Below are 64,310 nucleotides of genomic sequence, written 5' to 3'. Positions count from 1 at the left end.
CTTTTGGACTTCATATGTTATCTTTTTGTTTTACAAAAAGTACAGTTCACATTCACAAATGAAGAGGTTGAGGGTAGCACAATGGTCACTTAAAATGGTTCCCCACTGAGCTTCAAACTTCCTCCTTGCTACAGAAAAAAAATTACCTCCCAGCCCTTCTGATTCTCCCATAACGAACCTTATAGTCTAAAGCTAGAAAGAAACAACAGCAGTGACTATTTTTACAACACAGCAACTTCAAAAAGGGAAACCTACAGTCGGGCTGAAGGGACAAAGTCAACTTTCAAGTCTAAGAGCTTCCCAGATACTCCAATCCACTCCCATGTAATAACAAATGTAGTGGGACTCATAAACCCCCTTGGAGGACTCCATCTTTAAAAAAATCACTCTGGACAACTTGTCCACTTTCACTACACATGATAATTGAACCTGAGTTGATGTGCAGCAGTTGGGTGGCACGGTTGGGATGACAAAAATAAATCAGAGATTCATTCTTTGACATTCATCTAAGAGAAAAAGGCTTAATGACAAGTATAAGGATGAACATTCAACACATATTCTGATGCCCTGATGTCGTAACATCTTCACAGTTCAACACATTCGCTCTCTATGTCGGATGAAGTCCGGTTGGTTGAAACCGCCCCGTTGAACTGGAATGAATGCTTAGGTGGCTACAGGACAGTTTCAACTTAACAAAGTAAAATAATAATAACAATAATAGTAAGAATAAGAATAAGAAGAAAAACACATTCATTAAAATAAATAGTGAACAAGTTTTTTTTTTTTTAAAACTTGGTAACTGTCTCATAGCTTATTTGATGGAAGAACAGATGCAGCTCAACAACTACAACAGCAAATAATAATGACATGCATTACAAAACACAACTTTTCTTAAATGAAATGTTTCTTGCATGGAATGTACAGGAGGAAAAATGCACCATTTGAACTTCAGGCAGATGTAAATGGCTGCTGCTTGGAGGAATGTAGATAATTGTCAACTGCAAAAAATTCCTAGCTAAGATGACGATAGCCCATGCAACACAATGGCACATATCATGTGATGCAAAGCAAAAGTTTGACATTTCGGGAAGCAAAAGGGAGTTAGATGAGAGGATTTATGCCACTCTGTCTGTACGCTAACTATGAAGCTATGCTAGTGAGCTCTTGAAGCTTTTTTACCTCTGGTCTTGATGCTAAGCTAAGCTAACAACTAGCTGTAGCTTCATATTTGCTGTACAGATATAAGAGTGGTATCAATCTTCTCGTGACTCTCAGCCTGAACACTAGTTAGTGTGTGTCCCAAAATGTCAGACAGTTCCTCTAACAATGGCTTCCTCATCATGGCACAGCACAATTTCCAAATGAACCTCTTTGGGTTCCGTCAATCGTCTGTGTGCCGTTTTATGAAATAAGTAGATGCATTCTCGCTTTACAGTCAATCCTAAAGTAATCCAGTGCTACTCCAAACGCTACATATCCACTAGTGATGAAAAAACTCCTAATCTATCAGTCATTATTTGTCAGTCAAGGACGTAACTGCTAAAACATGCAGTTTGTTTTAATCTTATGCTGTCAACTGTTTTTTCTTCTCAGCTCAGAATCAAACTTTTAGAAAAATGATTGAAGGATTTCTATTGATCGTCTGAAGTTTCTCCTTCCCTCAGACTACTTATCTCCTGCTTATTAACCCAATGTGACGGGCTGAGGAGGGCAGCCTGTGTGAATGCCGAATAATAAATTTAGGGAAGGCGTGTAAAAATTCACAAGCACATCAGCCTGTGACGCCATTTTCAAACAAACTGGACTCTTCATTGTCGCTTTTCTTTCCGAAAAAGTGCAAAAAAAACAACACATGGTCTGATTTTGTGTCAGGCCATTAGCATTTCAATCCCTTCCTTCCCGGTGACTCGTACTCTTAGCTCTCATGCTAAATGTCTGGGATGCTAATAATGCTAAGGGAAAAACAACCCTATAAGTATATGCGTGGTTGGTCTCTGCACATTTACAAACAAATAACATCGTCACTAACTCTTTGATACATTACGGGAATACAAATTCAGTCCATATAAAAACAAACAGTAGTGTAAACCATTGCACCGTCGCTCATATTCCCAGGCCTACAATATGTCACTGCATGCACTGACACAGTAAATCACTACATCCAAACATTGTTGATCCCGAACCCGTCCCCCTGAGGACAAACGTGGTTCTGTCGCAAGCATCTAAAGCTCGTGAAACATGCAAAACATGTTAAAACAAAAGAAAGCTTTCCGTTTTTTTTCTCTGTGAAACTCTTGTTCACCACAACTTTGATTGTATTTCATGATTGTTTTAAAATTACAATTCTGAACTTTATTTCATCCTCCCTGCTGCAGGGAATATTTGCCCCTTCATTGTGTCATACGTCACGGCTCCTCGGTTAATGACGTGGGTCAGCCTAAAGTGCGAGTACACTGATGTACAAGTCATTTAATCTGATGTTTAGTCTTCTCGTGCTATTTTTTTAGCTTTTTTTTTTTTTTTTTATGAGGCATTTATCTAGGCGAGAATATAATTTATTTAATGATATACTATATCTTATAATATAATAAACAAAATCTCCACAAATTCCAAGTTTCCCAGCTTTTAACTGTGTAAAATATTTCCTTAAACGAACTGGTTGACATGATGGGGAACAAGCGTATGCACTTAACGCTGCACATACATGAGACTGGTGTTCATTTTCTTAGAAAAAAAGCAAATAAGCGTATTTTTTCTAAATGTCGAAACATCCAGCCAAGTTTAAACACCATAACCACGACGGCTAATCACCCTCTAACTGTAACTAAACACAAACAGGTTGATTTTTTGGGGAAATATTGAAATTTTAACACTATATACCAGATTAAATGACTTGTAGCAGTGTTTTTTTTTTTCAAAGCAGATGTTAAAAGACTGAGACATTTATGTCCCCACTGTTGACCCATACAGGCTCACCAGTTCTGACTCCACAGTGAGAAACTGATTCCTGATCTGCCTTGCTACTGTGAAGATTAACTTCAGCGCTCCCCGTGTCTTTTCTACTGCATCCACATTAGTCAGTTTCAGAAACATAAAAACAGACTGTCATCCGCCCAACCCACAAGAGGGACAAAAATGTCACAAACGATTTCAGGCTTTCAGGGTTCATACCAGCCAAAATCTCATCGCTGCAATCAGTGTGTAATCTGAAAAGCATTCTGGAGGCAGTTTGTCAGCAAGTGAATCCTTCAAAGCCACACTGTGGCAAAACAGAAAACGCAGCTGACCTGTCAGCTCGGTCCATGCTCACGAGACGAAGGAGGTATCATTATCATTATTTTTTTTACAAACAAGTTGCCTGTACAGTACAGGAGAGGAGGGGAGGACTAGAAGAAGAGGAGCCAAGTATCGTACAGCACTGGAAGAGAGGTAAGAAGGACAGAAAGAGAGAACTCTTTTCTTGACATTGGAAGAGCATTCGCCCATTTCAGCTTTGACAGAGAGATATGAAACACCAACAAATCTAAATATCCAAATATTAGTGTGTCCTTGGTCTAAAGAAGAAAAGAAAATGTGCAAATGGCACTGAGGAAAATTAACGGGGATTCTCAGTCCAGCACTAGCAAGTTCTGTTGGGGTTTTTTTTTTTTTTTTTGCGCCCTTCAGGTCCGTGAAGTGTGGCGCCTCCGCCGAGCTCTTCAGGGCTGACGGTTGCCGTACATCAGCGGTATGATGAAGACTGAGATGTCGTCTCCGGAGCCCAGACGCTCGTTGGTGATCCTCCATCCTCGGTCCCTCAGCACGCCGCGCGCTCGCATCACCAGGTCTTGTGCTGCCATTGTATACCTGGACGACAGGAAACAATAATAAAACCAATAATTGATATATCATTTGATTGTTATGCTCTGTGAGACATGAGGCCACTACTATTTTTTGGGGGGTGAATTCAATATTTTGTTATAATACTGTCCCTCTGTAATATTTGGCCATTTACCATCCTTAGACTTTACAAGATGAAAAGATTCTGTCCCTCCTCTGCACTAGTGAGACAAAAATTCTATTCACAGATTTCTCTTTATATCAAAAAGCGTGAAAATTATTAGAGGAACTGGTACATGGCCAAGGGTGTAATTTATCATTGAAAGGGAAACAATGCCTGTTAAATAAAATATGCAACGCCGTGGCACAAGTTACAGCAGAACAGTTTAACATTCAGTACTAACAATGGATTAAAAAAAACTTGACATTTGCTTGAAAACCGGCAGCAGCATTCAGGAGAGCAGAATTAAAGCAACAGATCTGTAATTAAAGAGAGAGAAAAGAACGAAAGAAGCCAAAGAAATAAAGAGGGAAAGAACAGCAGACCTGTGCAGGTCATCGGGGTCACAGTTGGCGAGGAATGTGGTGACGGCTTCGGCTACTTCCTGGTTGGAGAGGACGTCCCAGAGGCCGTCGGTTCCCATAACCAGAACATCATCAGCCCCGTGCTCGTACTGTGTCAGGTTATACACCTTAACCTGCACGCCACAACACAAAACATGAAGGGTGTCATTAAAAACGTGGACTTCTTGATGCTTCAAACTTCAAAAAACTGAAGTTGCTTTTAGTGTTTTACATCCTCCCCTTTATCTTTAATTACTGAAAAATAGGAGTCCACAGCCAGGCTACCAGCTCTGTGAGGCTGATCAGCACTAAATGTCACAAAAATCTAAATTCACTCAACCAAACATTTTTTGTTTTGGGTTTTTCACATGTCATGCTACATGTCTAGGCCATGGAAAATCTATTTTTTTAGTCATGGAAAGCCATGGAAAAGTCAGGGAATTTCACATTTGACTTAGAGTGGGAAGCCTGCTGCTGTTTATCTGAAGTGTTGGACTGACTGACTGACTGACTGACTGACTGACTGACTGACTGACTGACTGACTGACTGACTGACTGACTGACTGACTGACTGACTGACTGACTGACTGACTGACTGAAAATACTGATACGCATGAAAAATGTACAGAAAGAGCACAGCAGCATAAAATGACACTATTATTTGGATCATATTACTCGTGCTTGGGTCTCATTCAGATTCTGTTAAAAAAAAGTCACACAATTATTTATCTCTATGTTTTCCATATAATTAGCATGTTTCTACTTGTGTGTAAAAGCAAACAGATTATAATTAAAATAGAAGCCAATTAACGCCAAGAAGTTGGTTAGTAGCTGTCAGCTCAGAAAAAAAAAATTATATTCATTAAGTTACAGTTATAATAAAGTAGAATATTTCTTTAGGTGACTGGCAAGATTAAGTTCCACTTGGCTAAAGTTGCTTGAGTTTCCTATTGACGTCTACTGACCTGGCCCTCACACAGCGCAGTGCATGACATTTTCACAACATAATGAAGTCAATGAAGTTTTCATTCAGTGAGAGAATCTCATGAAACCACCTGAAAGACTTTGGTGAGAGGTGAGAGTGGTGTTTGTGAGAGAACGAAAGAGGCGCAGACAGAGAGCCAGAGTGCTGAGACGAGTTAAGTCTTCCATGTGAACCTGGTGTGAACTTGGTTGTTAATGAATTAAAGATCAAGCAGAGAGCTGTGGGAGGAAAAATGCAAAACTCTATAAGACAAACTAGATCAGAAGATGAAAGCGCTTTGAAACCAGTGCCAGACAGTCAGACAGGTGAGCTCAAGTTTTCCTGCAGCAGAGCAGCAGCAAAACGCTCCCTCCAGTGACTGTAGTGCAGATACGACAGCGAAGGGAAAGTCATGTGACGGATTTCTCCTGTCATGCGGGACATCATTCATGAGGCAAAACAAGGTAAGAAATGTGGCTGGCAAGAAGAACTGGAACGAATGGAGGAAAGAAGAGAAGAAAAATCTGCAGCATCTGATTAGGATCATTAAGGAGCCGGTTTGTTGAGATTTTAACTGCACCAGCTACAGGAAACTGTCGACCCCAGTCTGAAGGTTAATGGGTTTAAGGAGATAGATGCTGACATGTAAAGCCACAATTCCACATGATTGGAAGGCCTTGCATGACTAAATGAAACACAGACCAGCCGCAGACGTAAGCTGATATCCACTGTACTTCTTGCAGTACTGGTGTGAGGACCAGAGAAAGGACGCTTGTATTTCCTTCCTCATAAAACATCTGCAAAGTCTAAAGTCTTTTTGATCATTTTGAAACCTGCGTCATTTACATCTTACGTCTTCTTCGCTGCCTTTGTTGTCTACAGATCATTGGAAACCATCGGGAGGACTTTTTCACAATGCAATTTCATTTCAGTTGGACTTATTTAAATCATCAGTGACCAACTGTGTGTCAGCAGCCTACTGGCACTCTTACCTCAGGACAGCAGGAAAGGAACGGTTTGATGTAGATGTTGGAGTCATGAACTTTGAGGTCATGGTCACCGAGCCCACGGGTCACACCGATGGTGGCCAACACCCGCGCCTGTAAAACAAAGACTGCTTACACATTGTTTTTTGTCTGGTGTTAGTGTGTTTGTCTGTGTTAGTTAGCTGTGAATGAACACATGGTCGTAAACATGGTCCCATACTGACTGACAGTACCCACGATGGCAGTGTTTCCTCCCAGTCATAATTTACGCTCGCAGCTGCAATATCGATTTGCATTTTTTGGGAAAAAGTATTTGATGGAGCATTAAACCAACAAATACGGCACAAATCATGCGACACTGCTCAGAGGTGTGTAAAGCTCTGTAAACACACTAAATCTCAACAATGCTGTTCTTTTTATTCCTTAAATCAATTCCAATTCAAACTCCTGCCCAGGACCCTTCTGCTCTCTTATCTCTGTGTGAAAACTCTTCGTGTTTTTCTGTTCTTCAACTTCTTTTCATCAGACAACAGCGGTGCTGTGCTGTCATCAGATGCTGCTCTCCTCTCTGATGGAGACTCTCTCTCTCTTCATGTCTCTCTTTTTGCATCAAACCGAATTGATAGAAAATATGAAACAAAGACGACACCGGTGAGAATTTGAAGCGTTTTGCGCAATTCATTTGGCGGAGAGTTTTCAGTTTCGGTCTCTTCTTCTCATCTCTCCCCTGACGTCCCAGTGGGGATTAACTTCACTTCTCACAGAGACGAACGTCGTCTCCCGAGTGGTGTGTGTCTGTCTGAATGTCCGTGTGTGTTAGATGTAGCTACTGGAGTGAAACAGATGGACCGTCTGCTCTCTCTTCCAACAAGGGGGTGTACATCCACACACACACACACGCACAGTGTGTTACTCGCACATCAGAGAATGTTCGCCCACTCTCTGGGTGGCTGGCAGGCATGTAGTGTGTGTGTGTGTGTGTGTGTGTGTGTGTGTCAGATTGACAATGTTAGAGCGAGCGATTTTCTCTGCAGTTCTGAAATCCAGAGTAGACGTGCAGGCGGCTCGGAGTCGACACACTTACCTTTTTCCCTTCCCCGTATATGAGGGGAAACTTGAGATCTTCATCCTCAACGGTCTTGTATGCCCTGTGTTTGAGGAAAGAAAAGCAGAGAAAGACAGTGAATGAATCTTTTCTGTCTAGCTGACACACACACACACACACACACACACACACACACACACACACACACACACATTAAGCGAGTAAGGAGAGTAATTCCAAATGCTTTCCCTGTGCCACGCTGGCCTTGGGAGCCATTTTGTCTTCAGATGCTCAGTCAGGTGCTTTACTACCCATCCAGATGTAACATAAAGAGCAGCTTCCACCACTAGTCCTTGAGCAAAGCACTAACTAATGTGGGACTGATGGTTTGTAGCCAACACAAGTCAAATAAAATTAAAAATATGTTAGATGGACCATTTGTCTAATTCACCAGGCCAACTAATGGAAGGGAAGCTCAATTCCAAACCTATTTATTAACCTCCTTCACTAATGCGAATAAAAATAGTCTAATCATTTAAATGATGCATGTTAATACTCATCAAAGCTGCACTAGTCAATGTGTTTACATAAGTAATAGGTCAAATTCCTGTGTGATATGAAAGGAGGTGGTTATGGCTGCTCTAAGACTTCCTTGTGCTGTCTTAGGTTTAGGTGCGCTTCAACAATTTGATGGAGCATTCCTGAAAGTGGGGGATATGCTGGAGACACGTTTTTAAGATATCCTGAAATAAACTTCCATTTATGCAACGTGATAGAATCTCTTTGTTAGACCCTCCCTGTCTGGCAAACGGCCACATCTCACATCTCTTTCAAGCATCATAACCTCAAGTTGTAATGAAGGTTTTCTGTGAAATCTGTGAAAAGCTCGAGCTGAGAAAACCATTAGGGTTACTTCTTTCAGACTTTGCATTTAAAATAAACATTATAAAACAGGGTTGTACTTTAAGAGGACATCGATCTTAAGTAAACATGGTGGAATCTCCCGTGTTATAGGCCTAAGATTGTTCTTTTAAGGTCTAGTGTTACGTTTTCATTTGTTTTTCCTTTCGCTGATCCCTTTTTAATAAACATATAAGTGGACAACAAAGCCACTGCCATCCAAGTCTTGATTCAGTGTCTCATTGCAAAAGGTCTCTCCAGAGTGCAATAACAAGCGACTTTTGCTACTGAAAAATTTAGTAGAGAATGCGAGCAAGCAAACAACACAAAACTGAGTTCAGAAGTGCACAAATGGAAGCAGAAGATTTGAAAACACACTTGGAAATGGAGCTTTGATGTCAGACTGAAAGACTCCATCACTGATGTACTTAAACTAGCTAGATTAGACTTGGCGTCACCAGTCAGAGGAGAATACCGACTTCAAACGGCTTCATATTTGACCAGGGTTTGCCCCGTCTGTCAGTACGTCTCCCTCTACCCATGCTCTCAAAACCGAGACGTGCACTTTTCCCGACCCAAACACAACTCTCTTTTTCTGTCTGGCTTTTTTTCCCCCCTTGTGTCTTTTTGCTGGAGATGTAGAAATACAGCTTTTCCCTCCATCACTCATCCTATCATTCCCGCTCGTCAAACGTAACACCTCTGAAAGTGATAGAGACAACAGTGAGTCACACACTTCCTACGGTTTTTTCTGGGGTGTCAAGGTCTGTCAAATGAGAATGCTTATTTTCAGTCTAACTTTGGCATCATTTGTTTTAAATGTGTGTGAACATTCACCGTTTCTGGCTCCGAAAATGTGAGATTTTGCTGTTTTGCAATTAAATATCTCTGGATTTTGGACTGTTGGTTGGCTATTAGAGGACATCACCTTGGGCTGTGAAATATTTTGATGAGCAGCTTGGCCCTCGAGGAGCTCCATATGAATACTGCCTTGCTCAGGGGCACGTCAGAATTGGCTGCTTGAGGTAAACAAACCACAGCCACCAAAAGCTCGGTCATTATTCACCTACTGGCTTTCCAACATCCTTCAAAATTATTCTCCAGCTGCCTTTGTTTGTGACCCGGCCTAATCCTCAAACACTGAAATCTGGCACTGAATGTCCGTGTAGTTCACGTAATCCATGATCACAGAATTTCTAACTCAAATCAAAATTTTGAGAGTTTTAGACTCAAATTTGGAAAATATTCATTTTGCATTTGAGAACTTAAGGCTCTGTGGAAAAATATGTTTAAAGCTGGTGTAACTAACATTTCTATGTTAGCAATGTATCAAATGACTGTGCAGAAAGTAAATGGAGTTGGTAGTAGTGACCAACACACACACAGAATCATCAGCTCATTGTTTTGCACCAAATAACAGACAGACAAAGTTAGCGGCTAGCTGGCTAATGCAGAGTAGCTTTCAGCAGGAAGTCTGTGATAAATCCACTGCTTCTGCAAGTAAATTTGCCATGTTTTCTACCTTTAAAGGTAATAATGCAACAGTGCTGTGCTTCACTGCACAGTGGCCAAACACACACAAACAGTTCATGTAGCTTTAAATGTATTTAGGTGAGGCGTCAAAAAAATATATCATCAGTAGTAAAACATGACTATTGTGTCTGTGCCAGTGTTGAACATTTTCAAACAATGACCAGTCTTTAAAAGATGTGGACAAATTATTTCAAAAAAGACATTAGTACATGTTGAAACAAATTAGAATTTCTTAAAAGGGTAAAACTTCAAAAACAATTTCCTTGCTAGGATGTGAAGAAAAACAAAACAGTAGTTCATGCAGTGGCACATCCTGGCAGGCACATCTCTGCTCTTGAGGGGCGGTGTTGTGGTGAAATATACATCACACAGCGCACACACACACACACACACACACACACAGTACTGCCTCTGTGTCAGTGAGAGAGAGCGAGTGTGTCAGTAAAAGCACATCTCATTACTGCCTTCCACTGCAGCCACTGTCAAACAGCATGGTGCCTTATAACACCGCACATACAGGACCATCTCGGCTGTATCATTATATCACATCGGCTCAGGCTGCTCCCTCATTAGCTCTCTGCTGCTCTCTTCAGCTCTCACTGTACAGAAGAGTGTAAGCAGCAGAAGAGGAGGGAAAGAGAACGAGAGAAGAAGCCGAGATTCAGACTAATGAAATTAGAGTAGAGTTTCATTTTAAGGTGGATGCAGCTGGAGAGGACTGGAGTTTGCAATCCCAGAACATTAGCAGATTTCATTTCACATCCTAATTTAACAGGTGTGATTCACAGGCGGGGCACTCACAACATTTTGAGGATGCAGCTGTCGTTGTCTGCTCTGCGAAAATAGTATGTAAAAAGAGGAAATGCAAAGGTGGGAAGACTTACCATCCATTCATGGTGAAATCTCTGTAGAGCATCCTCTTGCCCACCTCCTTCCTCTGAACTCTCCGGGGAAATTCCAGGTGCGTGAACTCATTTCCTAACAGGTGAGGCTGCATAAAACCCTGGAGGACAGACAACGACGGCCCTCGAGTCAGTCAAGCAGCTAAACGTGTGGCAGATTTGCAGATCGAATGAACGTCTCAACACTCTGTATGAGCATCACTCACGGTGGAATTTTGAATGAATTCAATGATTTCAATGAATTCACACATTGCTTGTGCGCTCGCTGAAGTGATTGACAAGTGCAGGAGAGTTGTGAAAGCATTGATTAATGACTTGAGTGTAAAGGCAACAAGAAGAGCCTGTTCCTTTCTTTGTTCTACATTACATTCACTCTCTTTATATGTGATACCGAACATAGATATATGTGCAGAAAGAAAGAATTTCTCCATTGCTTCAGACTAAGAGACATTTTTTTCCTGATGGATTAGACACATTTATTCATGAAATCAAGAGGAAACACAGAAGTGCAGAGATATGTCACTGCTTTCTGCCACTGACTATAAAAAGGTCAATCACAGCCAGCTGCTCTCAGCTGACAAGCTGAGTGTCCTCATATTGGTGGATTTTCTTTCCCTGTTGCGCAGCTCTATAGGAAATTGATGGATTTCGAACGTCTTGCTGATTGTGTTGCTTGTTGTGTGAACACACACACAGAAAACTGTGACCAACAATAAGTGCCATTTGTCTGGTCAACTAAATAAACTGAGTTCAGGAACCAGAGATGTCTGGATGCTTACTGTGTGCACAGATCGTACAGTTTCAGGTCGGCTAGGATGGCTTTCGTGTGACGAACATTATCACATATATATCTCAAAATTCAGATTACACTTTGGACTAGTAGGTAAGTAAAAGAGTCAAATATATTTGTTCAGCACTTTTCACAGAGAAAGGACCACAAAGTGCTTTTTAAGGGCAATTATACCACATACAGAAAGAAATCATAAATACAACACAAAAACAAATACACAAATAAATAAATAAATGCTGACCTGGTACACAAGGATTAATCAAATATCTTTTCTAACTCTCAGCTGCTTTTTAAGAGAATTATGAATTAAAATCCACAGAATTAATAAGTAGACGGTAAGGGGGCGGGAAGAGCATTTCATAGTTTATGCGACAGCCTCAATAGCTCAATTGCCACGGACCGAAAGGTGGGTGCGTGGGACAGAGGGCACATTTTGCGTGCTTGACCTAAGAGAACGAGCTGGCGAGAAAGGGTGAAGTAGTTCAGCCGTATGGAGGCGCCTGGCCGTGCAATGCCCTGTGAGTAAGAGTGGGAAAATTGAACCTGGCTCCTGTACGCCACAGGAAGCTGGTGAAGGGATCTAAGTGTCGGGGTAATGTCAGACTGTTTATGTAACCTAGAAAATAGTCTTGCTGCAGCATTCTGGATTACCTGTAGACGATCAAGAGCACGAAGTGGGGAGAAAAGTGCATTAGAGTAGTCAGTGCGGGATGAGATTAAGGCATGTATAAGCATCTCAGATCTCAGTTAACTAATATTTCTCCAGTGGAAAAAGCCAGATCTGGTTAGCTGCTTAACATGGGTGTCGAACGACAAGGTTTCATCAAATATTACCCCTAAATTATGCAGATTGGAGTGAGCAGCTGAGGAAAGGGACTCAGAACTTTGCATTCTGATCATGGGAACAACCTTTTGGGGAGCAACAACCAGAATTGCTGTCTTGCCAGTGTTGAGCTGTAAAGAATCCAGCCACTATTTGGACATTTTAAGAGCATAAATAACTTAAAAGCCTCACTAGGCTTGAATAGGGATGGGAATCAATAAGGTTTTATTGATGATCGATTCCCCTCCCTATTCATTACCAGTTTCTGTGTGGAAAAAAACAGCAGGCCTACACAGGTTGTCAGCATGACATTAGTACATGTTGAAATAAATTAGAATTTCTTAAAAGGGTATAACTTTAAAAACAAATATAAAACGGACTGAAAAAAAATTGAAAAATAGGCATGTAGGCCTAGAAGCATTTGAATAAATTACATTACATTATAATAATCATTTTCAAAAGGGAATAAGCTTGAAAACTGGAAGATAAAATCTTTGCCCCTTTCAGTTGACATTCTGGTTGAACTGCTGGTGAACACAACGTTTTGTTCTTCAACTACAAAACATTAATTCTATGTGAAATGGGCCTTGGACTACATGTCCATGTCTAAAAATCATGAAGGCCACGCTTTGGACCGTTTTTTCATCCTTTTCACATGACATGCTTTCTTTTTATACGTTTTCAGCAGCGTAGATGAATGAGTTTGACGTCATTACTTCACAATAAGTAACTGTCACACAAAAAAAGGCAAGTCACGGTAAAATTAATCGATGAACTCGGAGGCATTCTGATGGACAATTTGGAACCAGCTCTCATTTCTAGTCCTTCGGTTTGAATAGAAAGCGGAGCTGGATATCACCTGCATACAAATGACAAGCTCAACTAAATCTGTTTATGATCTGTCCCAAGGGCAACAAATATAGAGAGAATAAAAGCGACCCCAGGACAGAGCCCTGTGGTACCAATGACTAGACATGGTGCAGCACTATCCTTTCAAGAGAGGACACTCTACTATTTAAAAATGAATGGTGCAGAGTTTTCTTACCAGGAACTGTAGTCGCTGTCGTTCTGACTCAGGTGTGAACTCCGTTGACATAGGAATTATCTCATTGTTTCTAATAATAATACCCCTGCAGACACACAAACATTTGAAAAAGTAATGTACATGCAAGCTTAAATTCAAAACGAACAAGCAGCTCTGTGAGTTAAAGCCCCAACTGTCTCTGCCTGAGCATCTTCATGTTGTCACAGTGTCTCAGGGGATGTGACAAGGAGAGAATCCATGCAAGAGATTTATTCTATTTTAATTGTATCGCTTTACAGACCCTTTCATTTAGGACAGAAGGAGAAGCAATAAGCATACACACCTGCTGTCACCTGCATTCGCAACGTATAGTTTCCCTAGTAGGTAGACCACTGTGAGGGCTGTACATCCTCCTGAGACATTACAGACTTGCTTCTCCTTCTCAATCTGGGCATCCTGGGAAAGGCAGAGACAGTTTTGTCAATCTTTAATGAAACACCACTTAAGAAGACAACAGCAAAAAAGCTTTAAAAACCTCCCACATCCACCCACGGGTGACAGTAAAAATTAAGAAATGTCAGTAAAGTCAAAATCCACATTGCAAGCAGCCCACACATGCAGAAGTCTGGGCCTTCTTTTATTCAACAACATTCACTAACATGACTATACAGCCATAAGGGAGCGATAGAGAAAAACAATCAGATGCAGAAAGTGAGCAACACTAGAGGCAACGCTGAGAAAATCTGATCAACTTTTCAGAAAGACAGACAATGTGTGGGCATCGTTGCAGACTATTGATCGGTTTAACCTGAACCTCTTGTTGACCGTGTGTCAATAAACAAGAACTTGTCCAGCATGAATAATGTACTTGGTGATATGTGAGATGGTTTGTATCTTCACTTAGCATGTCACGGTTCAAGAAGCTTTATATTGACTGCATGCACACACTCAGAGTGCAGTTGCTTTTCTCACTTTCATGAAGTTTAATTGTGTATTTGTTACTTGAATTCTTTGTTTTACGCTTTTCCTGTATTACACCGTCGACAGCACGGATATAATCACATGAATGTTTCTGCATTCCAGTCTGGTTGCAGAAACCCTGCAGACACAACTCTCTGATGAGCAGTTGCGTTCCTGCCGGTGGACGTCGATGTACAGAGGCCACAGCTGTAACTGATGCAATGTTATGACCTACAAAGAATGTCAAATCAAGTGTAAGAGTACATCTTTTGCCTATAGGGGAAGGGAGGCGGGGGGTTGATCTGAGAGGAGCTTTCATTGTGATCTTTGTAATCTGGGAACCACAGGGTCCAGCTTGAACAGTGTAGGCTGTTTTCCATTGCCATCTAGTGGTAATATGGTGTAGGCTTTGTTTTCTAAAGACACCTCTGCTCAAAGCAATTTAAAGGAAACATATTTAGTCAGATGCTTTGATGCTTTGAGTAACAGAAATCCACAGTCTACTTCCTGTGTGTACGGTTGATTGGCATTTAGCCTGGAACCATAATTTACATAAGCTAACACTTAAATAAAGGAACTCAGCAATTTATAACAGCCTTTGTTTATCTATCTATACATATTTGCATGGGGTGGCTTTTAACCAAATGCTTTAAAAGTAATGCACACTACGGAGAGATATTTCTGTAGGGCTGCAGAGGTCTGAATGTCAGGAAGCTGCACCGAAGAGTCCAAGGTGAAACATTTAAACGTCTTGTTTTATCTCCTCAACAGTCTGAAACTTTGAGGTCAGACAGCTGATCCCTGCAAGATAATCAAAACTTTTCTGGAACCTCACAGTAAATTTTGCTATACAAGAGTCTCGGCCAAAATCCTAAGGTGTTAAGTAATGATGCATGACAGAGTGGAAGCTTTCAGGACAGATCAGGGCGACCAGGCTGAAATGTATCATGACCTTGCACCTGTCTCTCACCATCTCTTTGAAGGCGTTCTCTATGGCTCCTATCACCAGGCTTTCATGCTGGATCTTCTTCTCAGTAAAGAAGCGTGGCGGAGGCGGGGTGCTGCACGGGGAACCTGGAGCACCTGCTGCCCCGCGAAGCGAAGCTGCCCGGGTCAGGGCTCGGTGAGGACCTGGGTTGTTTCCCTGGAGGTAGGGGTTGTTGTTGTCAGGCTCCTCGCCCATCACAGTCGGGGGCAGGGAGGCTAGGTTGCGTAGGATCTCGATGACGGCCTGGAGCTGGCAGGCGATGTGGTGCTGCAGAAGGCGGGAGGCGACGACTGCTGCACCTGAACCAGCGTGGCCATCGAACAAGGCCCAGTAGTGGAACACCAGTCCTTCACAATCCTGCAGATACATGAGCATCACTTATCAGTATCCAGGTCACAGTTTTCATAGAGAGGATCTATAAGCAGATCAGCATTCAGAAACATTGTTTGTTATAAAGCCAAATTCATCAGCACTTTACATTCAGGCTTTTTTATAGCATTTAACTCCAGACTCCCTTTTACATACAAACACACACACAAAAATAACATTTTGTGGCATCATAAAGCACACAACAAACGAACATCTGTCTAAACTCAAACCACACCCAGATGAAACAACAACAAGTCTGTTGCTCTAATGACCATCTCGTTCCTTATGACTCACAACTTGGTGAAGCCCATTGTCCATGTTTTTACAATGGGCAGGCGCCATTATATCAAATGTCAAGATAGTGAAAAATCTGCCTGGAAGTCTTTAGCAGTAATGTGCTGTATTCCAATGAAAGCAGGGCGTCGTCGGAAAATACAGTTGAGTCGAAGGTCACTCCCTTGGACAAACAAGTGAGTAAAAATCAAGCAGTATCAGAAATTATATGAATCAATAGCCCCAAAAAAAGATCCTAGTCACGAATATACGAATCTCCAAAATACTGAAAATAATCGAAATAATCAAACAAAGGTACTCAAAAGATATCCTCCAGCTTAGCGCACCATACCGCCGAAAATAATTTGATGTTTTGAAAGAAAAAAAGCATAAAGCTATATGACTAATGCTGCTTGTTGAACTTCTTATGTGTGCGTCATCTCTGGGAGAAGAGACTCTGGAGAAAACATCATGACTCATCCTGTCCAATAGTGTGTGGGAGCTGCAGAGGTCAAACCTCCTTGTTTCTTAATTTCTCTCTGTGAGCAGGAACAGCACAAGGCTGCACCTCACACCTTCGCTGTGTCTGTGCCATCACGCACTCTGCTCGGTATGACCCCGACCCCCAGTACACATTCCTTGTGAATAAAGTTTATTTTCATTCTTTTTGTTTATGGATTCGTTAGTTGTGCCAGGACTTAAATTAAATAAATTCACAATTACATGTAGAAATGTAAGTGTCTACAAGCTTTCCCATGCAGCGCAGACGGGGAAACCCTGGAAACAAATTACTTTGGAGAGAAACTTTTAGGATTTTAGGATGAATCTCTGAGAGAAACGTTCTCACAGACTTTATAACTGAAAGCCTGTTTGTGTCTCTACATGAGAAAAACACTGCAGCAATAACACAAGGGTTTGCTGCTTGCTTTGAATTATCCTAAGAGTTTTGGACTGTTGGTTTATTGACAAATTGATAAGCAATCAAAATAAATGAAAGTGATTCATTGAGAAAATAACCTTAAGATTATTCAATGATTAAAATAAGGCAGTGTTTAATGTACACAGCCTTATTTATGAAAATCCCATATCTAAACCATTCAGCCACCACACTCACATCCACCATAGAAATGGATCATTCTTTATACTTGTGATTGGACCCAGTGAGAATAGCAGCTGTCTGTATATTTGCACCCTGTTGCTAATAAACACCCTGTTCAAAATTAATTGTTACTTGCAGCCTTGGACACATAATTCTCCATAATTTTTGTTTTGAAAATGAGATTCACTCTACAAGCCAAAACTAAACACGCCACTCTAGAGTGCACATAAACAGCTCTACGTACACAGAGCTTAATGTGGACGTGCTCTCCAGCTGTTCATAGCTGCTACAATAGTTCGGTCACTGCTCCCTGTGTATGCATGTGAGCAAAACTGTATGCACACTGTGTACCCGTCGTACTTACACCGACACCCTCTATGGAGTGTGCATTCGTGTATGTGTGCTTTCTTACCTCTCCCAGCTTGCTGTGGTCCATACGGAGCCCCAGGCCCTCTCCGTTGGGCAGGGAGTTGCGTCTCTTGGCGGTGGGGGTCTTGCTGGGCGTAGAGGGAGGGCAGTAGCTCATTGGCCTCCTCCTCGCTACTACCACCTCGCAGCAAGCCTGGTCCTCATTCAGTGCACTCTTGCCAGCATTAATTACCCTGAGACGGGAGCAGGATGCACGCAGGTTAATTCACGTTTTAGGCTTTGATTGTTGGCTCGTCTACAGCCATTCAGAATTCCTATCATATAAACATCACATTTCTTGGGGGGGTAAAAATTTTGCCACAAGCAACAGATGCACCACTTGCTGTGATTTCACAGTCAGACAGCTGTGGCCTGGAACAAGAGGTTGAATGAAAGCCGACATCAGATGCTTTTTGCCGGATGAAACAGCACTGTCGTCTTTCGTGGTCATTACGGCTCACTGCATGGTGACAACAATTAGTCACAACCACAGCCTGAGGTTTCTATCTGCACACCCGGCAAAGCGGTGGGCTTTGTGCGCTTCATGATCCCGATGAAGATCAAACAGAAGAGTGTGTTTGTGGTTCTGCTCTGCTGGGAAACGCCTGATGCATCGGGACAGTCGCTTCTGGGTGAATTAGCAGTCTTTGTGTGTGTGTGTGTGTGCGCCTGTACATACATGCCCAAGGCTGAGTGTGTGTTGCCTTATTCATCTTTTGTGCCTTATTTAACCAGGCAGACCACAGAGAGAGATACTAGCAAGGAGATGCACCCCAGTAACAATTAAAGACACACTAACTGTGTGGTTTGCATAAAAGTGGCAAAGTCTCTATTTCCAACAGATTATTCAGATTTCAGTACTTGACAAGAATTTAGCAATTTCTGCTTTGCTGTATTTTTTCTATTGTCATTATAATTGGTACAATAAGCTACCTGAGTAAACAAAACACACAGTAAAATCACACACCTCATGCTAAGTTTGACGGGACACAAAAAATAAAGTTTGAAAATGTTCTAATTATTAGGATTGGTCATACTTTATTTTATTACCTGGTTCACCACTTTCGTCCAGACTGAAAACTGACTGAAAACTGTTTGGTGGATTGACATGAAGTGTTGTAACGATGCCCAGAGGAGGAAACCTACTGAATTTGGTTTCATACAAAACCATCAGCCGATCTAAGAAATATTCATGTTTCCTATATGAGAAATCTTATTGACTTTTGTGATCCTCTGATTTTTCCCTGTAATTCCACCATGTGGTCTTATGGAAAATGTCACAACAGCTGCTGAATGGAGCGTCATAAATTATGGTACAAACATTCAACCCCAACAGGATGAATTATAATCGTTGGAGAAACTAACAAGAGCAGCTGGATTTTTACAGTATTCAATCAAAAATATCCACCCCCTCCCTTCAGGCTTTCCTCCAACGCCACTCCTCTACAGCACATGAACTAACTAACGTTACTGCTGTACACAACAGTCATGAGAAGAGCAGCCGAGGCGACCAAACTTTATTACAGTCCTGTGACAACCACAAATAATTCCATTTATTGATCGTCTGTTAAGTGAATTACAACCAATATCACAAAAAGGGCCTCTAAAATAAGTGGCGCGTCCTGCCTGTAACTTTTTAATGTAACACCATCATGCTAATGATGATGAACATAATAAACATTAGACCTGCTACACATCAGCATGTTAGCATTGCCATTGTGATAAACAACAACAATCCACATTAAAAATCTGGCTTTTACTTGTCATCTAAAAAAAGAAAATCACTAAACCTGCTGAATTATTGCTCCTGATATCTAATGTGATTGGGCTCCCGATAAATGGTGGAAAAATGAGACCACGGAGACGGATCCAATGAGACTGGCAAGTCTGACAGACATCTCTGGAGGGTGTTGTGAATGTGTGTGCGAGTTGTGAAATTGGCATATCTATTTATAGACACAGACTGTGGATGTTTTCTACTAGGCAGCATCATTGTCTGGTTCTCTGCCTCAATGCTTGTTAACCTTTGACAGAAAGAGAACGATAGGAGATACTTAGAAAAAGTGACACTTTATACACGTATTAATCGCATTTCTGAGTATATATGTAAATATTTATATGTGTGATATCTGACTTTTGCTCTTCAAATGTTTCTTTGTCCCATTGTTTTTATCTTGTGCCACATACGACTGTGGCTAATACATGCAAAGATCAGAGAGAGGGACAAAGAGAGGTACTGAAAGCCTTGTGTAGCTGTCCATTGCACTTGTGTGGATATTCTCTGGTTTGCAAGCGGGCGAGAGTGAGGGCGGAGGGAGGGTGCTGAAAAAATGCATCAGTCTTTTTATAATCTAATGTAGCGAGCTAGATCTTTGGCCTCATCTTTTTAAACTACTTTCAGACTATTAAAATGCTCCACTGAAACATGGTTAATCAGCCTCGGCTAGAGTAGAAACACTCCAAATCTAATTTATCTCCTGTATAGCAAACTTAAACCTGTAATATTTGCACACTGACAACTACAAATGGCAAACACTGCACACAGCCCTGCCAGATTTGACACCGTATGAGTTATATCTATGCTAATAACCCCCATTAACCACAGCGTGTTAACAATGGAGCTGGTCTTGTGGTATCAAGGGAGCTCCTGAGCTCCAACTAGTTTGGTTGTAACGTGACATTCACCATACATGCAAGGTATAAAAAGCCATCATGACCAGAGGGCTGGTCTTCACTGTGATTACTCAGCTCTGCTTTCAAACCTAATATGTTACCACTGCACCCCTAATTACAGTAGAAAATGCTATTACAGACAGAAAACACTGTGACGCATGCACCACATAAATCCAGGAAGCCTTTGTCTGCTTCATGTAATCTGCTGTCAGCAAACACAGTAATGTGATGACATATGTGTGTGTGTGTGTGACCACGTCCTGCTGATTTTACATTGCAGTGTGAATAAAAATGTAGATGTTTATATGAACCTTTGAACCCTAAAATGTAAAAACTATTAGCGACAAAAACCTTCCACCTCCATGCCTGTGATGCATTTTGTAAACCAACAGTGGGTCGCTCTGTGCTGCTCTCAGTCATTGTGGGTGCAGCTGGTGCTATTGTGCGTGTGTGCGTGTGTGTGTGGTTGAAAGTACTCTTGCATCTAATTTGTCCTCATTTCACCATTTGCAGGAGGAATGATAGTCACTTCATTTCCCTGCCAATCAAATTTTGGTTTCATTCGGGACAATTAGCTTTCCTCCCATTAGGAACAAAACCTAATTTTCCCCTTCATTGTCAGACATCTAATGCCCTCTTTGTTTCTCCCCCCTCGGCAACAGATTCTGAGCCAGACATTGGCCCCGAGGATGTGATAATTATTTGGCGAAGCACAATAGTTCACAGCTTTGCCTCTGTTTAACTCAGAGCATCAAAAGCGACTATGAGTTACAAACTAAAACAGAATGTCCATATTTAGTGCTTTTTCTTGGGGGTTTTGGTCAGAATCGCACTACCACCTGAATATATGAGATAAGAAAACACAATGAAAAACTGTGAGGGTTTAAACGGGACGTAGGAACAGCAGTTTTAAAGGGACTGCGAGGCAAATTATTAAAAACTGCACAATGATAGCGGTGGAGGACGTAACACTCAAAATCCTTAGTCATTTTTGAAACAATGGTCTTTAATTTCAGACAGAGGAAGACAAAAGCACACACGGGTCGGAGTAACAACTGTCACAGGCAGATTTTAATAGCTGTAGCTAGTTAATTGAGATAGCGTTTGATCCATGAGTTTGATGAAAACGCCTCTGAAGACGTCTCAGACTAACTTTTTAACGACTTGACTCATTATGAAATGAGTTAAAGGAGTTAAATCGGCGCTTGGCCACATGCACGGTGTTGTGCTAAAAGACGGAGGCTAAAGCTACCTGTGCTTAGAAGATATATACACACAGAAGCCATGGAAATAATAACAATGAGCACGTTAATGAAAATGTCATCAAATCAATCAAATCAGCTTCCTTCTATCTATCGTCAGTCTGTTTGCTGCTTCTAAGCTGAAATACCCAGACAAACATGGTGGAGGTCAGGACATTTTGAACATCCAACTCTTCATTTTCTGCGTTTTGGTGAATTGTTATGTACCAATTTGTGTCTTTTCTGCATTAATTTGTGGTGAAAATGACTTATTTTACGTAAAGCTGACAATTCAAAATCCTATGGCATGTAATGCAGTAAGGTTCTTTGTTTGGGGACATGTAGCACCTATTCAATGCTAAATTAATTCATTTTAATTTATTCATAATCCTATATATCGTTTATATAGCTAATATGTGTTTCAGCAAGATCTCAGCACTGTTTTTACATCTCTAACTGTATATAAGTACGGATAGTGAATTTGTATTTTATAGATAAACTATATTTTAGGAAATAATTACTACGGTCACTTCCTAGGTGACCTTATGGTTGGAAGCTAGTTAGCTGAACATGCAGACATTTTTACAGACAAACACAGTTAAACCATTCCTAACACTTTTGTTCTCCTAAAAAAAAAGTCTAAAAAGTTCAAAACGACTACACCATCCGAACTCCAGTCCAGAGTCCAAAGCTCAACAGGCTGGTTATAGTGGCTCAGCTATAATTGGACAGGCGGTAAATTATGTCTTGGATTTACCTTAAAAAAAGACACAAAAACTAAAAGTAATCGATTACTATGCCTGTTCTGCTATTGTGAGCAGAAGAGAGCGGAGAATATGAGAGTTGGGAGAAGTGGGAGCCAAAATGGCTGCTGTAATGACAACACAAGAGGCTTTAATTACAGATAAATGCTGACACGAGCTGAACTCATTAACCACACCAGTCCCAAGGAGACTCTTCATGCCTGCGCTGAGTATTAGTGTGTGTTAAAGAGAGCGACGAAGAAAAGAAGACGTGACCACAGGTCAGATTAACAGCTGCATCATGCAAAAACCACGTAAACACTTTAATTAAACTGTTTTATTTACAGCGATTGTGTAACAGTATGCTTAATATTACATGTAGGTGTATTTGAACTTTGCAGGATTCAGAGTAGGAACTTTTCTTCTTCACCGTACAGCCGAACTATTTAGAGATATTCAAGTGTTCTTGGTGCTAAAAACGCTGAGGGTCTGCTCAGTGTGACTGACTCACTGTAGGGCACAGACATGGCACGCACTGCCACGCTTATCATGAGGTAATGATCCATTTCTCCAAGCAACTCAGTGTGATGAACGACTTTACTTAAGGAGGCACAAGTACGTGAGGTAATGGTTCCATAATCAGGGCGTTAAGGAGCTAGATTCACACACATGTAGAAACAGTTATCAGGCAATTGTTCTTAACTTTATCTGGCCTACTTTTTATTCAGGCGCTATGTGATAACTTTGGATTATTAGCAGTTAGTTCCTGATTTGTTCCCTGGTATCTTTTAGTGACTTGCACACTCTACACCTTACTGGTATCAGGGTGGAGAGAGACACAATGGATGGACTTTTGTGATACATTAGTCAAGGGTGGAAGCTGATAGAGCGGCGAAAAGCCGACCCAGTCACACTTAATGTGACTAAAACACTTCTCAGCCGCCTATTCTTTTGCTATTTTTCCCAGAATAATAAACAAATCTAATCATATCATGTATTCTGTGTGCGGGGTTTAGCCATGTATTGTTTTTGATTTGCAACAGGAACACACTGCACGCAGGGATGCCAGCGTGGCGTACATCGTGTCCAACTGTGGTGAAATAATGACTGAAGATACACTTTTAGAAGCAGCACTGCACTTGTAAGTGAGTTATCGCGAGCAGCATCAGCATTTCCTCTGTGTGCTGGGTTTCTCTACGCTTTCATATCAGCTTTGTGGAGGAGTGCAAAACTGCTGTGCATAATGTGACATGATTACAAGAGCACAGAAGGTTCTGTGCTCCAGTATTCAGATGCTGACAGACGCAGCAATGACTGGCAACAAACTCTTCACTAAGCAGCATTTTAAAATAGTCTGGAGTCGGGAACATCAAGCCAGAATGTGAGGTTGCATCTTTTTTGAACTGGTTTCGCTACCGTGCTGTTTATCTGGAGGATGTGAACATGCAGTCAAGCACTGACACAAGCCAAGCCACTGCTAAATGGAGCACAGTTGTGCACTAATACCCAGATGCTGCTGGTTAGATGGTGCATCATCCTATGGCTCTGAAAACCAGCTCGTCTGTGAGTGCTGTGATCCTTTGTGATGAATGCTGTCATCCACTTCCATTAGCAAGCAGTTTAAGTTGGAGCTTTGTGGGCGCGTGTGAGAGGATGAGCCGTGGACACTAAACCACGCTGGTGGACAGGTGCAGGTGTGCCTTCCACCGAGCAGCATCAGTGTTGTGATGATCACCTGCAAACACTTGGGCCTGCACGAGGCTCAGCGCAGAAGCTTTACATTAAATGACACCGTGAAGGCAACGGGAGCCGCTCTGAGAGCAGCTGCCGCCGGGTTACTTACTCAGCGTATCCGGTGGCCCACGGTAATCTCCTGGTCTCCTTCAGGATGAGGATGGGCCGAGCTATGTGGTCCGCGGAGCACTCGATCTCATCCGCGGACAATCCGAGGAACTGGGGTCTCATATATGGGAATTTCAGCGGCAGCTCGGAGCCGGTGTTGCCCCCTCCGCCGGAGCTGCCCCCGGCCATGATTCCACCCATGAACCCGGCCACGGCGGACTTGACCCGGGTGAGCATGTTGGTGGCGCGTCGCGGCGGGGTGTCCGCGGGCCGGTGCGCGGCGCCGCGGCTCCCTTTCCCCGGATTCCCCCCCAGGTCGGCCGCGCTGGTCGACGACAGGCTCGATGGAGGACAAGAAGCGGCGGAGGAAGAGGAGGATGAGGAGGAGGAGGTGGTGGAGGAGGATGAGGAGGAGGAAGACCCTCAGATGCTTAAAGCTTCATTCATCTAGAGAGGAGACAACGAACCTCAGCCGGAGGGGAGGAAGATGAAAACAGCGACGATGCTTTAGGTCAAACTCCACACACCCCCTTGGAGAGCCATTGACAACAGCTCGGCTGTCGTGAACGCGGAAATACACAGAAGATTAACGGGTCACGTGACGCAACATGGCTGAACACTGCAAAAAATGTCCATCGCGTGTGTGGACTGAAGGCTTGTTCCTACTTAGACATGAGGTTTTAAAAGCGTGAAGTATAATGAATATAGAATATAAAACAGCAAGTCAGGTCACATAAATATTTTCTTTTATTGCTGTATTTTAATTTCAAGTGAAATGATCATAGTTGATCTGCAACATGAGGAGCTGTGCGTCATTATTGATTAAGATGCATTTATTTCAAGAGCGAACCACCTCTGAGGAAACAAGTGGGACTGTTTTTCGAATAACACATTTGAACAAGTTTAAATAAAACAAGGTTTGAAGGCTCTGCGGGCTAAATGATGAGACTCGGTTGGTTGGTGAGACTGATATTTTTTGCAGCGCAGGATGAGTAAAGATTGATAACTCTCACAGCGCAGGATGAGCAGCTTACAGCGGCTGACAGCAGGTTAAAGGTAAGTCAGGGCTATTACATTATAGCAGGCTGGAGGCATCTTAGGGCAAGAGGCTCTCAGTGCGACAGAGGTGTTTGGAGTTTTGGCCTAAAAAACTCTCTAAGTCTTTGGTGGGCGTCTCTCTGTAGACCCCAAATTATTCTCTCACTTGATAAATTTCTGAGGAACAGCCTCTCCCAGTCTGGGGATGCAGAAACACTCCCGATCCGTGCGTAATTACGCGCAGGTCATCCCTCAAAACACACACTGCCCAAATGATTTCTACTGCTGTGTGATGATCACAGGTCTTTAATCGTTTGAGAGAAATCCACAAGACGCCGAGGGACGTGTTATTGGTCCATCTGTAAGTAAAGTTATTCACTTATTTCTTCTACTTGTCAGGAATCTTATCAGCTTTAATTGATTTGAATAGTTTCTTTATGTCGCCTGAAAGACCCATAAAATGTCTCATTTGACCGCTAATATTTGGAAAAGAGCTGCAGAGCATAACAAATTGATGTATTTACAGATTATTAACATTTTGATTATTCTAGTGGACGATTCACATATCAATGACTGATAGAACTGCAGACTTGATGGCTTATTGGCCATAAAATGAGAACACTGAGTTTTTATTAATCGATAAAACTGCAGACTTGATGGCTCACTATTAATAAAAGCCCATGGCTACCTATGAATGGTTTACTACCATTCATAACTTCATTAGTATCACACAGAAACCCTCAGTAAATGAGCCTAAGAGGAGTGATCCCTGTGAGGAAAACCAGCAGGTAGTGCAATACACAGGTGATCCCAGTAGATAGAGCCATTCCACAAAAGTAGATAAACAGGTTTAACCCACCAGTGACCCAACAGCTGTGCAAGGCACCAAAGGTTTTTTTTTTTTTTTTTTTTTTACAATGTTTGTTCAGGAAGTGCTTCAACCCATAAGTGCTCTTCTGTGTGGTAACTCTGTCATTAAGCTTTGAGTCTGGATCATATCTATATTGTGTTACCAATCCAACATTTTCAGGCACGGTGCCAGATCATACTGGGTTCTTACTACGTTCTGTTGAATGAAGTAAATAAGTGGAAGAGTTCAGGAGACCATGAGGGATTGCTTCCTAACTACTCAGCATGATGCACCACTCTTATGAGGGGTGGAGGGGTACACACAAAGAGTCGCTCCTAGTTTATTGCCGCCGAGATTCATAGTTAATCCTGAACAACCCATGAATGAATATTTATAAAGATAAATATTTATAAACTAATCTTTACTTAATGATTCATTAATTCAGCATCTCTCAGTCTGTTCTTTAGTAACTCATTATTTCCCACTACGTAGTCCATAGTTGATTTGGAGTTATTCAAGAACTAGTCACCAGCATTCCCGATTCATTCCTCAGCCAGCCGTGTGTGTGTGTGTCTCCTACGTGTGTTTCCTATGGGTTTGGCACAATAGTGGCAAAGCTGGATAATCACCACTATTATTAAGCACGAGTATGACACAACCAGTCTATGTGTTTTTCTTTCTTTCATGTCTGAGTGTGTCAAAGTGTATCCTTGAGATTAACCTGTTTGGAGTTCACTCAGTGGAAAGATAAAACCAGTTTTTAAGGTCATGAACCCCAAGAATCAGTTTTGCTTGGTCCAAAACCGAGTTTGGCAGTGATCGGCACACTGGTCCCTTTATCTCAACACTTTTATGGTCTTGTGCTTGGATGCTATTACACAACACAGCTTTTAAAAGAAGTGCTGTGTCTGACAGTAAACGCAAGTGAAGCCATTGCTCTTGCAGCAGTATGTGGGATTCCCACACTCCACTCAAACTTTTATTATGCCTCTCTCCATCTGTTTTGACCCAGATTTTGTTTCAGTAATTAACTGCAATCAAAACCAGCGAATAACCTGTGATTATCTCGTGTAAGGAAGCTCTGTCTTATTCCCAGCATTAGAGTGGTGGGACATTCAGCTATTGCCTAAGGACATTCCTCTTAGTTGTTTTGTGGACGGCTCCTCTCCGTATTAGCACATTTGGCCCCAGGCAGTACAAGTTGTTCTTATGAATGGTCGTTAGAGGCTGGTGTGAATATCGTTCGTGTGTGACGTGCTTCTGCAATGCTTGTAACTTAGTCTTAGAGGAAATAGAAAATACAATAATTGTAATGTTAAGTATGTAAATGAAAGATGTATTTAAACATGTGAGGCACAGTCTGAAAAATAATCATTAACAATTAATGATTCCATGTTTTAAAGACACTGGATGATTAATTTAAAGCAGCTAAAATGATTTTCTTTATTAAAAACTATGGCTCAGAATACATTATCATATAAAAGGGGTTGAAAGAATTACCTGCTCACTCTGCAGCTCCTCTCAGCTCTAAAGACTTTATAGCCTCTCTCAGCTCACTGTTTTGGTTTTCAGGCTAATTTTGCCATTTTAGTTCATTCTCACTGCTCTCATGGTGCTGTTTTTGACCAAAGTCATGCTGTTTACAGCCAAAAAAGTCAACGAAAGCTACCTGCTCAGCACCAATCTGACTAACAAAGCTACCAACTAGCTGGTGAACATAATGGAGCATGTATCAGCAGCAGAGCCAGATGTCTCCCATAGGAGTTGGTCGAAAGCTAAAAACTGAGTAGGTATTGGACTTCACCAGCTGGCCAGAAACACAATTCCACGCAAATGTTAATGATGCTAATATTTATCTGCTGGATGTGTAAATAAGGAAATGTGTGCTAACAAGCTTGTCATATCAACTTACAGTATGATAATATGCCTGTGTTGTGTTTGCAGCTTGTTTGCTGCTCCCAAGTAGCCAAAAAAACAAAACTAGTTTCAAAGAAGAAAGAAAGAAGAAATGATTGAAATATAAAAGATAGTCCTTCCTGCTACGTTCAGCCCTGTGGCTCGTTGCCCATGTAAGGGCACACAGTTGAAGCCAAGAGGAAGTTTTATTTATGCCACTTTAATGTCAGGGGCCACTATTATCACTAACTCACGCCTTGGCTGAAAGCAATTTTGTTGTTGATGTATCAGCTGACCGTGTCTGCGTTATCTCCTTCTTTGATTTGATTGATTGCAGTTAGCAGCAATTAGGATTTAATGGCATGATTGTCGTATTTACAGTAAATCTAAAAGGTTTTCTGTCAGGAAAATCATGCGCGTGAGTTGAAGCAATAGTGAAAAAAAAAAGTACGTTGTGAAAATGAGCTCTTTCCTAGTAAATTCAGACTTACTGCTTGTTCTGTGTGTGTGTGTGTTTAGGTGTGTTTGATGTGTGAGTGAATGCAGCGGTGGGAAGGATTCAGAACCACTTCCACTTATTTGTGGTTAATTGCCTCAACATTCACATAGAAATTTTGAAAAGTGTGTCATGAGTGTCATTTATAACAAATGAACAAACAAAGTGACAACAGTGCAGTGTGACTTGCAGGGCTGCCACATGACACTAAAACCTTACTGGTAGTGTGACAAAGCCCTTATGTTTGTGTCTGTCTATTTCCCACACACAACAGTGACAAATAAATTCACAACCCACAGGCCCCGCCCCTGCTGAGGAATATTTAAATCCACTCTTTTCACGAGTTAGTGTTTCACTTTGTGTGCTTGGTTCTGCCCCAGCACACCACACTGTGGATTTCATTACATTCAGAAGAAATTAAACAGGGGAAACTCCTCACCGTCCAACAACCTGTCCTCCCAGCCCACCCAGACCTCATCTGAGCCTCCACTGGGCCCAGCTGGAGAAGGAGAAAGGAAGAGACATCAGATAAAAAGTTACAGGACAAGCTGAAGAATCAGAGCAGTGAAGAAGTCTGTTGTGCTGGCTGGTAAAAATGATCCTGTGGGTGGCCTTGCTGATGTCTCACTGTTGTTTGGGTCTGAGTGGAGCTGCAGCAGGAAGCCAAGGACTGGAGAAGATAGAGAAATGTGGCACCAGGTGTTCTCAGGTAAAACTGCATCCTCAGGATCATTTAAACCAAACTCTCAGAAAAATACTCACTGATTGTTTCTGAAACTGCTAGCTATAGCTGTGTCCTATCATTAACTCCTACTGTTTCCTGCTGCTGCTGCTGGTGGTACAGTACAACAGCTGGGTTTGATTCTACTATTGCAAGTAATAATACTACTACCACAGCTGGTACTATTGGTTTTATTAATCCTTGTACACAGTTTTGGGTGGCAGGGCTTTTGAGTTAAACTCTGAATAGGGATTTCCTAGAAGCTCTCTGAGCATGAGTCAATCAGTAAAGCTGTAAATCCAATTCCTGACACTGCATGACTCAACTATTGACTCTCTTAAACATTTGTACAACGTTAGAACACATCATGCAAAGATGAGCATACATACTCTACAAGCATCTGCTCCTGGGCTCATGTGAAGGGGGGTGGGTGGACAGTATTTTCCAGTCCCACACACTAGATTCACTTACTCAGTTATTCAAGTTTAGGGAGGAAATCAAAACAGCTGCATATCGAGCTGAGTGGAGAGTAGATCGGTTACACTCGCCCATCTACTGTAGCCTGTTTACTCCTCTCTATCTGGACAGACGTAGAATCTCTGAAGATTTCAGCTTTTATTTTTTCTCCTCCACATTGCAAGTGCACCATAAAGACACCATTCTTTCCCTTTTGCAAGTTTCTACAGGTGTATATTTATACAATTGAAGCTCATGTTGCAGCTCATGACAGTGCTCCAAAAACCCCAATATTTTTTCCAGGTATCTGTCCGCAGTTTGAAGTTGTGTTGTCTTTCAAAACATTATTAACACCTTTGAGGAAAAGCACTGAAAATGCACTGTTGTGGGAGACTGGGTACTGTTTGGTCTTGCAACAAAATAGCATAGAACATAGATAGCTTAGAACAAAGGCTCCTAAAGAAATATCAGCTTAAAAAAAAAACAAGTGAGATTTTGTTTTTCATATTTAGAAAAAAAACCCCCAGAAGCATTCTGTGTTAAATGATGTCCTCCACATCACACAAGTGAAAACATACTTTGACGCTATCAGTCATCACTGGGTGCAGGAGTAGCAGTGCATGTGGAATATCTGGAACACTTATAACTGAGAATATTTCCTGGCTGATAACAAGAATAAACAAGGATGTATTTTTACAATGTTTTGGAAATGAGCCAAGGCAAATTGCATTATACCAAATGGCCTTGGTGATGCACAGCATTGCATTTTGTTCTTCACTACGTGAATTGTAACTCCAGCTGCCCAATTAAAGCATGAAAGGACAAGTGGAGTAATTGCCTAAGAGATAGATTTACCATAACAAACTGCAGCAAAATACAAACAGGTTGGATTTTACCTGAAGGAGAAATGAGGATGTAAAAAGCTCCTCCCTGTTTCACTCGAGTGTGACTCTTTTTCCTGTCTCCTTGCAGGGCCTGCACTGCAAGACCAAACCGGGCTGTGAGTATATGTGCACTGCACCGCATCTGCACTCACGTATGCACACGGGACGAGAGTCGCCATTGACAAAAGTCTGAACAACCATATTATGACCACAACCATGTGATACAAAAACCTTTTACTGACAGAATAATCATTAAAGATCTGAAAGCAGAGTGCTCCGCCTGGCATAAGGTGACACCTGACATGCAATGACAATGAATGCCTGATATATTATTCTCCCACCGCCATACAACACATCTCCAACAAGTCCAATTAAACCACTGAGTTGTACTCAGAACACATCAAGAAAACATTTATTTCGAAGAACACAAAGTGCAAAAAGGGAACCACGATGGTGTCCATGACAGACAACGACAGAGGAAATGATTTGCTTTCTTTGTTCTTTTCTATGAAAAATAGAGAAGAAAACACAACACCTCATAGATCGTTTCACTGAGTCACATTGACGATTGATGATCATGGAAACATGCATGAAATGTGTTAACTTGCATCAAACTGAAGCACACTTATCACCCAGCTGGAACATGACGAAGATGTTGGCAGCCTTTGGCATAACGTTATTGACTGTTCTGTGACTTTGGGGTTTTTCCCTGAAAGTACCTTGAAGTTCTGACTTACGTGTGCTATTTTTTATTTCCTGTGTAGATTTGTTTCCTCCTCCATGTCAGAGCCCTGCTGAAAGTCTCAACGCCTCCTCCGTGTTCCACAATATCAGCTTCTCCACAGTCATGAAGTGTGAAGGAAGGCAGAAGTGCTCACTGCACCTCAGAATCAAAACCGTATTACAACTCACCGGTATGTAAATACGATGAATCAAAATACATACACATATACATACATGTACAAAATAAACTTTGATTCAGCGTTCTGTTAACCACAGCAACCACTTTGAACTAGGTCATCCACAAGATGGGAAACTAGACACATTTTGGACGGACTAATTGAGGCATTCCCGTGCTCAAGTTACTAATTATGGCCCTTACATTACTAGTATGTTACCTTAAACATGAACCAGGTCCCACCAGATTCTTCCAGATTCTTATTTTGTTTGTAATAAATGTTTGAATTGGATATTTATTAAATAATATAAACAAAAGAATGGAGGTGGTAGTCCAGACTGTCAGGTACATTCATCTCCAATCTATCAATCAGTTTATTAGTTGTTTGTTCCTTTGTGTAACAGCCCATTCTGCCCCTGGCATGGCTGGATTGCCGAACAGGCCTCTGAGCTGAGGCAGTGGGGCCCAAGGGCTCAGGACGACCCTGAGCCTCTTCATGAAGTCACTGTTATTAATTCAGCATGTTGTCACAGGGCTTAGTTATTCATGTCAATAACAGAACCACAAAAATACTACTCCTGAATAGCCAGAACATCCACTCTGAACATGTTACTAGAAAGAAACCATCATGATACATTTTAAGTGTTTATTGTTTTCTCAGTATATCTAAAGAGGGGCTTTGAGAGGGGCTGAGTACTCCATGCAGTGGGGGCAGATTGGGGGGTATGCCTGTGGTCCCTAATACATGGCTGTAAGTAGAGAAAAATGACTATTTTGTCAGGGCTGGTGTGAGAATTATTCATGCATTATTCATGCTTCAGTGCTGCCTTTTACTCAGTATAGAGATAATAGAAAATACAAGAATTGTGATATGAAGAGTGCAAAGGAAAGAGGTTTTAAAATTGACATGTGAAAAAAAATTAAACTAATTAAAACTGACAATTTATGACACTGGATGATTGACTTAATGTGGCTCTAATGGCTTCTAGTAGCAATAAACCAATAAAGAATAATCACTCGACCCTGCAGCTCCCTCCCAGAGTTCATAGCTTCTTCCAGCTCATTGTTTTGGCTCTTAGCCTGCAGGTTTGCTGTTTTTAATACTTCTGATTATTGTATATTCTCTGTAACTGACCTCGGAACAATGGAAGTTAAGACTCAACCTATTTGACTGTGTCTTAATAGGGAAGTTTCTAACACAAGCAGTAGTCATAATTACACATGGTTGTCACAGATGACACACGTAAAAGCATTTGCAAAAGTGCAGATTAACAGTGAAGGAAGGAAGGCTCATTTATGAAACCTTTTCCATGATCAAACTTCTGCTTTTGCATAATAGATATGTTAGAATGACGCTGCATGTTCCTGATTCCGCATAATCTGATAAGGTGCAGGTTAAAGTGCACATGCAGGAAGACGCAAGTCCACATGAACGACACAATATAACAGCCTCTATGGATTTCCTCACTGTCTAGGCTCGAGTGGGGAAATCCCTCTGTTCCAAAGAATCCAAAGTCCACTCCACCAATTCCACCTGTTCGTGTATGATGCCTAAAATAGTGCCGACTCACTGCTGCTTTTTGAATGTTTAGCTGACTGATTAACTGCTGTTACTGTTTGACAACAGTACTTTGTACTTCTTTTATATATCTATACTTTTATATATCTCTCTCTCATTAGAGTCCATCCACGGTGTGTCCATCTGCACCTCCACCACAGGGATGATGAAGAGCTGCAGAATCTTTAGCTTCACAAGAGCATCCAGAGAAGAAATGTCTGGACTGAAGGTACATTTTGTAATTTAACCCATCAGATTCATTAAGATTATGTTTTTCAGGAACATTTGGAATATTTTGTTCATGCAACTTATGCATCAGGTGAAATTTTAAATATGTTTGGCTTCATCTCACAAATTCTTGACCACATGTGAAGATACAAGCTCTCAAAACTCAGATTAGTGGCTAATTTGATGCCAAAAGTTTCAGAATCATGTAATCCACTTTGTGCACTCTGGCATTACTGTAGGTTGGCATTGGTCCGAACATGAATAACAGCTTCTATAAAAAGACTGTTGAACCGTGGCAGACACGTGATAGCTTGTGCTTTTATTATTTGCCCTTTTCCTGAAGGTGGAAGTAGACAATGATTGTACTGACATTTCTCCGAGCCAACAAGTGAAAATAACAGTGAAAACTGTGCCGAGCTACTGCAATGTGACCTGGACGGGAACCTATGAAGCTCCAGGTAAGAACATGTGCATGTTTGCATAATTATACAAGCAGCCTTCACTCATGGGCACTTGACTGTTAACAGGAAATTCAGTAGAAGAGAGTTTATCACATGGTACATAATGGAAGTCAATAAAGTGTATTGTGTATTGTATTTGATAGAAACAGGTAACATTAGACATGCTAATCCCTCAGTTATGCTAAGATGAATCATTCATAAGAAAACAGTAGTAGGTGGACATTAGAGCCATGTTTTTGTCATGTCATGTTTTTCTCGCTGTAATCTTCCCCTCCATAGCTATTGTTAATAGCTTAACCATTATTACTTTTCTCCACAGAATGTACGAGTCAAGATTTGCGAAGACATGTCCCAGAATGCATCAGTAAGCACATATTTGTTCTTAACTGAACCAGACAATGCATCATTATGTCTAACCCACAGTATTATAAGCCAGAGGTCTCTTTAGCCATTAAAACTAAACCATTACTAGTTACAACCACTTGTAGGTTGCATATGTCATTTACCCCTAAACAATTAAATCGGTGTGACTTTCTCCCTTTAGATTGTTTTAGACACGCCTGGAGACTTACAACTGTCCAATATTTAACAGGAAGAAACAAAGAGTGGAGAAAAGCCAGAAAATTAAAACTAATTTTGTTTTTTCTTCATTCAATGACCCCTCAGATTCATGTTGCAACTCCCCGTAAGGTCCCAACACTCCAGGCTATCTAATGTAGGCCCTTAGTTGGAGCTTTGACTGAGATGAAAATCTCACACTAAAATGTCTCTTTCAGCTGGGAGGCTGTCATATGATGTAAACCCACAGAGGAAGGAGCTGAGTGTCCGTGTGTTAGACATGCTGGAAGACCACAACTACCACCTCCGCCTGTGCCATAAGGATTTCATCTGCATTGGCACAGGAGCCTATACACTGGTGAATATATCTATATATATCTATATATCTATTTATTGGAAACTGTGAATGGTAAATAGCAAAGTGTGGTAAAGGGACCACAGGCTCTTCCATTTGGAGCTACAGTGCAAGAAAAGTAGAGTTACACAACACACGTGTATACATATTTGCCTTCATAATCATCCAGAAGATTCCTTATTAAAAATAAGTGCTGTCACCATCCCTACCAATGACTTTTGGATGCCAAAGCCCGCTTCAGTACTTAACACCTTTCTCCTGCTAATCAGTTAGTGAATCAGCAGATAATTCACTTTTTTAATCTGTAAAGTTTCTTTAATTCTCAACAAATTTCAAGAGAGAAAAGGTGAAGACCACAATGCAACGGTCTTATCTGAAGCATAATTGGTATTGGAAGGATCCTCACAGCATGCTTGTCTCAGACGCTGCCAAAGCAAACAACCCATACACACACATACACACACACGCATGCCAAAGATGGATAAATCATAAATCTGTGAACCTTCCAGATAAAGAAGGAGGAAGCAGCAAAGAGTGCCACCCTCCCTTACTCCCGACCTTTGCCCTGCCTCTGCATCGAGGTAAGGTTTCATGCACTCACGGTCTGTATCCATTAGTAATCTTTTCCATGAAAGGGAGTGACCCTTTGATACTCATTAGTGAATTCCTCACAGGGTTGGTCAGCCGTGATGGATGCCCCCAGAGTCCAGGTCTGCCCCTTCAAAGACCGTGAGTCAGTTGATTGCTTTTAGTCTCCAAAAAAAAACAAGTGTGAACTGTAGTACTTTCAAAACTGATACCATATCTTATAAGAAGACTGTGACTTCTACTCCCCACAGGTCTTGAAGAACTGTGGTTTGGAATTACCTTTGACCCACTGGAGGAGACGCTGGCATGGGAGCCCGCCTGTCCAGTAAATGCTGTGGTTGTGTTGTGTCAGGAAAGGGAGGACGGCGTCTGTCTGGATCTGCCTCATGCCTCCCAGAGTGCTAGCAGAGAAAAGGTACAAGTCAGCGACTGCTGGAACGGTTGCTGTTTTTATCTTGCAGGGTTTCGAGCTGCTTGTTTTGACCCCCAAATCACTTTGGGTGGGTGTACATGTAACGGAACAATGCACAAGACCATTCGCATACTATGGATGCCAGAAATGCCACACATATAACAGAATGGATCTAGATTATGTAGGAGGAGTTTGAACATGCCATGATCCTATTTGAGGAAAATGTCTCATGATTTACGGATATGAGAATTGCTCGTAACAGCACAATAAGGGACGTCATAAAATCGTATTCCTCATTGACTCAGCAGACTTTATATGGAGGAAAGTATTCTTGACAACAGCTGGTTGTTGGGACTTTCATGAATGATGTCAAAATGTGTTTCCGTATTAAAGTAAACTGTATAACATTGCACTTAACCTCAAGCCAGCCAGACCCATGTAAAGCTTTTCCAAACAGTTTTTGACATATGAGTACTGTTGCAAGAACGCAGGATTAAACCTAAGGCTGTGTCACTTGAGAAGGGAATTCTCTGTTGATATAAAATCAGCCAGTGACGCAGAGAGTCGCCCCATTGAAAACTAAGCTGATTTAAAAAAAACTATTAAGTCTAAACTCAAACACAATAGATCTAACTCCTAATATCTAATCTAAATATTTAAGGTATCCACTTCAGTTGTCTCAACACTGTTCTGTGTGTGAAGATTGTTGTTTCATTAATATATACTTCATTAATCTTTGCTTTTCAGATAACATTTACTAAAGTGGATCCACACCCTCAACTGTGTATGAAGGTAATGATCACTTGACCTCTTTTGGCTCTTCGGGAGTTCTAGAGTAGAGAGGGGCTTTTATTAGGGCTTGCACAGCAGAACTCGGTATCAGTTCAAATAATTTATCTCTGACTAAGCAATAGTTCAACCTGCTGGGAATTACCTATTTGCTGAAATGAAAATGAAAAGATTGACTCCATACTGATGTCTGTAACTTAATAGCACGTCTAAAACTCATTAATTTAACACATCAAATCTTGTATATTTAAATGATACAAAAGCCAAAACATAAAAACAGCATGTTGCAGTTTTACAAGGTTTTGAGCATTGGTTTTAGGTTTTAGAGATGCTGCTAGGTGGATTTAATCACCTTTAGATACAGCCAGGCTAGCTGTTTCCCCAACTTTCCAGGCTTTGTGCTAAGCTAAGCTAAGACAACTGTCTGAAGGGCGAATAAGGAGCTACCAGCTGGTTAGTATAAGTTACTGGTTAGCTGACTGCTTACCAGTTAGCTTAGCTTAGGTTTGGTAGAAATGCCAGTGCAGTTGTTCCAACTTCAGGAAAAGAGCAACATGCAACTCATGCAAGTACAGTAAAAAAAAAAAAAAAGGGGAAACTGTATTCAAACCCTCAGTGAGAGCTAACCCATCCACAAAACAGAAGTGCTGTCTATAAACTGTATAACCACTGGACAATGAAAATAGAACTGTGTTTTCTTCTTCAGTTCACTGCAGGCTCTCAGTCCTGGACCAGGTGCCCCTTTGCTGATGCGAGATTCCAAGGTAGACCCACGGCTTTGAGTCTCATCACATCAGCATGATAATCATATTACTTCAATTCATATTGCACCGCTACCTCAGTCTATGTCAGTAATTCTACATGACAGTCGTGTGACCACATAGTGAAAATGATGGCAGATATCATACAGTGTGTGATGCTGTAGAATTAATAATAAATAACGTTAGCTATGCAATGATTTCCAGCGTGGGAGGTGGTCGTGACGAGAAGACGAGGTCATGAAGATGTGAAGATGTTGTCGCAGATCACAGCAGATTTTTCTGTGGGGCAGTGTGTGAGGTCCGAAGAGTCCTCTGTGTGCCAAATCAACCGAACACACAATGTGCACGCGGTAGGTTTTACACACTTACTGCAAATGTACAGATCCCAAAAGATATTGTGGTGGAGAGCGCTTTTGAACACATCGCCCCACAATCTGCTATAGATCTTTGGTTAGAACATACAGTTAACCTTGTTTTCATACTTACTTCTCAAACCTTTCTCTATGGGTGTGCCTACGTTGGTCACATGAAAGAGCTGCCACAACATGCTTGGACTTGCAAAGTAGCTTATCTTCCTAAATACTATTTGTTCTATATTTTGTTTTTTGTTGCTGGGAAGCAACACACAACAACACATCTCGAAGGTATTGTGTCTGCAAATGTAATCACCAAACCGATTATTTGTGTGTTTCCCAGGAAAAACATAAAGCTGTTGGCTTAAACCTGACAGGGGGACTATGCAACTCTTGTTTCCAGGTATTTATGTGAAATTAATAGATCTTTTAAAGAAAACTGCACGTCTCATTTCCTCAATAACTCTGAATATACATCTTGTATTTCAATAGGTGAAGAGGCTTGATGTGAAGTTTGCTGTCACAGTAATTTACTGTCTTGAGCTATGCAGTAAGTATGTTTTATGGGCGACTGCTCCTTAGAAACTAGAGATGAGTTCATCCGTCTCTTCTTTTTTGGTCCCATCCTCTGTGGTCTAATCCGGGCCCATCCCAATTCTGTCTTTTCCTTTCTTTCCCTTTAAATATTTACTACCTGAGGCGCCATGTTACTTTGAAGTGCAAATGGTTTCCACTACTTACTCTCTTAAAACATGATTTGAAGCCGTAATAGACCATGTGTTTACCGTCACACCATTTCTAATAGGGTACTTGCAGCAAGTTTGCCCTAAGTGGTTTCTTGGCATCATTTTGAAAAACAAGAGGATCCTCTGTGCCAGCATAATTTTCTCAGCTTAAAATGTGTGTGTAGTGATGGATGAAACCATTATGTATAAACATAAGGACTTTGAAGAAAGTGAAGAAGAAATATTTGATGCACTTTAATGTCTATCTGTTCAATATGAAGCTGGAGCCAGTAGCCAATTAGCTTAGCACAAAGACTGAAAACAGGAGGAAAGAGCTAGCCTGGCTCAGTCCAAAGGTAAAATCCTCACTGCACCTCTAAATCTCACTAATTAGCATGTAATTATGTGAATATGAACTAAAGCTGTTCCTCTGCTTCCATACTGCATGCTAAGTTAAGCTAACGTTCTCCTGGCTCCAGCCTCATATTTCTGGGAGTTTATTAACGGCGAAAGATCTTAGAGAGCACAAAACAAATTCTGAGTGCTACCAAGTCTTCAAGTTAACACTTGTTGCAAATGTTGATGTTGACAACTAAATTCTGTTCACAGATCAGTCAGTGCCCCTCAGACCTGTCATCTCCAGTCAACCCTCTTGGGACATGACCTGGTTTGTTGTACCAGCTGGTGTTTGCCTCTCAGGCATCATAATTGTCACTGTGGTGCTCCATGTACTGTTGACGGGTAAGCAGAAAACTACGGTGTGATGCAGTATTACCCTGTTGACATACTGTTATGTATGCAAGCACTTATACCAAAACTGATTTAGGCCCAGTTCCAGTGTCAACCTTCAGACTGGCAGACTTTGTTGCATATTCCTGATGCACATGCTTGATTAAGGCTTCAGTGGTACAGACTTGCTTGAGGGAAATATCCACAATTAATAGTGTTCTAATGATAAAAACTGTTTACAAAAAGTAAAAATGCTCATTTTGCAGAATGGTCTATTTCAGACCATATTCAAGTACAAATACTTCAAAATTGCCTTAAAATTGTACTTAAGTACAGTGCTTGAGGAAATATAGTCTACTTATTTACTTTGCACCACTGTTCCCATAACAACCAGTTACAAAACCCATCATGTCAAAGCACTTACTCTTGCCAGCTGTACATCGTGCAATCGAAATGATTATATTTTATTTTATATATTATATATATATTTATATATTTTATTTTTCAGTGGACTCCCTTCTGTGTATTGACGGTTTATAGTAATCTGAAATTGAAAGCATCATGAATGTAAAGGGCAGTGCAAAATGTACAACTCATTTGAAAATTAGCCTCTGAATTTGTCATTTCATTTATGTAATTCCTCATTTGATCCACCCTGTGTTCTGTTTTAGTGCATCAGAGGAAGACGCAAAAAAGAAATGGAGGCTGTACCTCTAAAAAGCAAACAAGTGAGATTATTACAATCTTTTTTCCTTTGTTGACTACATAGCATACACATTTTCAAATACCCTAAACCTGAACCTAATCCTTTGTTTTCAATAGATCCTGCTTTTTCCTTTGTGGTCCCTGCATTACAAACACAACCTGTTCTCCATGGAGGGGTCCTCAGACCTGATTTATCGCAGTGTGGGCACACCGAGAGGGCCAACTTAATCTCCAAATGACTAAAGAACGGTGCTCCAGTGTGATGCTTTACTTGTAATGTGGAGTCTAAAACTGTAAAGATGTTACACAAATCAAACAAGTTCTCTGTTGAATGCAGTGTACAATGTTGAGACAGACATTTGTGTGTATTTCTGTGTACGTGCTGTTAGGATGCTTGTTATAGTTATTGGCTTGTGTTCATGGATTCTGTGTTGTGTTGCCTGTGTGGGTGAAATGTGTATATTATCACGTGTTAAGTTAAAATATTAATTCATCTTGCAGCTAAACAGTCCATTCCCTTTCTTTTTGAAATTATATTTTCAATAAAAAAAAGCAAAATATGAAAGAAAACCTACTTTTAGTTTTTGTTCCTGAACACCATGTTTTTTCATAATAAATAAACTGATAATTCACTTTTTTTCACTTCAGCAATGTTCATATTAAGTTTTCAAGTATTAAGAATTAAGTTTTCAGATCTATTTTTTCTCATATTAGACGTGAACAGTAGTCACAGCCTTAAATGTGCAATATCACTCACTACATTATGTAATAAGATTATGAAGAAGTTCAATCAAGAAGACTATCTTTAAGCTACATTCATTCAGACTCTTTTCAAACATAATCAACTAATTATGGGTGTTAACTCCTTCAGTTAAACCAACAAGATTATGCCATAATGTCCGCCAGCCAATCAGATAAACGCTGTCAAATTATAGAACTGTTCTCCTCTCTGCTGCTGTTAGCCGTCATTGTGAGTTGCTGCGAGCCTCTTTCACCACATTCACATCCAATTTCATCACATGCGGCGCCGCGTTTGAGCTCATCAGCAGCCTGCTCCTCATCACAGCCATCCACATCCAAATATACTACCTAAAATATGATGACGTCACGATGGGGTCTAATCACCAGAAACTCTTCACAATTCCCGATATTTGCTACTGTTGATTCTCACTAAATTACAAGGTGTTATTTTTCCCACAACCCTTGGACAGGCTTACTTTGGAATTCAAACACGAGAGTTTCCGAGAAATGTGTTTTCACTGGAGCACCCACTTTGTTTGCACACATGTTCAGACAAGCCAGCACTGCTGTTTGTGTTTCCCTTAACGTGACACTTCCCTCATGCTGTGCATAGGCTACTTTGCATTATCTTCTGGTTCAGATAATTCACCTGGTACTGAGTATGTTCAGGCCCATGTACCATTATCACTTAACCCGCCATGACAGGCTGAGAGATTTCACAAATGTGAATTAGTCTGCAACCTCTCAGTTCATTTTTGATGAAAATGTCTCTGGACACAATTGGACAGATCTCCTATCAATCAGAGCAACACATTGTGTGATGTTATCCAAATACTGATGGAAGAACAGCAAACACATCTTTCTTATTGGCAAAAGCTTGAAGTGCAGTTGTTCGTTCTTCTTTTAGAGGAAATGTACCGTCCAGTTTATTTTAAACTGACGTGATGGCAGATCTAACAGGTCTGCTGGAAATCTGTATGAATGAGATGGGGACCGGTCGGATCTGTCAGAGCTAATAAAACACGAGCTCACAGATTCGTCTGGTTACCAGGCTAAAGAATAAGTATCAGAATACATTTTTATTTATGGAGGAGCTAATTATATGTGGTAAGCTACAAGCATGCCCAATGAAAGGCCTGATGTTAGATCACCACTCACACATACACACAGGTCCTGGGAGGCTTACATCACTCCATTCTTGCCACAATCTCCTTCCCGACCACGGATCAGAGCGAAACACACACATCTGTCTCTGTGCGGGAATCATTTCCGCTTAGTTTACATGGGCAAATGATGCTGCTCAAAACAGGACAAGGCACTGTCCCGTTAAAGGGAACAGAGGCCTCTGTGTGCAGTCACATACTCAGAAGGCCTGCAGGCTTTCAAAAGTACACAATCCAACCCGTGACCAAGCTGTCACACACAAGGAACTTGTTGGTGTAAAACTCTAAATGGTTCAGTCCAGGTGTGCTGGAACACATTTCCTTGTTAGATTAGTTCTGAATACACAGTAGGTGAGAATGTAAAACAAGGTGAGTCACATATAAAGCAAGAAGAAAATAATGGCCTCTTTGAAATGACACAACTAACCTCCACAGATGAAGATGGAAAGGGAAAAACTGGTGTCTAGTTTCATGCTCTGCCACAGACTGAGATAAAAGCACGTGAGTACATCCCGTGTAACCTGAATACAGGCTGTGCTTCCTTCGAGAGGAATTAAAATTACCTGTGTGAATCACAACGCGTGCTCATGTGTGTTTAGTGACCTCTCCCTTGAATTCTATCAGTGTGTCATCATTATTTATCACTTAATCACATTTAGTAGACAGCTGATTATTGTTAAGGATAATTACAATTCATGGTGACAGGCAAAAAACTCCACAGCAGATATCAGGCGGTGCTTTAACACAGAAAGGATCCCTGGACACAAATGTTGGCAAATGTTTCCAATGTGATAACTGCTCGGTCACTTGCTTAAAGGAAGAGTTCACCCAATTTTCTAACTAACAAGAAAGCTTAGACGCACGACAAAAGCAGAACAACTTTCTTTTTCCGTTTCTAAATGTGGGGTTTTTCTTCCTTCAGCTTCACTTTCAGTAGACTTGAGATCCTTCTGAAGCGTTAACTTGATCTCACTGTAACATGCTGCATCTGCTGTAAACACATCACTGATTTTTATCGCATTCTCAGTCAAAGGACGCCTGCATGTAAATACTTGACGTCAACACCTGCTGAACCATAACCCATCTAAATGTTTTAACATTTATTCATTTAATTTTGTGTCCTCTAATATATCTTGTCTAACTTTTAATTACCTTGATGAAGGTCTAAATGCTGTCCTCTCCACTTAATAGGAATAAACTGGAGAACTGGTATGTAATGTAATGTAAACTCCCTGTTGGTTGCTAAAACCAGCAAATTTCCAGAAAAACCACACAGAATGTGAACTCAGTGTCCTCAGCGCACCTTTAATTAATCTCCTCTTGAGAAAAAATGTAATTTCCTCATTTCTAGGAAACACACAGTTGCACACTTGCCCGCTGCTGAAGCTCAGCAGTTTGACGTCTGGCTCCTCCAGCCTGTGTGTCCTTGGACAAGACACTGACCCCCGAATTGCTTTAGTGTATGCGTGTGTTAAAGCGCTTTCACTGGTTGAAAAGACTACAAAAAGTGCCATACAAGTACAGTCCATTTTCCAAGGCCAAGGATGTTGTCGTCAGATGACATCTGTTCGTTCACTTTGTTGACAACAGAAAATGTGTAACTGCCCTACGATTTATAGACTGTAAATCCTAAACTATCTGCATGGCTAGAGTGAAGGAACAGGATCATCAGCAGAAAAAGAAAGAAACCAATACAAGAATGAAAGGAATTGATTTAAGAAAGGAAGATTAAACTAAACTGAACAGAACACAAAACAACAAACGTCGGACACAATGAATAAATGAATATCATGAGAAAAAACAGATTCCAACAGCACTGTTGCAGGGACTAATAACAGTTAAAACAGCTTGATTAACCATCTGTAGCATCGGACATGAATGTATATAAAAATCCCATTAGAGGCTCTAAACATCTGTACACAGAAATCATCAGCTGTCTTTTTTGTGTAAGTGAGTGTGTGCAGCCTGTTACATACGTTCCTGCTGTCCTCTGCACGGTGCCAGGAATAAATGTTTTCTTTTCATTTTATCAAATGGCACATGATGATGTGTTTTCAGCAGTCCGACTGAGGGACCAGTGGCTCTGCCTTGATGGTGCGCCTGCATGAGATTTCAGATGAAAGCTTGGACTGGTGATAAAATCTGAACCATTGTCTTTCCTACCGGGAAGGAGCAGTGCGTGGTTTCAGCTTTCCTTTCAGTCTACTTTGAGACCTGGCTGAACCTTTAGCCTTATCTGTAACATAATGTAGTAGACTATGATTCATATGATTCATTGTCTATGAACGAGACATTCGGCTGACTTCCAACCGTGATCTAACTTCCCAAAAGGGAAACATCAACACTCTGCGAGTAGTCATACTTTGTGTACAAGTCCCAGTTGGATATGAATAAACCTTTTACAGAACAAAAGTATCTGAAATGAGACAATTTTGCCTTAAAATCACTACACAGCATGTGAAAATATAATTTTTGTAGCTCATTATCAATTTACAGTCATGATAAATAGTGAAAAGGAAGTGAACAGTAAATACACAGTGAACAGTGCCACCTACAGGACAGCTTTTTTTTAAGATAAATGATAAAATTATATACAAGAAATTCAGTTAGGTCAGAGGCCGGTGTCATAGTCAGCTATAGAACAGCTGCTCTAATATTATTTGTCCTTAGAACATTATCAGGTTAATTACTGGACAATAAATTGAGCCACCAATCCACCAACCATCAGTCCTGAATTCTCCATTTGTTGTGACGTTTATGAGATGTGACTTCCATAATGATTTATGGCAATAATTGTGCTTTATTCTTATCTATCTATTATATCTTATACAAATAGTAAGATCAAATTTAAGTTTGTATTCCACAAAAACCAGCAGCAGATCTCCTGAGCTCTAACATTAACATTCATTTGTTTTTTTTACTTTTACAACTTTTTAAAATCTTAATAATTTCAGATCACAGTTTAGCGTCTTAGAATGTTTCGCTACATAAAACAACATATTACCTGGTTCAGCTGAAGTTTTCTTGTATGACACATACAAATTCAAAGCAGTGTCTCAAACTGATCCATTGCCCATTTGTGACTGTCCCAAAGCAAAAAATACTGCAGTGTGCCTGAAGGCAGAGTGAAACATGAAAGATTTGTACTGTTGCAGTGAATTACTGTGTTCAACAGTTCATTTACTCTTGTTGATATTCTTTTATGAAAGGACTGTGAGTTGTGTTTTTTAACAACCACATCACTGTCACTGTCCTGTAGGACCATTATGTTGGTACTATGTTGTTCAACTACGGCCACAAGATGGAGATGTTCACCAAGACTTAACTTTAAGAGAAACCGCAACACACATGACAGGAATGACTTCTGTTCAAGGTGCAAATCAGTGAAAAATAAACAGCCCCATTAACGACTAATGATGAAATTAGTTTGGGATTTAAGTAAGGCATTAAACCTCAAAGGAAACCTCAAAACAATGAGAGGCTAAAAGGCTTTGGCTGCCTTTCTGCCTGATGCAGGAGATAGAAAATTCAATCTGTGACATATTGTCAGTGTCAGTCAGTGTTTTTAATGCTTTAATAATGTTTAAAGTTCTGTAGTTTGATGTACCCTCAGTTAGTACCCTGATGCGTCCTTCTTGGTCTGATTTTACTTCACTTAGTGGTTTCCCACTATTTCCCAGCATGCCTTTGGATAACCTCTCAAGAATTGGATACAAGCAACTGTAGGTTTTATGTCAACATGGATTGAAAATTTTGAACACTGGTTCCAACAGTATGCAGTGGAAAGTGAGAATTGGCCAATTAAGATGTGAAAATTCCTCCATCGCATCCAACATGCATCATATCCTGTTCATTGCATTTATGTCTGTATTTGCCCCACAAAGACCTGAGTCTGAGAGTTTATCTTTGATCTTTTCTATTGCTGAAGCGTTTCCTAAAATCAAAGTCTGTTGTAGCATTGCTGGAATTATCTGAACATGATGTCATGCTGTCTAAGCATGGCCGGTTATCCACAGGGATAAAAGTGTCAGGTGCTGTGCCAACAGCTGTCTTCAGTGGACTTTTCCTTCAAAACAATTAGAAATAAAGTAAGACAAAAAATTACAGCATTTTTCAGACTAGCATTGGCACATACAATGATGCTCAAGGCCTTCAGGTGAAAAACTACCACTACCACGCTTCTTTCATTGTCTCTATCGCTGTCTATCTGTCTGTCCATCTCTTTCTCTAAGCCCATGCAGTGAAAGAATGACAAACAGGGAGGCCAGAGACAACAGACAGGGATGAGCTAATCCTTGTTGTGTATAATTCCAGACATTCCTATGGGGTGTTGTTCCCGGGCGGGCTAATCGGTGAGCGCCAATGCGGTGCTCGCGCCGGGGCTTTGCGCTAAACAAACAAACATGGGCCTTTAGAGCTCCAGAGAGTGGAAAGCTGATGTCAAACAGGCAAGCATTCACATACAGAGGTGCTCACAACCTCAGGTATGCATGGAAAGACACATATACGTAAACACATACGTACACATAGGAGGAAAGCTGGGTAACTGGGGCAGAGGTGAAAGGTTCAAGGGTGGAAAATGAGTGAGGGAGTGAGTGGGGGGATGGGGAGATGAGATTTAGCAGGAGACTCCATGTTGATGAGAGAAAGTTACTTTGACATTTAAAATAGATGTCAAGTGTGTGTTCAAACCAATACAAACTGGACATTCATAAACATTTACTTCTTAAATGGACGTTTTGGACTGACCGAAGAGCGCTGCACGATCTGGTAAACCTGTTCTAAACAGAAGAGGAAGAGGGTGAGAGGCACCGTGGGGCCAACGTGGTGACAGATGACAAGGTAAAGAACCTCCTGCAGATGAAAGGATGAAAGGCAGGGATTGTCAGAATGAGGGGATGAGCACACACGGACAACGGAGAAAAGACGACAGGCATGTCAAAGGAGGGGAGACATAAGGGCTTTCGAAGAAAAGTACAGTGCGCGTCGGTAGGTCCTGTTGATGAGAACAGGAAAAGCTCTCTCGCACACAGAGGCCTCTTTGTTCCTTTGTGAGTCATTCTAGAAAGGGCACAGCTGTAAACAGTCGAGATCAGTCCATTAGGCCCCGAGGTGCCAGAGCTCCAGTGTTGACTGTGTATCCGGAAAGAAACGGCAAGCTTGAGTCATCAATAAACAGAACAGTCAGATGAGTGTGTAAGTGTGTGTGTGTGTTGTTTTGGGAGGGGGGGGCACAGAGGAGGAGGGCAGGGTATAGGGGGATAATGGCGCAGAGTAGCACGGGGCAATGATCTCATGCCTCTCCCAGCTGGCAAACAAGGCCTTTTCCATGGGCTCCTATCTCTCCGTCACCCCTTTGCTATCTCTCCAAATCCCTCCCTTTCTTTCTCTCACACTGGCAGCTCCTTCTCATCCTCGCTGTCCCTTACTCCCTCTCTCTCTCTCTCTTTCACTCTGCTCAGTGTTTACACTGGGGAGAAATATTTTGCGGCGGCGGCGGCGGCGATACTTTTCCACCCCTCCAGTCCCTGTAAATGCTTCACTTCACACTGACACACGTGTACATACCACACACGTAATCAAACCTAACCTTTAGATTTACTTCCTGCTTTTTAATTAGTAGTCATATTGCTTCATTTGTGACAGGACTTGGGTCAAGTCATCGGGGATCCCATCATAAATGCCAAATCAATGGCAGCACGGCAATAAAGGGCTGAGAATAGCCAAAAGAAGCCTTTGTCAGCTTTGCCGATCTCTGACCTGTCGTGACCCCGGCACACGCCAGGCCTGCTCCCGACTCCCGCCCCTCCTCTAGGTTGTGTTTGTAGCCACGTTAAAGCCATGTGAGTACACACCAACAATCAGCCCTTAGCAACCCCGACACACACACACACACACACACACACACACACACACACTCAGAGAGTCCATCTGTTGGAAGGCAACCTGTGACCCTTTCGACCCGCTGACATTTCAGTAGCTGAGGTCAGGCCACGTGCCGATCGGCCAGCTGTGGAGGTTCCACGCTCCTCTGTGTGTGTGAGACACTGGCAGGTGGGCAGAAGCACCAGTACAGTACTATAAAGACAACTAAACAATGGCAAAAGCAGCAGTCGGACATAATGAGCTCACTCAGCACAAACATTGTTGCAGACAGAGAGGGCAAAATGCAGGGTCAAAATATGGCTGACCGAGGAAATTTTACTTGCCAATGCCAAGAAATAATTTTCTTGTTTAGCAGTTATGAGAAATTAAAGGGATAGTTTGACAGTTTTTCACTTTTCTACTTAGTTAGATGAGAAGATGGATACACTGTTGTGTCTGATCGTCAAATATGACCAGTTGACCGTCTTTTTTACATTTCAATGAGATATAGCGTGATAATTATCGAGCTTTAGGGGTGTTGGTAGGTGGATCGGTTTCATTTCCATTCTGTATGCTAAACTATGCTAACCAGTTGGGGGTTATAGCTTCATAGCTTTAGTATACACGCATGAAAGTGGTATTGATCTTCTCATCTAAGTCTTCAAAGGCAAGAAAGCAAATCAGTGTATTTCTCAAAACTCTGCGCACCTGAAATGAAATTTCCTTCATCTTCAGTGTAGCGGGGTGACAGAAATCTCAGGTACAGACACTGTATCTCAAAAGCTAATCAAATGGCTGAATGAATTTGGGTGAACTGACCCTTTACTAAGTTAGTGGCTACATACCAAGATGTTGCACTGTGTTCTGATTATGGAATTAAACAAAGAAGACAAGTGTGTGATTCAACACAGTCGGAGCATGTTGCACATTTTATTTGTGTGTCTGTCCTCAAACACTTTGACCAGGCTGAGATGTCTTTGTTAGAGTGAAAGCTCAGCCGAAAACCCACTGCTCCTCTTCACTCAGAGAGCTGGGATTGGCTGAAAAAGAAGAATAACACGGAAACACAATACAAAAGCTGTTTTTTCTGCAGGGGGTGGATGGAGTGTATGTGTGTGTGTACTGACCCCCCACTGTGTGCTAAGCAGAGCAGGTGGGGTGGGGGTAAGAGGCCCGTGGGTGGATGAGTGCCAGGCCTTTCCTGCAGTTCTATAAGCTCCCCACTTGTCGGGCTTTGCTTGATAATCACTGATGTGTGTGTGTTTGTGTGTGTGTTTCTCTGTGTGTTTATGTGTGTGTGTGTGTGTGCTAGGCACAGGAACTGGCATGGCTTCAGAGGGATCTGCCAACCCCCCGTGCACAATGGCTTTTGTTGGTACAGGCCCACTGCACCAGACCAAAGTCATATTTTATGCAAGATACCGGGATCCCATCAAAGAAAGATGAGAGTATGTGTGTGATGAGGGAGGATCAGCGGCTAATACTCAGTAATTGAAAAAGAAGGCTAAAAGAAAGGGAGAGGAAGAGATACTGTTTAATTACAGGGGGAGGAAAACAGAGACAAAGGCAGAGCAAGAAATAAGTTAGACTAAAAGGTAAAAGATTATATGCGAGAAAGAAACTGGAAGAAGTGAAGTTGGGAGAGACAGAGTAAAAAACACACACACACACACATATTGTGTCATGCTATCCCGACACACTCACCGCCTACTATACATCACAACACATGGAGGAATTCGGTGTTGGTATTCACATATGTCTCAGACCCTGGCCAACTATCTGAGGCTGGCTTGTTAAGCACAGTGTATATCACACTGATGTACTGATACCCTTAGAATCCACAGCAGTGCCAAAAATGAACTGAAGCCTCCATATGGGATTTTTTTTCATGCATATCATGTAATATGGGAATTCACTGCAGGTTTTCTTTTTTTTAATTTTCTCTCACCCCAGCTGATACACCAGCCCTGTTGCAATTATTGGCAGATTTTTTTCTTTCAGTATCAGCTGTTAAATTATATGATAAATAACAAGGAATTTCAATCAAAGACACTAACGAGTTTATGTTTCAACTGTTAAAAAAAATCAAGATCTGTACACGCTTCACCTCGGTCACAACGCTTATATCTGCAGATTTGACAGTTAAAGATATTGACATTGTCTCCGTCATCTCAAGCAATTGGTCTGACAGGTTGTGTCAGAAAGCATGATGATTACAGCGACTGGTACCGCTTTAAATGCACACATCAGCATGTCAGCACTGTTTTAAGACTCACTCGAAAATATGTGAACTTGTCCTTTAGGGTTCACTAAACATTTATTTCCCTGAAGACAATCTCTTGTAGGAAAATTAGGCCTGTGACTCAGCTTGGGCGGCGTCCAACATTCCAGTCCTTACAGTATACGGGGATATACAATACAGTGCTGGCAGGGCGCCCTGGCAGCCACCAAACACCACAGTTACATTGCAGCAGTGGTGGAATGGCAGATGAACTCATTGGCCTCTATGTAGTAAATGATGAAAAAAAGCTGGAGGGATGCACATTGTGCACCTCCACTGCAATGTCTTTCATCATCACAGCATATCCATATGGTTGGCCTATATTCCAGGCGGTGTCCTCTAACATATAGGGCCCCTGTGGGAATTCAATCCCGTTGTAATCATGATGGTTGGATCCCCCCCACCTCATACACCCCACTACCCCCTCCAAGCCTTTATTGTTATTGTCACCTCAGGGGCCAGATTTGGCCCCGTTGGCCCTCAGACCTTTTCTGAGGCGTGCCTCTCCTGGGAGTGTGCAGCTACAACTCACACAATTCATTGTGATGTGTGCATGTATGAATCCTGTGATATTTCTGCATGCATTTTTCATCATTTTTCTGTGACTGTTTAGCGCACTGCGTGGGGCAGCATGTCGGGCTTAAACAAACCTGATTTCAAATGGAGGAAGTCCTCTCAGTGCTGTTTGTGATGTCCCTCTTGGGGAAAGCTCTCGGCGTGGACATCAGAGTGGCCCTGGGGGTGAATGCCCTGTAATTATACTACAATACCCAGGGGGGCATGGGGCTTGCCCATTAATGCCATCGCATTGATGGACTGCTGGTAATTGTCATTTTGGAGAGGCGGAGGTTTGGGAGGAGGGGTAACCAAGGTCACACACCAGCACCTTCAGCTAAGAGATGCTGAGGTGGCATTTTCAGTAAAGCTGAATCTATTATACGTCAGCTGTGCCTCACATTTGTGTTTTCTTCCTACTTTGCTGCTCCACATTACCACTCTGAAAACTCATTCCCTGCCCACACATTGTTATACAGCACAGAGCCTCCTATTTGGGGCAATAACAGTTAAGGAAATAACATTTGTATTTTTTTCCATTTTTGATCAAACAAAACTAAGAGGCTGCAACCATGCCAGCAGCTCTGTAAGGCTGTACGAAGGCACAGTGGTGGGTTGAGCCAAATGTTAATGCTAGCATGGTGAGATGCACCCAGTGGTAATCCCACCATGCTGACGTTTACTACCGTATGTGAAATGTATGTTCAAGTTATTTCAATGCATCCTGTGGGGGACATGAAAGTCTGCACCCAATTTCATTGCAATCCATCCAACAGTTGTTCAGAAATTTCACTGTGGCACAAAGCGGTTGCTGACTGCCAGGCTGCTAGTGTGGCTAAAAACATCATTAATTTCCATTAGAATACAGTGCAGTAATGCTTAGGCTAAGTCTGAGACATCTTAAGCAAACACTGTGTCGGAGCACATGTCCCTTTCTTTGTCCTGTGACCACAGTTGTAAGAGTTAATCATCTGGTTAGACTCTTTAGGTCAGGCAAGCCACATCTTTGTCCTCCTTTAATAACACGATTTTAAAATGTGCTTAATTCCTTGCTGTGTATGTCTGTTAATCAGTTTATTATTCTAATATATTATCACAGCTATGTGTATTTTATATTGCTCTTGTTTTACTGTCAATTTATAGGATTGTGTCTTTATTGCTTTAAGTGCTGTTGTGAAGCACTGACCGTGTAACTATGTTTTAATAGGTGCTGTGCAAATAAAGCTTGTTAATCATTATATTATCCTTGTCATGCCACACTGACACCTAGTTCATGTTCATTCCCTGTTTTATTTTGTTCCTTACTTCTCCTCTCGTTTCAGAGTCTTCACTTCCTCCCGTTGTGTTTTTCCTGCCACTGCTGATTGTTTCTCCGCCCTAATTAGTTCCCCCTGTGTCTCGTTACCTGCCTGCCCTGGTGTATTTAGTCTGTGTCGTCCTGAACTTCAGCACCAATTTGTCTTTGTTCACTGTAAGAAGTGTCCCAGCAGTTTTTCCTAGTGTATAGTGTTTCTGTCCTTTTTTTTTTCATCCCTGCCTTTGCCTCACAGTCTGTGGATTGTTTGCCTGATCTCTGACTGCCTATCTGTGTGCCGACCATTCAAAGTAAAGACTATTGTCCTGAACTGCTTGTTGTTGTGTTGTGCATTTGAGTCCTCCTGCATGTGATTTCCTCAAGTCATTACAATCCTGGGGCATACTCATCCCTCAATACTAAAGCTCTACTATGGATCATATAAATGATTCTATTCTATTCTAAACATGGTATATAATTCAGCTTTTTCACTGCAAGCCACAGTGACAACTACATGTCAATAATGGATGAATAGCTGCTCTGTAATGGAACATACGTGTACACACACACACTCAGAGGCACACTCACACACACTGGGCAGCCTATTTTAAGGCTGATCCACAATTCATTTGGCTGTCAGTCACAAGCCATGACAGGCTGTCTCCTTCTGCTACCGGAACAATACATCAGGACACAAAGAGCCAGACACTTGTTACCACTCTCACTGAGGTGCCCGTCTCTCTCTCTTTCTGTCTCACAGTTCACAGAAGCATCTTTTCTTCTTCCTTTCTCTCCCTCACTTTTTTCTCTTTCTTTCTACCTACCTCTCTCTCTCTTCCTGCTGTGTGTTTTGTGGTGGCAGTGATTTTTCCATCCTTTAATTCGCTGAATGCCCTGATTCAAACTAGCGTGCTTCTGTGTACATGAGTCACCACCACTGTACACACACAGCTGCACAGACACACACACACACACACACACAAGCAGTGTACGGAGCATGTGAGTGTTTTAGGGATTGTGTGTGTGATTGTCTTTTTTTTTTTTATAGTACCAGTGAATGTGTATTGTGCATTTTGTGTGTGTGTTTTTCTAATAACCATACGGAGGCACGTGCGCATAATTTGTGGTTGTAAAGTGTGTCAGTGTAATTGGGGGGTGGGTCACTTGTTCACTAGAGATGGCACACGCATGCACACACACACATACAGAAACGCACGCACATACAAGCTTCTCTTTTCACGGTGGAATAAAGGAAACAATCCTCAGAGGAGCCTCAAAAAGGCGGGAGAGGTGGATGTGCAGCGAAGAGAGGAGGGTGGAGTGCATGTGGGTGGGGGTGGGCGGGTCAGGAGTCAGAGCAGATGGCAGACATTATTGCCCCTCCCCCCTCTACTCTTTCTCTCCTCACACTCCTCCCTCCTCCTCCTCCCCCATGGCGACTCAGTGGGTTATGGAGTAGGGGCAATTAACAAGCAGGGAAGAGCCCCCCCCACCCTCCCAACACACCATCCACCTACGCCCAAGTGTGTGTTTGTGGGGGTGTGTATGTGTCACAGAGGACCACTCCATCAAGCGGGCCCCCCCGCCCCCCATAAGGTGCACACATCCACACGCTTACACCACTTCATGTGTCATGTGTTCTGAAACAGGTGCACAGGTCCTGTCAATCAAAAATCTCCGTTTCTTTAAATACAGATACACACACCTTCGAATGTGCCACTGATTTGGAAGCATGCAAACAGAAATCCATGCTCACAGTCAGGCAGCATTAAAACCAATAACCCTCTGACGGCGATCATACGGCGCCGCAGAAGGAGAGCAAAGTGATCGATTTATTACATTTGAGCTTTTTCTAGGAGGGATAACACTAGCGTAGAATTTCCACGCTTGAAAATGACCAGTAATAACCTTTCTATCTCTGCAATCAGTTGCAAAAGCAGCCTTTTCTACCTCGCCATCCCTCCCTCCCTCCCTTTTCCCTCTTCATTTCTTCCCCACTTTGCCTCTCTCCCTCCCCTTTCCTCCCCTTCTCCTGCCTCCTCCCCTCCCAGTGGCACGGCCTGTCATGTACAGCCTATGATTAGAATAATAAGACTAATTAAATCCATATCGCCCTGGCTCTCGAGCACAGCAGTGTGCCGATGTTTGTGTGTGTGTGTGTGGTGTGTGCCCACTCCTCTGCTACTGTTGCCTACCGTTCGAACCAGGCTCCACACATGACAGTGAGTTACTGTGGAAAGCCCTTTCAAACATAAACAAACCATTATAAATGCTCAGCTGTTGAACGGAGCTCTTTGGCCTTCACAGACAGGCAGCATGTATAGGCTTTCCATTTAAGGCTGCGTCCAAGAGTGGGAGACTCTTAAAAGAGCCAAGAGAGGGAACAGAGTAACACTGTGTATAAATAGAGAGAGAGAGAGAGCGCTGTACAAACCAGGAGGGAGAATAGTAATATTGTGTATCAACAGAGACAGAAAACGAGACAGACTGAAAGCTAAGACAGAATAACAGCACACTGTATGAGCAGAAAGAAAAGAGACATAGAGAGAGAGAAAGAAAAAGACAGGGATCAGCAATGGAAAGAACATTTAAGTAAGAACTGTACTCAAGTACAATATGAGGTACTTGTACTACATTTCAGGGCCACATATTGTACTTCTTCAACAATAAACAGTCACACAGTTATTACCAATTACTGCAGTTATCGTTTCTTTTATGCTTTCAATAACAATTTTTGTAACTTTCTGAAGCAAACGATCCAAAAAGCACATCCACCAACGGTCAGCTGCGTGTTCTATTCTTCACGCAGCTTCTTCTGTCACTTTTCGTTTGCACATCTGAAAGCACGAATGCCTTCAGGGAGAGACCAAAAGTCCCAAAAGCATGTGATGTTATCCCTATTTTGCACAATTCATTGTGCGGAGCGAACAAAGACACAGAAAAGACAAGAGGAGGCCATGATGGCTTTTTGTATGTACACTTTTGCCTTAAGATGTGGTCGGATGACATGTTTTAAGGCCCAGAGATTGACAACTTCATCTCTTTTGGATTCTTTGGTTTTCTCTCCATTCTCACCAAGGCTGTTAAAGTGGATTTAACAACATGCGTGCCAAAGTTCGTTAAAGCTGAATTCGCGATCAGCTTATGAAATGTGATGCATGATGACCAGCTACAACGTTTAAATGGACCATCCTGTCAGCACAATCAGCAGTTTTAATACTCTATGTTACATTAGTAATAGTTTTAGTTTAACTTCAGCAACATTTTCATGCACGATGTGTTGTGGAGTACTTTTGCATTGTTGCACTGCTACTTTCTCTTAAGTAAATCTTGTGAATACTTCTTTCAGCGACGCAGACAGAGAGAGACAGAGGGGGAGACAGGCCTGGAGTCCTGGGCTCCAGGTTACAGAGGACTCTTTCTGCTGAAAGAGAAAAGCTCGCCTTTCCCTCTCTCTGCGCCTTGTTCCCTGTTCGGGAGAGTTTACGTTTTCTATTAACCATGTGGTACTGACGGGGGCAACTCAGGGGATCCCCTACCTGATATAAGACACACACACACACACACACACACACACACACACATACACAGTGGAGTTCTGTCAGTGTTGCAGACTGTCTGTCTCCTTGTCGATCCAGCGGTGACTGTAACTAGGTGTAATGGCCAGCCTGTGGTTAGCAACTCTATGGGCCTATTCACAAGCCCCCCTCACCCCCTTCTACACACACACACACACACACACACACACACACACACACACACACACAGTGTTTACAGTGGTGTATTTGGACTGAGCTGCTAATTGAAACATATTTCTTTTTCCATCCAAAAGAGTAAAGGGCATCCCTATTTTCCCAGTGTGAAGGCGTGGTGTGTGAGCCTCTGTGTACGTGTGTGTGTGTGTGTGTGTGTGTGTGTGTGTGTGTGTGTGTAAGCATGTGTGTCCTCTTGTGGAATAACTCAACTGCAGGGTCCACTTTGGCTGGAGGCCAAAAGCATTACCATACAAATCCAAGTGGCGCTGCCCCCACATTCTCAGCCAAGTTATTTGGGGTATATTGCACTTAGTGACACACACACTTACTCACAAACACACAGGTACAAATTCAAGACGCTATTCTTTACATGGTCAGAAACTTAAAATGTATTATGGATTTTTCTCCCAAGCAAGTAAACATTTATGCACTGGCTCATAGTTATTCCCAGTGCTGTATATGTTACAGGCTTAGAATTGTGGAGCCCACTGTATATTTGGCTGAGGCGCAGGAAACATTACATAACATTAGGAGAGAATATATCCTGCATATATACATGTATGGTCATCTCTGAATATCAGAAACAGAGTCATCTTTATGGGGGCTTTCAAATGTTTAAAAACAAAAAAAGAGAACTGAAATAGTGACGTTTAGAACAATTCCAAAGTCTTTGATTGGATGATTGGGCAATTATTTAAAGATCTGTCAAAAGTAGACATTAAAGGATAATCATACCAAGAAAGGGGATCATTTCTACATTACTAGTATCACCAGTAAACTTTGCTTTTATTTTTATCTAAATACGAGTCTCGCTCTTTCCAGATGGATGGATCTGCTCATTTCAGGCTTTTATTAAAGCTTTTATATCTGTGTGCATATCAGAAACACATCTGTGAAGCTTTTTTTTTATATGTGGTATTTTTTTTTACTTAAGCACGTAACTATTTTTCTGTGCATTTAAACTGAATTAATTATTGATCATTAAAATAATGCAGACTGAGTCATACATAAGTATATGAGCCATATGAGTCATTATCACATGAGTCATACCAGTTATATATATTTTGTGCACAATCATTTATATTAAGGACGCCATACTCCACTATGAAAATTTGGCCCTTGCAGACAATAGGCAGTTTACAGCTGTTGGCTCTATTGACACAACATGGCAGCTTTACGACCTCCAATGGTGGCCCCGACGGGCAGGCTAGTACCATCAGCTGCTGTGGGTTTGTGCTGTCAGTGTTTAAGCTGCTTGAATTGTTAAAAATATCTAGATGGGTGCCCCTTTACGATCAAAGACGATTTGTTATCAATAAGCCCAATAACTCATCCCAGTGCATTACGGCCACAGCTACTGTGTAAAAGTGCTTTGGTACAAATCACAGATGGTATTTCATATTGATCAAGGTTTTCTGTCTGTGTTGTAGTTTTGCTCATAGAACACGATGCTAAATGCACAACGCAGAGTCTGAGGTTTGAACCTGAGGTTCCTGTGAGCGCCATTACTGATGTTGGTGTTGCTGAGAGAGCCGTGCAGTGTCAGTGCTCGCACCAGGCAGTATGAATGTAGTAAGAATAGTTAGAACAAAGCCTGGATGCTTTAGACAGCAGTAGAATATTACTATTCTGATCTGCATGAAAAGAAAATTCAATATGCCAAATTGATATTCAAGTAGAAAAAAGGCTTCTGTTCCATGAAAGTCAAAATGGTCTCTTTTCTGATAATGAAAATGAAAGACCGTTAAAGTCCACTTCATGTAATATGCAATTTAGAGCAGAAAATAAAAGCATTACCTGGCAGTGCAGCTACTGTACAACGAGCAGTTATTTTTAACTGAGTAGAACCAATTGTACTCCACTTTATTTTTGTTCTTTTCTGCACAAATGCAGATTGTACACTTCAGCAAGCACACACATACTTGGTTAGATGAATTGCCCTTTTTTCATTTGATGAAAATGTGCAAAAAGTGCACATACGGTATAACAAATACAAATCTTTCTTCACCTCTCATCTCTTTTTTACCCATAGTCGTCGACTTGTTACCCATGGGGTCACTTGAGGAGAAATGCAAATGATTCCCTCCTCTACTCCGCTAACCTCCCAGACGACCCCAATCACACTCTCCTGGCTCCAAAAGCTGGTCTATTCTAACACATGCAGAGAGACCCAGTCACTTACAGCGACCTGACTTCCCTTTCTAAGTGGATTTGAATGGATAAAAGGGAAAGTCAAGCAATGAAAAGCTATTAAAAGGTTTCTGTAGGTCACTCTGTAGACTACATCTGTTTTCCAGCTCACCTTGCATCAAGTCAACTGGATTTGAGCAGATTTGATTGAGAAGGTGTATGTGTGTGCAAATGTGAGTATATTCTCCTCAGCACCCAGGGGTTTGGGTAGGGCAGATTATATAATGTAAGAGGAATATGGATGGTGATTTTTTTACTAAGGAGGGTGAAATTAAACCTTTTTCGTCCATCCCATGAGGCTAAAGGGAGTCTGGATTTGTATGGAAATCAGCTGCGGGGAAGTTGTCCTCAGATGGAAGGTCAGTGTGTTTAAAATGAGAGTTAGACTGCAGAGGCATATGTTTGAGCTTTGCAAAGGAAGACGGGGAGGTCATTTGGATGCACCGCACAATGGAAGCTGTGAGAAGAAATAAGTCTTCTTTCATTTACTTATGATCTCTCAAGTCAAGCGTATGCTGTCGGATGACGTCTGTACTCTTGTGAAAAAAGTAGTAGAAGAATGTTTGGTTCAAATCATCACTGACGGAGAACAATAAAAAAAGAACATTTTGTCCTTCGCAGCCACAGAGGGGCTGATGATCTAGTGTGATAAAGACTGCAAAAACATGGTGACTAAAAGAGCAAACATGGTGGAGCTTCAGCAATAAGAGACTGTCCTCTCAAGACAAACCCCCTCATGAGAAACTAAGATATCGTCCAGATCAAAGAAGGAAATACTGTGATGCTCTTGTAGAGCCTCAGAGCACTAATGAGGTAAGAGTCCAGGGTTATATATGTTTATTTTCAAGTATGTTGAGGTTATATAACCGTTAAGCTACCACCATATGTGTGTATATATATATATATGTATATATATAAAAGAAATGGATGAAGCTTCTGCATCTGAATTTTGCAGCCAGTGCTGAAGTGCATTAAACCCACATTCTTTCTAATGACCTGCAGAAGTCCGATTGAATAGCTGTATAATAGAAAATGGCCCTGCTTCTAACTTTATTACTTCAGTAAACACTTTCTTAATGAGATTACAGTGTTAATCGCTAGATGTTCATCTTCTAAACTTTGATCCTATTTAGTGTAAAATAGACAATAAAGCAGGGTTTGCTGTTGGATGAGACTAACCAGACGTGGATGTCATCATCCGAAACCACATGGGAACGACATAAATGCCAAACTCAAGGCTTAGGAGCAGCAGTCCATAAACTAGTGGGTTGCGTCACGGACAATTCGTTCTCTTTAGATCACAATATAGTGAATAACATTTCCACTAATAAATTGTCATGTAAATTGTGATCTTTTTTCCCTTGCGTAAACTTTACCAGGATACTTCTCCAGGATCAGTGCAGTACAAGCTACTAAGCAACACTTGAGTTGTTTTGAGATAGTTTTCTCAGAGTTTGGATCATGTAGTGACTACGAGCTGCCTACTACATATTCGTGTATGTGTACATATTCCTACCCCTCTGTAGTCGCCGTTAACAGCTGAGGCAATGCTGCCTGCGTTGATTCTGTTATGTTCAGTGGCACACAGTCAAACTGTTCTTTCACAGTGTCCTGAAATACAACTGTAATGGACACTTGCCAGCCAATCAGAAATTAGCATTTTGGTTAAATTTCACACCTTCTAAACGTAGCACATTTTTAACATTTGTATATTGTGTAGGATGTGGCTAGCACTAACCAGACACAGCTATTGTCTCCAATCGTCTAAGAAACATTTGGCACCACGATCCACGAAAGTGAAGATAGAGTCAATACTTCATTTGGCATCATTGTGTTTGTATTCATGAATGGCCAAGTCCACCCACACGCACACACTCTTGAGGACAAGGAGATGAACACAGTGTGAGTGTCTATATGTTCAGAGTTTCTCTCCACCTTTCTCTAGTGCAACAAAAGGAGCCATCTGTAGCTTTTGTCTTAGTTGGGGGATAAGCTGAAGCCAATCCAGCCCTCTCAAGACTGATCTGCGGTTGGGCCGGCGTCCTCATAATCCTATTAGGAGTGGGTGATTTCTTCAGATCCAACCAGGGGTATGGACAGCAGATAAACTGAAGCTTTTGGACAAAGAGCCACATGAGAGTTTCACTCTATTAGGTGATCTCCGGCTTTTGTGGAAATCTGACAGATGAGGCAGGAAAGCAAGAATGCACAGCTGAATGAGAAGAGTTTTCAAATAAAGAGTTTGGTTACAAAATGTAATATTCATTATTTTACAGCTGCACTAATCAACCCTTTAGGAGTGTACTAACAATGTGTCATGTGACCCAAAGACAATTTTCATGTTCCTCCAGTTTTTTGATGGTCTATCAGCTCTTTAATTTGGGTTTACTGCCCATGACTTTGCTCTTTTGGCTCGCTATCACTCGCTTGTCCTCAGGAATTAGTGGAGAACAGAAAAAAGCTAAAACTAACATTGGACTTTTGGTGTTTCTGGACATTTAGTAGATGTTCAGAAACATGACTCCAAACGAATGCCACAAAAACCCCAAGCATTTAATACTGTTTTAAATCGCTGACACAGCTCACAGCTTTGTAAATGAAAAAAAATGAAAAGAGTGTTTACTATCAGGAAGAAGTCCTTACTGTTCATAAACCACCGAGTAAAAATAAGTATTTCAACATGAAATACAGGTCGTGATTTCTTCAAATAATGATCAGTGAACAAGAGATTATATAGATGTATATATTAGTGGTCAACGTGTATCATTCCATTAATATTCTACATTTCATGACCTTCACACTTTGGCTCCATAACAGTCAAGTAATAGTTGGGATCTCTCCTCTCAGACAGGTTTCCATTAAATTTAAGGTTTTCTCTATTAGTTTTGGGTCTGTTAATATTTTGAATCTGCAAAAACTTAAGTAGAATAACCATTCTTTTAACTAATAAGGGGTTGTGAAAGCCAACAAAACTTTCCCAAACATTCAAATAATTGTGGATATACTCTAAATGTACGTTACCGAATAATTTCTGGAAAGAGGCACTGAAATGTTTTGACACATGATCAGGGTGAAAGAGGTTGTTCTCTGAGAAAATAAAGGCACCGATCCCCGCGAGAGGCCGACTTTTGACAGCTGCATGTGAAGGAGTGTGTTTGTGAGAAAAGAGCAGCCAGGAGGTGCGCTTGTGGGTGAGGGCGCACATGTGCACGTCTTGTTATTGTTTTGATCTGACCTTGGCATCACCTGATTCTTCTCGTGTGTGCATGGAGTTTCTGTCACATGCTGCTCGGCATACACACTCTCTCTTGTTCATATTTTCTCTCTCTCTCTCTCTCTCTCTCTCTCTCTCTCTCACACACACACACACACACACACACACCCTGGGGCTTCAGCTGCTGACCATAAGCAGGGAGGCAAATGGACAAAGATGAGAAGATCATAATAGTGGAATTAATAACAAATAGTTCTGGCTGAAGGCAGGGTGGCTGTTGTGGGAACAGACTGGTATGATCCTCCTGAAGAAATATTTACCGCACAGTAGGATGAGAGCGAGCTCACACTCACACACACACACATAAAGACACATTTTCCAAAGCTTTGCATGATCATCACAGCATATTTTCACTTCCAAGTGGAAAATAACAATTGAGGGGCTGGTGTGTGTGTGTGTGTGTATGTGTGTGTGTGTATAGACTTGCATGTGTTCCTTTTTCTTTTCTCCTGCTGTTCTCTGTACTGAACAAGTCACAGTTATTACTTTCAGTACAGCTTGTACCACCTGTGGTGTTCAACATTTACAACTCAGTTTTACTTTACTTTTAGTGTCTATCTCGAGTTTTGAGAAACACATTTATTTGCTTTCTTTAAGGGTTAAACGAGATGATTAATGCTTTGAATTTACAATTTTTGCTAGCAGCCCGCTGAAATCACATCGCAGGAAAATCTTTTCAGATGTTCCTCTCTACAACTCAACACGACATTATTTGGAAATAATGGCACATCACACCCTACAGGATATTATCACTGCTAGAAGGAGCAATGCATTGTGTTGTGTGGGAAAGCCGATGTAAACAAAATGGAGACACGGTGCACCTTGGTAATGCATTATAGTGAAAAAAAACAACTAAATCAGACATGAGTCTCGGTGGAAAAAATGGTGGGGGAGACGTGGTCCATACGGGCTCATCTGTTCTTCAGCGAGAACTGGAGGTGAGATTTGAACTGTCAGTTTTAATATCTGTCAACGGTAGTTATGCTAGCTAATGTTAGCCCCAAGGCCCGGGATGTTTACGGCTGTTTGCTAATACCATCAGCTGCTCCGGGACTCTCATTGGCTATTGTGGTCCTGCTTGGAGAGTAGTGACGTAATTATCCAGATTTTAAATCCTAAGTGTCAAACATGTTTGAAGTTATTTGGGCACCCCCAATGAATCTGTGAGCAGATCAATCAAGAATCTTTAAACCCTGAACATTGCCAGCGACCGATGAAAGCACCAGATCAGGTTTCTGCTCCGATTGTCAAAAAAAAAAAAAATGAATTAGGGATAAATCGGTCTGAAATCCTGTAGTGTGAGTCTGGCTATAAATAAATAAAAATATGAAAGATAAAAATTGGATCACAGCTTTTCAGAAAAATGGGAAATGTTCCTGTGTCAGATATCAATTTATCATGTTACTTTATTTATTTATTCATCACAACGTGCATTAACATAATGTATAATGCAGGTAATTTAGTCATGAGGTACGTTTCCATGGGCAGTCTAGTGACGGGTTAATGTTATATTAAAACATACACACAACCTCTGCACAGTAAAGCCTGAACACATACACAACTTTAAGACAACAGACTACAGCGATACCTTCAAATAATCATAATGTAAGAAAAAAAAAAGCAGAGGGAGACACCACGATGGAGCTGCAGCCCCTCTCACATGCCGGTGGTATTACTGGTGGTTGTATTTCTTAGAACTCTCTCACATGTACGAGGGTTGGGGTTTCCTATTTTTCCACTTGCATTTCACTCTTTCCACACTTTGCCACTGTGAGATACACTCACTTCATCTGTACTGAAAGAATAACACCCTCCTCTTTGGTCCTCTGAAGCAGATTTACTGAGAAACCCTACTTGCTTGAACACTAAGTAGAATAAGCATCAGTAGAAACCATATTTTAAAAATGTCCTGCTTTGTGTGTCCACTAACATCATCCTCAAAAATGATGATGCTTTTTCACTTTTTTTGAGAATTAGATGAGAAGATCGACTCCATTGTCATATTGTCTGTCTGTGAACATGAAGCTGCAGCCAGCAGCAGTAGTCTTCATGCACACTGGACAGATATGAGAGTGGTATTGATCTCAACATCTAACTCTGATCAGGAAAGCAAAGAAGCTTGTTTTCTACAAATCTTTAACTATTCCTTTTTTGCCTGCACTCAGCAACTTTAAGGCCAGAAACCAATACTACAGCAATAGGTCGTGTTTCAGTCTCATAAATTGCATAAACAAGGTTATATGAGGGAAGCATTAATCTTAAAAATGTAATTATTTGTCAAAACTAATGTTTTGAGGTAAACCGTCCAACTCCCCTTGATATCTGTCTTTAAAACTGTACAGTTTGAGCTGCTTTCAGAGGGTCTGTGGATCTCACTCAGCACACAAAGTGCCAAGTATAATTTAGGAAAATACTTTTTAAATAACCATAACTGGAGGTGGGAGAGCCACTGGGAGCCATGTGAGGTGAGTGTGGTGGAGTGTGGAACTTGGCACAGATACCAACTCTGTCCCGGCACATGGAGCTGCCAGGCAGCCGTAGGGGAGGCAAACCTCCACGTGAGGTGCCACACACACAGACATATACACACACACACACACACATGCATGAAATGGAAGCACAATCACAATCTGCATGCAGTTATCCTGCTCACACACATACACATAACACACACTGTAAAGCACCCATGCAGAACACACACAAACAGTGTAAATGTGTGTCATTGAGCAAACAAATTGCCCTGCTTCCATGTGTATACAGCACATGCAATGTGCGTGCACCACAACACAGATATCGACAAACACAAATCAAATCACTGTTTATTCAGTGTTGAATAAAACATGCAAAGCCATGAGAAATAGCCTCCTTCAACATGCATTTTAACTCATAAATACTAATTTTCCATTGCAGGTGGGAACAAGAGCTGGACATTTTTCATGTTTTCCAATATTGCCAAGGAGAGCACACAAAAGGCTTCAACACCTTTACATACAATATGATGAGTATGCGCTTGCTTGTTAGTTCATTTAGGCTGTTTCTCACTCACATTTGTTGAATTCAAACATTACTTCGATAGTCCTGAACCCTCTAACCTATTTGCTTTCACACTTTTTTACTGTTATTATGATGTGGGGCACATTTATGCAATGGTTTTCTTATCAAAGTGGAGGTGTTTCCCACCGGGAAACAATGTCAGAGTCTAATTTGATGTGCACAGGGAAAATAGGAAATAATACGCTGTTGAATGGAGCCGCATGTGCATGAGTGAGGTGAGTAGAACTAGCCATTTAGGTTGACATGAACAAAACAGTCAATACAATAATATGTGGCATATTCATACTGTATCTGGTGTTTAGCAGGAAGGACACAGTGGACTAATGTGACACTTTCCTCTGAAACAATACTAATGAGTGAGGAGAGAGTGAACGAATAAAGAAAGATGCGAAAGTTCCCCTTAAATGTATGTTTCTGTTTAACATGTCAGGAATCCAGCTGCTGGAATAATGAGTCATTCAACTGCAAAATAAACTGTAAAATCCATCATTTAGTCGAGCATTATCTTACCAGAATAACTGAATCAACCAATGTTGTGGGTTTCATGTGTGGAAGGAAGTATAGAGTCACGTCGTTTGCATCCCATAGAATACAAAGAGCTTCATCAACTCACTTTGTCAGCGTGTATAATGACTGTTCCTGTGTTTATGTGTGGCCGATGTATGGACGGGCGGACAGATGGGTGGGCCGTCAACACAGCTGATTGACAGAAGCACAAATAAACTAACGCA

The 64,310-nt window shown here is 41.5% G+C and overlaps 2 protein-coding genes across 2 annotated transcripts; one reads left to right on the top strand and one right to left on the bottom strand.

Moving 5' to 3' along the window:
- Positions 1–3,698: 3,698 nt before the first annotated feature.
- LOC139222123 (protein phosphatase 1H-like) lies at positions 3,699–24,498 on the bottom strand. Its single transcript, XM_070854099.1, has 10 exons — positions 23,948–24,498; positions 17,452–17,641; positions 15,281–15,655; positions 13,694–13,806; positions 13,372–13,456; positions 10,696–10,814; positions 7,418–7,481; positions 6,340–6,447; positions 4,366–4,517; positions 3,699–3,846 (listed from the first exon to the last, which is right to left on the bottom strand). The coding sequence occupies exons 1-10, from the start codon at positions 24,181–24,183 to the stop codon at positions 3,699–3,701; spliced, it is 1,590 nt and encodes a 529-aa protein (XP_070710200.1). The 5' UTR covers positions 24,184–24,498.
- Positions 24,499–28,607: 4,109 nt separating this feature from the next.
- il17rel (interleukin 17 receptor E-like) lies at positions 28,608–39,959 on the top strand. Its single transcript, XM_070853953.1, has 18 exons — positions 28,608–28,935; positions 30,376–30,403; positions 31,052–31,201; positions 32,866–32,972; positions 33,315–33,429; positions 33,752–33,796; positions 34,209–34,348; positions 34,855–34,926; positions 35,020–35,074; positions 35,185–35,348; positions 36,093–36,137; positions 36,841–36,898; positions 37,100–37,245; positions 37,592–37,651; positions 37,741–37,798; positions 38,583–38,714; positions 39,374–39,430; positions 39,525–39,959. Exons 1-18 carry the CDS (start codon positions 28,822–28,824, stop codon positions 39,644–39,646), a joined length of 1,668 nt encoding a protein of 555 aa, XP_070710054.1. The 5' UTR covers positions 28,608–28,821; the 3' UTR covers positions 39,647–39,959.
- The last annotated feature ends 24,351 nt before the right edge of the window (positions 39,960–64,310 follow it).

This window comes from Pempheris klunzingeri, chromosome 22 (genome assembly GCF_042242105.1).
Source record: "Pempheris klunzingeri isolate RE-2024b chromosome 22, fPemKlu1.hap1, whole genome shotgun sequence".
Lineage (NCBI taxonomy): Eukaryota > Metazoa > Chordata > Actinopteri > Acropomatiformes > Pempheridae > Pempheris > Pempheris klunzingeri.
This window is presented reverse-complemented; position numbering and strand designations above follow the sequence as displayed.

Excerpts from the sequence above, each read along its gene's own strand:
- LOC139222123 (XM_070854099.1), bottom strand. The coding sequence starts at position 24,183 with ATGCTCACCCGGGTCAAGTCCGCCGTGGCCGGGTTCATGGGTGGAATC. Across the intron at positions 13,807-15,280 it reads AGAACGCCTTCAAAGAGATG|GATGCCCAGATTGAGAAGGA; the intron begins GTGAGAGACAGG and ends TGCCTTTCCCAG. Across the intron at positions 7,482-10,695 it reads GATTTCACCATGAATGGATG|GGCATACAAGACCGTTGAGG; the intron begins GTAAGTCTTCCC and ends CCTCAAACACAG.
- il17rel (XM_070853953.1), top strand. The coding sequence starts at position 28,822 with ATGATCCTGTGGGTGGCCTTGCTGATGTCTCACTGTTGTTTGGGTCTG. Across the intron at positions 28,936-30,375 it reads GTGGCACCAGGTGTTCTCAG|GGCCTGCACTGCAAGACCAA; the intron begins GTAAAACTGCAT and ends GTCTCCTTGCAG. Across the intron at positions 36,138-36,840 it reads ACCCTCAACTGTGTATGAAG|TTCACTGCAGGCTCTCAGTC; the intron begins GTAATGATCACT and ends TTTCTTCTTCAG.